Source organism: Orbicella faveolata, unplaced genomic scaffold (assembly GCF_042242905.1).
Source record: "Orbicella faveolata isolate gen_17 unplaced genomic scaffold, um_ofav_v1 contig_12, whole genome shotgun sequence".
NCBI lineage: Eukaryota > Metazoa > Cnidaria > Anthozoa > Scleractinia > Merulinidae > Orbicella > Orbicella faveolata.
The window spans coordinates 1,081,022-1,147,073 of record NW_028301539.1 but is presented as its reverse complement, the minus strand read 5'-3'; the positions used below and the strand labels follow the sequence as shown (position 1 = coordinate 1,147,073).

The window sequence follows — 66,052 nt, the reverse complement described above, 5'->3', positions numbered from 1 at the left end:
TCATCATTATCATCATCATCATCATCATCATTAAACAATAGCCTGCGAACAGGCTCCCAGAGAAAACGGAAAATATAAATTCGGCGAGCGCGAAATCAAGAATGAGCGAAGCGATCGGGGCGGGACAGGGGAGCCTGTGGACTTTGTTTTTGATGTGCCTATCCGCCCTGGGTGATTAGCCTGTAACAAATCAGTCAATGAGGTAATTAGACCTGTCAAGAAGCTACATTTTCTGTACTTGTAAACAGTTCTAATCGACCTAATCAAACAGCCGGGCCCGGCGCCCGGCCCGCCGTCATAATATAGAGTGCAAGTAAACATGTTCACGGAATATTTCAAACTTTGCCCCTCCAGAGCTAATACTTAGATATTTTGCAATACTGAAATGAGCCTAAATAAATTATAAACACATGATAGAGGTGTCAAACTCAGGAAAGCGGCATGCAAATAACAGCGGAAGGTCCGGAAGCCATGCCTTTGACCTCTAAAACAAAATTGCTATAGCACAGCCAAACGGCTTCTACACCTGTACTTAAAATTCCTCTTCATAACAGAGCATAAACTACCCTTCAGAATCACTTGTGAAATGACGAAAGATCGAGAGACCGCAATTAAAAGAGAACGGCAATTGCACAATTGCCACGAACTGTGGGAGTCGTGTAGGCCGGGCGTGTAGGGCGGTCAACCGCATTTTACAGAGACCTGTCAAATATTCATCTCAAAGATGTCAACAATCAGCGATTTAACCAATCATATCATGATGCCAGGAACTGGTATCATAGAACGGCGGCATCAATAGAATATCTACAGGTTCCCTCGCTTCGTTCGGGCTCACCGGGGGCTATCTTTAAAACGGGGAACGGGGAATCGGAGAATCGGGGAATCGGGGAATAGGAGAATAGGAGAATAGGAGAATAGGAATGGGGAACGGGGAACGGGGAATCTTTAAAATGGGGAATCTTTAAAAGCGGGAATCTTTAAAATGGGGAATCTTTAAAAGCGGGAATCTTTAAAACGGGGAATCTTTAAAAGCGGGAATCTTTAAAACGGGGAATCTTTAAAAGCGGGAATCTTTAAAATGGGGAATCTTTAAAAACGGGAATCTTTAAAATGGGGAATCTTTATTAAAAGCGGGTGATTTCTTGTCAACCACTGTTTTGACTTTCCGTCCTTGTTCCTGGTTTTTGTGATAAAAACGGCTTCAAACGACCCTTCCCCTATCACATCTTGTTTGCCGAGATCATTCCACTTAAACTGTGGAAGACCTTCAAAGCGACCGATTCTTTCTGCTTTAAAGTGAATGCAATGGGCACTTTGAAATTGTCTTCGCATGACTGCATGGCGTAGAAAGAGGTATCATTAAGCACGCAATGACGGATTATACGCGAAATTCGCCGTCACATCGTTCGGGCATCGAGCATCGAATTGCTTTATTGCCGGTTTTCAGTGTCATGCCATTCAAAATAAACAAAATCAAAATCAAAACAGTTCAAACGATAAAGTCCAGAATTTTGAAGAGAAAGAAGGTAAATATGCAATGACTTTCGCTAAGATTCAGGTCACAGCAATGTTTCTTACACAAGACATGCGGAGAATTTTTTTACCCAAATTTATAGAGATTTTGATGGAGACGCCATGCTGGCGCCCATCCGGATGGCGGCCGGAAACCAACAGAAACATCTGTCAATGAGTTTTGCTACAAAAGCGTGAATTTATCTCTTCAGGAACTCAAAAACATTTTAAAAATAATACTTTTTCTAATACATGAACTGTTCAGATGGCCGAATTCCCCGAAATAAGTCACTCTTTTAACCAAAATGACAGCTTTCTTGCCCGTCATGTAAATGCCGCGTCACGCAAAAGATTAGAAATTCAAGCGCAGTCTATTACAAAACCAAGAACCCACTTGGAGCAAAAATTTGTATGACTATTAGTTTTCAGCTCCTCTTACACATCATGAAAGTAAAATCTCAGGATGATTAATAGTTTTGTAGTTTGAATTTTAGCGACGTCATCTGAGGGGACTGTTGATTTATCGATTAAACAATCAAAAACGTGTTTTCCCTGCCATATATTTGTCGTTAAGTCGTAAGTCCTTCCATTAGCACACCATAAGGCTACGACAAATATCCATCGCTGCGAAACTAAACGTCACAGTCCGGAGTTAAGATAAATCCAGGCGGTTAGATTCTTTGGTCGGTCTAGCGGATCTCAGAGTGAGAATCGAGATTTGAACCGTTCCACTATCCCGCGAAATCGATGTGCTTTAATAGCGTGCAATAAAATTACAATGAATAAATTCCTCAACTGTCTCTGTACCTGTTGAGTTGATACATGTGAGAGAATAAATAGCTTCCGGTGGGAAACTGAGAGATTCTCGTTCACTTTTCAGTAAAGATTAATGCTATTTAATATTCCCCACTTTAAAGATTCCCCACTTTAAAGATTCCCCACTTTAAAGATTCCCCACTTTAAAGATTCCCCATTTTAAAGATTCCCGCTTTTAAAGATTCCCCGTTTTAAAGATTCCCGCTTTTAAAGATTCCCCGTTTTAAAGATTCCCGCTTTTAAAGATTCCCCGTTTTAAAGATTCCCGCTTTTAAAGATTCCCCATTTTAAAGATTCCCGCTTTTAAAGATTCCCCATTTTAAAGATTCCCGCTTCTAAAGATTCCCCATTTTAAAGATTCCCCCTTTTAAAGATTCCCCATTTTAAAGATTCCCACTTTTAAAGATTCCCCGTTTTAAAGATTCACGCTTTTAAAGATTCCCCGTTTTAAAGATTCCCGCTTTTAAAGATTCCCCATTTTAAAGATTCCCCGTTCCCCGTTCCCCATTCCCATTCTCCGATTTCCCGATTCCCCGATTCCCCGATTCCCCGATTCCCCGATTCTCCGATTCTCCGATTCTCCGATTCTCCGATTCCCCGATTCTCCGATTCCCCGATTCCCCGATTCCCCGATTCCCCGATTCCCCCATTCCCCGATTCCCCGGTTCCCCGATTCCCCGTTCCCCGCTCCCCGTTCCCCGTTCCCCGCTCCCCGTTCCCCGCTCCCCGTTCCCCGTTCTCCGTTCCCCGTTCCCCGTTCCCCGTTCCCCGTTCCCCGTTCCCCGTTCCCCGTTCCCCGTTCCCCGTTCCTCGTTTTAAAGATAGCCGCTCACCGGGAGCCTGTTCGCAGGCGATAAACAATGAAGTGACATTTTTCCCAGAAAACAGGAAAAACCCAAGTCAAGATAAATGACCACTCCTCGGTTTTCCGTTAAATTTTTTTTTGCAGTAAACAAGAAAACCTAGTTCGCAATGAGAGCAATCTACTGCGTTATAATTATTTTGTCAGTCGCTGGGAAAAGTTGTTACAATAATGCCTCGTTATCTTCCCTTTTATTTCAGCGATGTTTTGATCTTTTTTTTTTTTCTACACATCCCTGGTTTTCGGCCATGGGAGATCCGGCAGGAAATACAAAACAACTAAAACTCCAAGGAAACCTTCAAGTTGTGGTAATCACAAACCGGCCTGCCACTAGTATAATGACCTATAATCGCATGCCTCGGATGACCTTTAAATTTATTTTCGAATTAACTTTTTAAAGTAAAATGCCTTGCTTATATGAAAGCATGAACATTATAAACATTATCTGTTTCATTTCTTTTATTTCCTACGGAATCCTTTTATTTACCTATTTCGTAAATTAATCAGTTTTGCGAAAATCACAAATTCAATTAAACTTTTACAAAATACTCAATTTCCTCGATATAAAGCACACCTCTCCAACAAGCGTCTCCTAAAATAACGAAATGAGAGAAGAAAACCTCCTCTTCCTGCTTAGAAAAGATTGATGAAGTTAGAAAAGGCGACTTTGCAGTTTTATGCCATGAGAAGATCGGTCTCAATAAACAAACAAACTTGGCTAAAGACTGCTATGTTGGTGGTGATGGTGATTGCTTCTTTAAAGCAGTTTCACATCAGTTATTTGGAACTCCAGATTGTCATGTAATTCCCCTGAACAGTTTATTGAGGGCAATGTTGCGAACTCGTGGTTCGAGTATTTGAACGCAATGTGTAGACAGGGAGCATGGTGTGATGGTATAACAGTGCAAGCTGTTGCAAACTCACTCAATATAAGGATAAACATCACGAGGACAATTATCGAACCTGCAGTGAGCATACAAGAAAAGGCAAGCACAATGTACTTAGGACATATAAATGAAATTCACTATGTCTCTACAGTTCCAGATGTTTCAGTAATATTTAGTATTTAGAACAACAATAGCAATTAGTACTAGGTCACATATGGTTAACAATAACATAGCCGGGTAAGAGCACTTCTACCAGTGACAACACAAACTCTTACCGTGCGAACATATGTGGCAAATAGGAGTTGTAAGTGCAGACAAGAAAGGCTAACCAAACAACGTAAATATGCACAACAAGAGCGAGCTGCACAGAAAAAATGTAGAGAGGAACAACTTACACAATCTAAAAATGCAACACACCAGAAAGTTCCTGGCAACAACCACAGAGAAGAAAGACTTCTTGAGAATGAGCATTATCAAGACTATAGAGAATTTAATTTCCAAGGTCCACTCTATTGCCTCAAGTGTGTATTTATATATTTGTAGCTGCTGTGATCAATTATGGTACAAACACAGTGTTACTCTTGCCGACAATTTGAGATTATCTAATACAACTGTAACAAAATACCTCTTGAATAAATGAAGTGTAGGGAACAAAGAATGGTTGTGCAACACATGCATGAAGTATGAAGACATGACTGATCATCGCAGTTGCACACACAACTTAAGCAGTTGTGAAATTAAAGCCTGAAAAGAATTCAGGCCGAACGGGATACGAACCCATGACCTCTACGACATCGGTGCAGTGCTCTACCAACTGGGCTATCAAGCAAACTGGGAGCTGGGCGTACCCGTAGATGGTGAAGAACACAAGTGAGTGTATGAAATATCATATATTTGAACTGTGGAGAAAGAGATCCCGTTCAGGCCCGAATTTTTTTCAACGTTAAATTTCACAACTGCTTAAGTTGTGTATATAACTGCGATGATCAATGATGTCTCAGGATATCTTTCTCCCCAGTTCAAATACGATATTTCATATATTCACCTGTACATGCATGAAGTATTTAAAAAAGAATAAGGTTCCACCGTTCGCTGCTGTTAATGGAATGCAGTTTTCAATAAAACCAGAATGTTTTGAATTAAACGAGTTAGAATAGAGATTACTTGCTCCAAGGTTAGCATTTCAAAAACTAATGCAGGCTCCAAGAGGAAAGCAATTGAAAATAACAGGCTATGTTGTAAATGTACCAGCAGATGTCAGTAGCATTGTGAATTTGTTACCTAGGTTAGAGAATGCAACTGGGACAATTAAAGTGAAGCTGAACAGAAGATTACAGTACAAAAGTTCTGCATTGTCTTTAAATGTAAGGCCACATAAAGTAATTCAGACTGCCTTCTGGCTTATGGAAAACAGTGATCTTTATAAAGAACAAATTAAGTAAGATGTTAAATTTCTGGTGTTACTGTAAATCAAATGACATTCTTTACTTCAAATAGAAATGTTACGTGTTAATAGTTCAAAATAACTTTTACAAATAAGAAACATCAAGAACATTTGTTGATGTTAATGTACCACTTAAGTAAGTTAGACTAACTGTTACGAATAAGAAACATTTTCAAAACCTTTCTAATTGTTCATGTTGATAATATACCACATAAGTAAGATGTTAACTTTCTTTTGTTATTGTAAATTAAATGATATTTTTTACTTCCAATAAAAATGTTATGTTTAGTTCAGTTCCATAATCTTTTAATGTTTCATTATGTGAGAAGTATGTATCCTCCCTTGCAGGAAACATCAATACCACAGTAACCTGCTTTGTTCTTAAATGACATGAGTAATTTGTGTTGCGGAATTTTTGTTCCACCCGCTGGCTCAATTGAACACTGTATCCATCACACTCAAAAACGGTCTAGATCAACAATCACGAGTTTATTCGTCTAACCTTACACTCTCAAGGGTTCTCCTATCTCAATACAATGTAAGTGACCTTACAGTTTTCACTGCTATCTTGTACAATACAGTACCTTTACCTATCACATGTACAGCTTACAGTAATATAACTATCGTACGAAGTACCTAGAGTTAAGTTACAATTTAAGACGTTCACATGATCTCCTTCCTTATTTGGTTCAATTAACGCGTGCAAAGTACACCAACTGATAAACTACGGACTAAGTTCAATTTACTGTGAAATGTTGTACTCTATCACGAAATCATTTAACTAATTCCTTGTACATTTAATATTCGACTTATTATTAATAGACAACTAACATATTTTCCCCGACAATTTGTAACAAAGTGTCTTTTCAACTCGCTATTCTTGCTACTAGGCAAATCATTAACCCGACAAACTCTTCCCTAATTCTTCATTTTCCCGATGCACTCTTTTTATCTCTTCCCTTACATACAGTGAAAAACAGGCCGCAAAAAAGCCACTAAGTAAGGACTTCTATGCCTTCGAAAAGATAACGCATTCTAAGATGCAATAAAAGAACGGGAAAAGGGTTTCTTGACGCAGTTCTGTAGCTGTTTTGCCCAACATAAAAAAAACATTCACCAACAAAAGGCAGTAGACACATGTACGCATTGCGTACCTATTTTTTCTGTCCAGATTTTTATCACGTTGATTTTAGTCGCCGGGCTGGCGACATCTGTTTTAAGTTAGTCGCCAGATCCAAAATTCTAGTCGCCATGGCAACTAAAATGGTCGAAACTTGGAGGGTTGTTTATAGTCCTTAATTATTTGTGAAAAGTATTATATTATCACAAAGTGTTATGGAATATTAAGCACTTGATGACTGGCCCAAAGGTAAACAGTGTTCCCGAGGGGAACATTGAGGTCGAGGGGAAACAAGACTCACTGTTTCCCGCGGGACCACTCATGAAGTGTTTGTTATACCTCCCAACTCAAAAATAGAAAAAAAACTGCGAAGAAATGGTTTGCTTTATGCCGGCTGGCTCACAAATTTCCCGCGGTTTAAAGGAGCACGACCTGAACACGTGCAAGTCGAAAGTTCAAGTTGTTGTTTCCCTAGGGAGTTCGTGAGTTTTGACCCACGACACGTGACACGTTCTCCTCCAATCGGAAAACGTATTTGAGCTGGGAGGTATAACAAAATGCCTTAACTCGACCATGTAAGAATATTTATGTCACAAAAATATTTCCCCTTAGATGAATACTCTGAGTATCACTTGGTATCTTAGCCCCTCCAAAGGAAAGCACGACCACAAATCGGGCAGTTCAATCTGAAAGAAACAGAACAAAAAGAAAATGTCAAAAGCGAAAAAAACATACTCTTAGTAGTAACCATAAGAAACTACCTATTTTACCAACTGACATACTTGAAAATAAAAAGTTCCCAAATCTGTGACCCTCTGCACAAAGCACGGAGACACTACAACTCAGCAACAGCTAGGAAAGGCATGCAGACTTCCAGTGAAATCAAATTCCACTCAGTTTGCTCAAGACCTTTTAGTTTCCAAAAACATGCTTCTCTCATCAGAACTGAGAAGTGACAGATAGATGAAAGCCAAAAATGATACAATACGCTAGTTAGACCCTGTATTAGGCTATAAGTGAATGATGTAATCAGTGAATGGTGGTGGCCACTTAAACTACAGGTTTGACTGTAGGTACTTACTCGCCATTTTGAATCATGCCGATAAGGCACTCCCTATGAACAGGGTGTGAGCATGGCAAGATGTTGAAACCGCTGACCACAACCTAAAGGAGAGTGAAGAATGGAAAGTTCTCAGTAAAAAAAAAGATCTGTCAAAAGCAGTTTTATTTCATCCAACTACAAATTACTGAAATACACTAACAGGCATAGTGACAAATACAACTGTGGATATTTGAAACCAGCAAACATACACTCTTAACTCATACAAGGTAAAACAGGCACCACCAGGAATGGGAGTCTATCCCTCCCCCCTCCTCCATCCCCACCCCCACCCCCAACACACACATACACACTGTTTTGAACGTGACGTGGCTAGTAAGAACCTGTATTAGGCTACTAGTAAATGATGTAATCAGTAAATGGTGATATCAAATAATCACCTCCAAGCATTTACAACACATGTTGTGAGCTGAATCTGGTCGGCATCTCTCAGGCATAATGGTACTATCAACACTGCCAGTCTGGCTTCCATCGTTCTGAAATATTAAAGAAAAGCACACACTAGATGGCCACACAGGAGGCTGTTAAACTTACTCCTTCATGGACAGCAACTCAGTTGAATCTCCGCTGAAAATGAACCGCAGCAAACTGAGATGTAAGTGTCGACAAATTTTCAAGGCCCAGACACGATACGCACAATGTTTGAATTGCCTGTTTAAAAATTAAATCCACGAATACTGCGCAAATTTTTGCTCCAGAATTGCCCACTATTCCTGCATCGTTGCTTGCAACAATTCCAACATGTGTAAAAGTATTAGTAATTTTAATACTTTAAAATATTCAGTTTCACTTTCCCACAGCAATATACATGTAAGACAAACCAAGAGTCACTTTTTCACTGAGGTGAAATAAGCACTCACTAGCAGACCATACGTTCCTTCCCTTGTTATAACAATAGAAACGATATTACGGACTACATTAAAAAGTTAAAATATTGTTAGAAGCTCAAGTTTTCTATAGGCGAGTAGTTAAGGTGAGTTCGCTTTTGCTCAAAGAAAACTGGGTCCAGTTGCTTTAATACACACTCTAAAGGACCGAGTCCAAAGCCTTCACTTATGTATTTTTAACCCAATAGTCAAGAAAATAATCAATTAATTACAATATTGATCGAATTGGTACTTGGAGAGGGAAGAAAACCGGAGTACCCAGAGAAAAACCAACGGAGCAAGGTAAGAACCAACAACAAACTCAACCCACATATGGCACAGGGCCAGAATTGAACCTACGCCACAAATAATTAAACCCTTTGCATAAATGGTGCCTAAATTTGAATAATAATACTTGGCACGTCCTTAGCTGCGTACTTATGTTTCCAAACAAATGATTTTTACATGAATGTGAGCGCTCTCACCACTGCGCCAACCCTGCTCCCCTGCAAGTGCAATTGTGTTTCGTCATCAGACAAACAAAATGAGAGAATCAATCAGATTTGTGAATTTCCAACTACAGAAACATCAAGATGATTGTTAGAAATTATAATATAAAGCTACATGCAATCTGAATATTACCTCGCAGCAGACACAGTCGTTCTGAGACGGTATCCTGTGTAAAACACAAATAAAAAAGGTACGCTACCTTAGTTACTTATTCTTTATTTTGTCTGAACAGATCGACTTCCAGTTAACAATTAACTACATGACTTTTACTTAGCTTTAGAACAGAATCAACTTTAGTGGCAGATACAGATATTTTTCACAGGTTGCCAACACTTACAAGCATGGGTTTCTAATGCACCGTCGGGAGACTGGGTCTTCCGAAGATGAAACCTGTGCAAAAAGACCAAACATACAATAGTTTAGCTTTTCAAATCCATACAAGCAGTCAGTCTTTCCCTGTCTCGAAAAATCAATATTGTTGACAGTCGAACGCATACAACGTAGCCCTGCTAGGTCGAACAAAGATTATGATACGTGCCATATAAGGTCCGGCTTCTGGTAATAAACTGTTATGAGACTCCACATTGGCTTGAGGAATTTCACAAAGGTCCCGGTCTTGAGAGTGCCTTGTTAAGAATCCGGGATGAATTCCCTGTACCATGTCAACCAGTGAGGGCTCCGGTGGGACATTTGCCGGCACTCCGGCATTGAAGTGTCTGATTGCAGGCACAGACAGGCGAGTGGATGAATCATCACAAACAGCATCTACACCGGGCAAGTTAGCCCTGTCACCTCTGTTGTTTGCTGAGATTCCACAGGACAGAGAAAGAAAAAAAAAATTAAAAGTAAGAGTCTTGTCTTTTTGCAACATGGTAATGTCCAGAATATGCAAAAATCATAAAGAGTCGCTAAAACGGTTACTTTTTTCTAACAAATCCTGGAGAGTCTGATTCTCTTTTTTAAGTTCCCGTAAAGCGTTCTCCAAACGATCTATCTGCTTCTGGGATTCTGGAGCAGCTGTGGTTATTAACCTCAGCACAACATTGTCACTATTTGCAGACAAGGGGTCTACGTTACACTCTGATTCAGACTCGGGGTTGCTTTCGTTATCACTCTCCACCCCATGGCCATCTCCAGGCACTGCGTCTTCAATCCTGTTAAATTGAAGTCCACGTTGATCTTCTAACGCATCCCCTTCGTGCCCTTGGTTCTCCTGTAACTTCAAATTAGCAGACATGAATTAGTCAGCTCGAGATTTCTATCGCGTGATAGTTGACAAGGGCGCAGCCCGAGTCAGCTATCACGCATAGAAATCGAAATTGTCTTAGTATAAATCTACCAGTCGTGCAAAACTTTATCTAAATCCTCTTTACCGACACTTCGTAAACGGCCGTCATTTTGTTCATAACCTGGGCACAACGCTACGCTACTCACTATCTATCACAGTTTATAGTTCACCACCAAATTTTCTCCGATTCTTATTGGTTTAAACTGATCACGTGACGCGATAGTGTTCATCCGCGGAGAGGCACTATCAGCCCATAATGCCCGTCCGAAGAAAATACCCGGATGGATAGCACTCGTCCGTGAAAATATTTCTGTCAACAAGCGGGCTTATACAAAATACACAATTGAATTTATAATAAGAGGGTTTTTGTTTGTTTTCTTTTTCCAATTTTACGCATATTTGCCCGAGAAGCGAAATATTTGTTTTAAGAACATCAAATTTCCAAAGGGCAACTATCAGCCGATAGTTCCTCGACAGAAACAATCTGTTGTTCAAATAGATAGTGAGTAGCGTAGCCAATCAGAGAACGGCATTCTTGATAGAGCGCTAGTAGATTTATACTAAAACCCAAGAGAAACACGGAACATGTTTTCTATTTCTGAAAAAAAATATTAATAATGGGGCCAGGTACTCATTACAAAGTACTAACAGATTTTAGTATATAAAGAAAACAAGCTGCAATAGACATGCACACCAGCTATATGTACCTACTGATTAAGATAAATAACTTGTCACAAATAATTGCCATCACTTTAGTGTGACCAAGAGGTTCACATATTCACAAATAATTATTACTAATATTGTTCAGTAACAGTCAATTTCATTGTTTCTTGAGTTCAGAAACAAAAGCTTAATGATATCAGTACTAATAGCACAAAATGGACATCTTATATTGAAGATACTATATATAACATTCTAGTGTTTTTTAGAAGAAAATAAGGTATTATACAGGAAAGCCTTATGTTACAATTATAATAATACATGTAAGTCACTTTGAAAAGAGGTGACAAAATCCATCAAAAATTGAAAAAGGAATTTAGTTTAGAACAGCAATATGGAACAGTCAAATAGGTGGGTTACACAACATTCATTTCATGGATGACATAATTATATATTGTAAAAAATGTACCACTCTTAAAAGAAAATAGATTTTAATCATACAACCAGGGTTGCTTAAGCTTTTTTAAAACAAGGCAACAGAGAAATTGCAATTATAAGACCAAGGCAACAGAATTCTGAAAGCTAGTAATTGAATAGCTATAAACATTTCTGAAAGCAACTGTCCTACCCTAGTCATACAAGAATGATTGCATATATGACAATAACAACAAAAATGCCATGCCGGTGAAATGTAACCACTACCCAAGGACTTTGTTTTACTGTTTTAAACTTAGCTACCCATAGAGAATTCCATATCACAGAGGCCACATCAGAGCTGGAAATAACAGTCGGTCATCGGACATTGTCCGACCAAATTTTGAATATGTCCGGCCAATTTCACATTATGATCGGACATGATGTCCGAACATTTCACTAACACCAAGTTATTGTCCACCCATAAAATTTGTTCAGATACATTGTTAAAGGGCTCGAAATTGCCACCGGTACGGTCGCCAATGCGGCTAAACTGTCATCTTTGGCGGCCAAAAATTCTGGTTTAGTCGATAGCCGAAAGTATGTCTGCATTCACAGGCTACCATAATGGCGACTATGTTTCTCTGTGTTGACGATCAATAAGGGTTATTTTCTCAGACAATATGTCCTTCCAGAACTACTTAATGAAAGATCTTTACTTCTATAACATTCAACATAAGAAAAGAAAACAATCTATCCTTTTGTTTTACTGTGAATGATTCCCTCACATCGGAAACCTTGCAAACGGCTGATGTGTTTGAAATCGCCCTATAATGCATTGCAAACCCTTGAGCATTGAGTACGTCATGTACGACCACCGATTGTGTCTCTTGAAATGCATGAATCCTTCATAGACATCACATTAGCTACGTACACAAAATTAACGGCCAAAAAAGTCTTGGGAACTTTTTCTTTACAGATTTTATGCATTAAGTTCTTTTCTGAGTAAAATTCCTACTTGATTTTTATCATTTCGTCGCCAAATGGCAACTCAAGATTTTTTTTAATTTTGGGCCCTTGACTCTGACAGTTTGAGCCATATTCAGGAACCCCTAATGGGCTTCTGCCATATCATAAAGCAGAAGTGTTCATCGTTCCTGTACTTGCCAAATAAAATACTCTTCAGAAATCGCCCTATTATGTATTACGTGCATTGCGATATGCTGTTAGCACTTCATGTATGTACCCTAGAGTCAACTTTGGTCAGGCGCCCATCACAAGGAGCCTGCAACTCCCATACTAGGCCCATGTCACAGTATTTTTACAGACCGGTCTATTTTTAGGTTTCTTTTTCCACGAAAAAGGTCAGTTCTGGTCTATACGAGCGTGAATCAATAAGGAGAAAAATGGCGGCCTCAGGTGGACATGTTGACCTAATCTTGCAGTGAAATTATAAAGTCCGTGCTTGTGACTGGTCACTGAGGTTCCTGGGGGAGTCGGGATTCGCGGTAAATTCAAACTAAAAATAGATCGGTCTGTGAAAACGTTGGGGCAGGAATAAAAGGGGTAGTTGCACGCTCCTAGTGATGGGCTCCTTCAATAGAAAACTAGGTTTGCTTGAACAACATATAACCAGGAGATAACCAGGAGAGATCGGTGCAGTCATCTACTAGATAAATTCATCTAGTTAATCATAAATGATAAATAAATCAAATTTAAATGCAGTTTTGAACGATTTGTATTGAAAATCTTTACAGTATGCTAATAAATTTTATTATGCTAATTAATTATGCAAATAAATTATGCAAATTAATGTCCGGTCAAATTGATAAGATGTCCGACCAAAATGAAGATTTGAAAGGACACATGTCCTGTTAAAGAAGAAAAATTATTTCCAGCACTGCACATAATTTTAATTTAATGATTACACTCTAGCTATTAATTGTATTTAGTCTATTTACTGAGTAACTTAGTAACTTAAGCATATTAACTGTCAAAGACTGCCACACTGTACAGTAGCATACTGGGAGCTTTGGGACGATCAGCCCAGGCTCGAATATTTTCAGAAATATTCAGTATAATCACATCTTAACTGATGGTTTCGTAAATCCTTCTATAGGTAGTTGCATAACAATCTTATTTATGTATTAATGGTCTAATATAAATATAGATGTGGCCCACCTAGATTAGCCCAGGCTACCTGCGGGTTCGCACTGTTGCTATTGTCAAGCTTTTTTAACTTAATGTGTATATATTTCTGTAAAATTGTAAAAAAAAAATGGGACCACAGAAGACGATGGGCCGTAAACACATGCAAATTATTGACTTTTTAACGCAGTCTGACCTCACGCAAATAAGTTTAGTTTTGAGAAATCTTCTCTCTCTCAGACATATGAAATACATGTACATGTGACATATTATGGTTGACCATAAAAATATCTACAGTCTGCATTCTTTTAGGCTGCAAATGTCATACATCAACATTAAAATCGTTGGAGGACCATTCCGATGCTGTTAGTTTTCATTTCTGACTGGGTTTCTTTGCTGAACAGTCTTAACTACTGCTCAGGAAAGTACATAAAAGAAAAAAAACAGGAAAGAAAGACAAACATACAAAGATTGTGGCTGAATTTGTTTGGCTTGGTGATAAACTATAAAAAACCTTGTTAATGGGAAATTAGCCTTAACTGCTATTGTAATGCACTAGTTGCATGTTCTTTTCACTCGCCATAGCGACCATAGTGGTTGCAGCTTGGAGCACCCACTTACTGTGCTGCAGAAGACCAGTATAATAGCCTTGCACAAGTGACATAATTTACACCAACATGATCTGACATTACCTGCAAACAAATCTGGCGCTTGTCCTGTTGTGAAACTGGTCGGCATTTGTGTTTTCCTTCCAGTCTTTTGTCCAGGCAGACATTGCAAACATCACAGTGAAATGATCTGTCTCTGTCGATTCTGCCGATTGGAAAAGAACAAAAAGATAGCGAAGTTCCACCCCTATCTTGTCCTCACTGACTTTGTTTCCTTGATGTTTTGTGACCAACTGCTGAAGTTATATAGACTCTCAGAGCTTATAATAATAAATTATTATATATAGTCAATGGTCTGAAGTAAGGCAGGAAACTCCACCCCTCCCATCAAGTTTCAATATTTTTGATCCACCTTTTGTTTCAAATGCTGTTTCTTTTAGCAAAGCTGTCAGGTAGCTAATTTAATGTACAATGTTAACAGTGTCGATCAAGCAAGTACAATAAATCTTTTTCACTACATGGGGGACACTAGTAGGGGCAGGTGCAAGAGTGATTGTTAGTGTTTTTAATTCAATGAGCAAAACTTTAATCACTGATTTGCTAACCCAAGGGCTGGGCCATCACACATCAAGGTACATGTATTTCATCAGGCATGGAATAAAAAACAGTTGTTTTTAATTTAGTTGTCTCTAATACATATATAGACCCTTTTCATAAATGGCTGGCAATTATAAATTCTTTTGTAAGTATTAAAATCAGCCTGACTAACCTCGTTTCTGAGTTGATAATTCAAAAGAATTTTTACTCCCAAACGAGTTTAGTGAGGCTAATTTAAATGCAAACAAACAAATTTTAAATTGGCGGCCATTTATGAAAAGGGTCTATAGTGGTGACTTGTGGAAGTTTGCATGATCTCCATTTCCCATTTAACAGTTTGGTTTTTCATTGCAGGTTTATTTTGTCCATTTGTCACTATCTGTTAGCTGGCCTCTTTGTACATAATCCTCAATGAAACAAACAAACAAACAAACAGGTAAAAAAGGTAAAACATTAAACTGAATTCTAAACCTCATACCGGCATATTCCACACTTGTCGCAGTGAAACGGGTTTTTGTCTACCCCTGTAAAATGTTTGCATTTAAAACAGAAGTACTCGGACATTCTGGTACCACAGCTGCTACAGATCTGACTTCCTTGATTTATCTGAAATATCAAAACAAGAAAAACATTCACAAGATGAAGGACCCTTTCACAGATGTGTGCTTTGAGGGCAGTGTCAACAAGTCACACTGAAATAATTGCACATGATGATGAATGCAATATTTGGCCTGAATTTACTGTGCCAGTTTGCATGAAATGGTGGAGAAGAAGAATCTCCCTTCTAGCTTGGTAACAGTGCACACAACAGCTGCATGTCTGTCCAATATTTAATTTCTAACATCGGATGCAACGAAGAGGTAGAATGGACTTTTTCAAGGATATGGCCATTTTTGAGTTCTATCGTTTCAAATAGCTATTATGGGAAGATTAGGGGGCACATACATACTAATCTTCCTTCTGAGCATCCCATAATAGCTATTTGAAACAACAGAATTCAAAATGGCCATCGTATCACCAAAAAGGTCCATTGTCAGTGTGACCCACTTTCTGCCTCTTGAAGGGCAACTGACTGTTTATTAAAACTGTTTGAAGTCTTATGTAAATACTGAACAGTAAGAATTAAAAGCTCACACTTTGCATATAGAGGTTGCTTGGATTCTAGAGTAAAACAGCTAAGACTCCAAGATGTCACTTTGTAGAAATAAATATTTTTAAGTGCTAAACATTTTCCTTCAGCTGCCACATCAGTCATCTTTGTATAACCATTGGTTAACTTCAATTAATCATGTCTTTGTTCCTTCCTATTTTCATGGGACTTGATAAGAGATTCTCAGTGACAACAAAGCACTAATTTAAAAAAATCTACTGACCTCTTCCCTGTGTCCACAGTTAGTGCACTTAATATGCGTTGCTTGGTTTGCCTTCTTATCCCTGGCGTCACACACCCCTGACCCATTGTGACAGCGGTGGCACGGGTAAAACACTCTACAACATGGAAACCTCACACTACAACGCCGCTGAAAATGCTCACATTGCCATAGTGGGCTTTCTTGAAATGGTGCCAATTCTGCCTTGGCTATATCTTCTCTTTCTCTTGCTTCCCTGTCTACTCTTTCCCTCATTTCCCTTTGTCTCTGTTCTCTTCTCTCTCTGTGTCTTTGCACCTCTTCCCTTTGCCTTTTAGTTCATTCCTCTCTCTCTTTAAGAACTCTCTCCACTATGGCGCATGCCTCAATCACCTCTCGCTCCAGTTCATCCAGCGAAAATTTCATATCTTCAGGGGAGGCTGAAGTTTGCAAGCCTTCCTGTGACAAATAATATTAAGCAATTAATGTTTCTGGTAATAAAAAAAACCTCTCAATGGTGGGACATAAATAAATTAATTTCCAGCAATCATATATTGTTAAATGGGGAAAATGGTACATATGGTTTTTCATTACTCAGGACAAATTGATGTGCACTAAATTTTCCTGATTGAATGAAGATGACAAAACAATTCCAGCTAAGGCTTGTACTGATAGTTGTTGGAGGTGAAATTGCTACACCACTGTTTGCACTGCATGTCTTGTCCAATATTTAATTTGGGATATGGCCATTTTGAATTCCGTTATTTCAAATAGATAATATGGATGCTTAGGGGACAACACAACCTAATTTGCCAACTGAGCATCCCATAATAGCTATTTGAAACAGTAGAATTCAAAATGGCCACCGTACTTTATGCCTCAATACGGGGCAAATGACTGATTATTAAAACTGTTGGAAGTCTTAAGCTCACAGTTTGCAAATAGAGGTTGCTTCCATTCCAGAGCAAAAGAGCTGAGACTCAAAGATGCCACTTCTTAGAAATAAATAAAAGTGCTCCACATTTTACTTCAGCTGCAACCAAAAGTTAACTTCAGATTAACCATGTCTTTGTTCCTTCCTGTTTTAATGGGACTTGATAAGAGATTCTCAATAATGACAAAGCTCTCCTCTGATTAAATGAAGATGACAAAACAATTCCATAAACGCCCAAATAATAGTTGGTGGAGATGATCCCTGGATTGACTTAACCAACTAATGGCCTGTAGCAATTTCATATTACCTCCTTAACCTCCTGGAGCTTTTTGTCAAAAACGCATTTCTTTGGACATTTTGGAGATTTTCAGCCTGGATCTGGGCCAAATTAGCTCCAATCTACTCAAAAATGCATTTGCAACATGACAGCATGCCTTTCTTTCCACTAGCATCGCATTTTACCACATTTTTGCTCTGGCATGTGCAGAAATAAAAATTTGGACTTTTTAGTCTTTAGGTCTTTAGACTTTTCCATTTTTTTAATTGTTTTGGACTTTGGTTTTTCTCCTTTTCTTATCCCTTTGCTGCAGTGATTGACCTTCTACTGAAATTGCTATCAGTTCAAAAATGTCTGAGAAAGCATCATTGTGACACAATTTTCACCAAGTAGAAGCTAACTGTAGTTGCAAGAAATTTTGCCGAGTTTTTCACTCAAATCTCTTAGCATTTTTGTTCATATTTCAGGCTCCATTGAGCCAATCACTCTGATCTCAGTATCATTTGAGGGATCTTTCCCTCCTGTAGAACGCGAGTATAATCTTCAAGTTTATCAGCTCCTTTGTTGAGACAGAGCCTTCAGCATAGCTGCACCATCGAGAGCTGTGGAATACTCTTCCAAAAACATTACTATAGCTATTGTAAACCCATTTGCCAATTTTTAGATAAGTATTTAGTATTTAGTAATAACCATTTAGTGTAGGTGAATTGACTTCAACGTAGGCAAATCGACAAGGATTGTGAGGGCGAATAGACTTTGGTCTTGTAGGCGAAAAACAACTGCGATGTCCTAGGCGAATCGCCTTGTAGACAAATTGACTTGCAGGCGAAACGTAACATCAAAAACACCAGCGAAAACATTAAGGTGGCCAAACACAGTTTTCATGCGTGCTTTTGTTGATGTAATTCAGTGCACGCACAAGGATTGCAAAAAAACAAACATGCTGTCAATAGAGCGATCATTTTATTGAGTTATTTTTTTGTAAAAAAAATACCTCTTAGTCGGCGCGTCGGGTCTGTTATGGACGGATCAATGGGTGAGTGAGTGAGTGAGTGAGTGAGTGAGAGATGTATGTATGTCACACCAATCAGATTGGATCTACTATAAACAGCCAATCAAATTTCTTGTTGTAAAGGTAAATGGTATGTAAGAAGATTTGATCCCGATAGAGTTCAGAACGGCCATATTTATTCTTCTATAAAAGAGGAGAAAGTATTCATATATTGGGTTTACTTCGACATTTTCTGTGGGTTAGGCTGAGGATTTTAGTTAAATGAACGAGATGAGCCTTGAGGTTTGAAACAGTTCGTGAGTTAGTAGTATGCAAATGCAACGAGATATTTTTATTTTTAGTAACAAAGGTAACTTGATACTTTTGTTTTTTACAAGGAGTAAATTCAATTAGAGGTCACGAATCGTCACGTCTAGTTCTTAGGACATGTTTTAGAAGGGACGAGACTTAAGATTTGAAACAGTTCTAACGTTTACAACAGTAATTGCGGGTAACGATTGTTTTGTTCTTGTTGCATGCAAATATAACGAGATATTTTTGTTTTTTAGTTACAAAGTGTGATGTGACACTCTTGTTTTTCACAAGGGAGTAAATTCAATTAGAGCGGACGAATCGTCATCACTCTTTCCCACGAGATGTTTGCAATCTTTAGTAACAAATGGTAACTTAACGCTTTTGTTTTTTATATGGATTAAATTCAATTAGAGCTGATAAGTTATCGGCTATTGTTTGCAGGATATTAAACAATAAAGAAGCTTTCATTTCTGGGCGGTTTTTACGTCTCTGCAGTAGCAGTTTAAGGTGGTATGGTACCCTAAAATATGGCGATGTTCGTGAAAAATTCAATTTCTTGGAAATACAAGACTTAAGACCCTTGAGGAATTGTCAAAAACATTTTGAAACGATCTTGCCGAATTTCCTTCCAGATGAGTGTGAAATTTAAGGAAAGTACACAGTGGTATAAGTTTTTTCACGTGGCAATGGCCATAGCAACAACTGTTTACTATAAGAACGTGACCAAAAATATAGATTATTTTTAACTTATATGAACGAAACTATTTAGAAAAAACTTTTAAGACATGCACAACTCGATTGGTATAATTATTTGTGAAAAGCTTTGCCTCAAATTGCCATCACAGGCTCATTCATTTCCCATGCACCCCCCCCCCCTCCCCACTATTTGTGGCTCGTTAAATGCTTAATACTTCGTGTAAGAAACTTAAAGTGCATTTTTCTCAAAAGTTTACTTTTGTACCGACTGACTTCGCGCCAACATTTCTACTTTGCAAGGTTTTTAAGTAGAATTTCTGAAACTTGGGCTCATCAAAGACCAATAGTGTCGTGATGATATAAACCAAAACAATCGTAACATTTTAAGGTCTGTCACGTGACATGAGATGATTTGTCCACTGGGTGTAGTAAAAAATAAGGTTATTTCCAAATAAAGCTGTAAAAAGCACTGAAAATAAGAGTTAACTGTCAAAACTTAGGTTCACATCACAGAACAAAACAGAAACTTACATAACATGCTTATTTGACAGTCAATTCTTGTTTTGTAAAAGAGGAGGAAGTGTTGGCGTCAATACTATAAAACACTACTTCAAATGGCTGTGGCTGGTTTCCATAACAACCATTTTGAGTAAAACTCTAGAAATTTAATTTCTCTTCTTGAGTGCAATAGCACACAATTGATCTTTCTTTACCATATTTAAACAAACTTTTTGGTCCATATTGAGGGTACCATACCACCTTAATAGTTTTATTTCATGATATTCATTTCAGTCCGATACTTTTAAAGGTAAAAGTATGAAAACTGTTCAAATGTTCTTTGAAGACTGCGTGGCACCAAGTTAAAGTGCAATTTAATTAAATCAGACTTTCAACGTGTCAGAGGTTTTTTTCTCTTTCTTTCTATTTTGGGTGAAGTTGTGTTGTGTTGTGTTGTGTAAAAAGGTAAACTTACGACTCGTATAAAATGCGAAAAAGTCTCTAAATTAACTTGAGTATTTTTGAGCAAAAATTCCTCTTGGGGGTTGGAAGGGTTATGTGATCGGTGAGTGAGGGAGTTGTGCATGTGCGCGGTCACACCAATCACAGTGCGGGTTGTATCAAAGAACGAATCAAATTGCCTGTTAGAAAATAAGATGGTATCTACATTAATCTGGAGACGTGTCAGATTACTGTAGTTTGTTCAGTCAAACATTTTATGGCTTACTATTCAGCTATCTTGCCATGACCGATGTAACATCGCAACCGAAAAAAACTTGCCTAATTAACCAAATCATTACTGTACCATGAATGCTTCTATCTCCAACAATTCGCACAAAAAAATAACTCGTGCACGCCTTACGTGCCTATGTTTTACTCAACACTCACACTATCTGTACTATTTTCTCTATAATTGAACATGGTGTATTGGTGGCTTACAAAGATATGTTAGAAAAGGTAATAATGCAAATAAATTAAAATTAAAGAACCCAGCAATAATATTCTCAGCTTTTCCTTTGTTACCCAAAGAACCCAGTCAAATGCAGTGCATGTATAGTAAGTCAAAAAATTGAGATTGAATGAAAAATTGCACTCTTGGAAATACGCCTATTTCTCGAGAACCACTTATTAGAATTTCACGAAATTTGGCACAAAAATACTTTAGGAAATAAGTAACTGGAGTATTGAAAAAAACTGAACTTTAACAAAGGAAATTCTAGATATTCCAGTGAACCTTCAACAAAGGATAATTAAAGATCTCTCTGTTAATTTATTAGTAAAATGGTGTTTATTGTGAGAATCGTTACAAGCTTGTTGCATGCAAATTATAAAATCTAACAACTAGATTTTCTACAAATAAACAAAACTGATTTGAAAGGCCTGTTTATATTTATTCATGTTGCCATGGTAATGACACATATTTCAGCTTAACCATCAAAACACCAAAGTTTGCGTTGTTAACTTGCTTGCTGCCATTTTTGGCGACCAAGGGATCAAGGGTTTCAGTGAAAAAGGTGAATGAAACACAGGTGTCTAAAACTGTGTTCAGCCACCTTAAACACTGCATATATGGAAGAGCACTGCATATATGGAAGAGTAAATATAGTCAAAATGTTGGCAATATCCAAACTAACTTTTATCTGCAGCGTGTTAGACACTCCAAAAGGGTTTACCGATAAAGTAAATAACATAATATTCGATTACATATATGGAAGTACAAGAATCCAAAACTAAAAACAAACGACTATAATCAAAAACAAGAAGGAGGGAGGACTTAATATGTTAGATTTTACGTTATTTGATAAAGCATTAAAGATAGTCTGCATAAAGCGCTATGTGCTAACGATAAAAGACCATGGAAATTTATCCCACTATCGTTACTTTCCAATGTAGGCGGCAACCTTCTTTTCCAGTGCAACTATAACATTCAATATTTACCCCTGAATGAAAACTTACCAAAATTTTATCGAGATATGATTTCCCACTGGCAGAAAATTAATAGCACTAACCCGAGAACAAAAGGAGACGTGTTAAATCAAATAATATGGAACAATCAGTTTATTCAAGTAAACAAGTCATCTGTTTTTTTCCCTGGTTGGAAAAAAGTCGGCATTGAAAATCTCTTGTACCTTTTCGACAAACAAAAGCAACACCTTGATGACTTTAACAACCTTCATGCAGAAATACAACTTCAAGAGTAATTTTCTACAGTATAACAGTCTTCTATCTGCAATACCACAGGAATGGAAAACTATGCTAAAGCAAGAATGTCTTCTACCGTCAACTGAATGCGTACCACTTGTAATCAAATAGCTCACATGCAAAACAATTTACAATTTTTTACTCAATCACCAGCACTTCCCTCCTCCAAATGCAGAGGGGCTCATTGAATGTGGCTTTATCTTTCAAGAAAGACAAAAATTCTACTCACTTCCTTTTCATGTCACAAGTGAGGTAAAATTATCCGTGTTTCAATATAAAATAGTTCATAATATTCTGTATACAAATAAAATTCTGTACAAGATGAAAAAGAAACAGCAACCAGATTGTCCTTATTACCACGACATTGATTTAACACCACTCCATTTATTTGTGGAATGTCCTAGTGCTAAATCCTTTTGGAATAAATTTACAGAATGGTACAACACTACACGTGGAGGAAACATTGCTTTGGAGCAAAACAAAATTACATATGGTGTTTTAAGATACACACTGTCCAGTTTAACCCTAAATCACTTGATTATAATTGGAAACTATTTTCTTTACATTAGCACAGTACATGATGAAAAAAGACCCCAGTTCACAGATTTTGTAACCCTTGTTAATGAAAAAATTGAATTAGAAAAATACATTGCAATTACGACAAATAAACTATTTTCTTTTAACAAAAACTGGTCCAACTTTTTAACCAATTAATTATTGGAGGCCAGCTGTGCAAATGCAAATACTGTTACCATCCATTTGTAAAGGCTGGTTTCCATATGATCGCAGACGATCGCAGACGATCGCAGATCGCAAATTGCAGATCGCAGACGATCGCAAAGAGAGTTGTTTCCATATGATCGCAGACGATCGCAAGCGATCTCAGAGCCGACTGTTGCATACATTTCGGACAGCGGAACTGTCAAAATTACACGCGCGTTGTGCTGGCGGGAAAATCGCAGCAAACAATATGGTGGACGTCGAGGAGGAAATTTTGCTGCAAGCAAATTTATTTCTTCTTTTAGTCAACCTATTTTGAAATTCCCTTGGCACTGCATCTCGCCCCGATACAGAAGGTAGTGTTTTCAATCGCTTCAGATAACGACCATACGCAGTTCTTAGGCGGCGGAATTTGACATCAGCCTCAGCCGCCGATAAATTAAGTTTCCCGATTTTTTCCCAGTAGTTAGCCTTTTTGTTTTTGTCTTTGATATCTTTACTGTTACGGTGGTAAACGCACTGATATCACGCAACGTCCTCCATAAATTTCTCGCTACTAAAGTTACCTTGTTCACCGTCAGCCATGTTTACAACAAATAAGCGGTTGCTTGGTTACAAAGAAGCGTTGAATCATGGGTCGGAATTAAAAATATTATGGGATACGTTTCGATCTCAGATCGCAGAACTTTGGTTTCCATATGATCGCACGATCGCAATTGATCGCAGACGATCGCAGACGATCGCAGACGATCGCAGACGATCGCAGAACTTTTTGCGATCTGCGATCCACGATCGTCTGCGATCATATGGAAACCAGCCTTAAGTAACTTAATTAAATTTATCAGTTTGTAAGTAATTGTATTGTATCGTAGTATTAGTATTGTTCTTAGTAGCATAAGTATCGTTTTGTTAGTGCTATCGTATTCTAAGTGGCTTTTTTTCTTTGACTCGTTTTTAGTACCTTATGGTAAAGTAATTTGTTGTGCATGAAATAAATTTATTTTAAAAAAAACAACAAGATATGTTGACAAGGCCAGCCTCACTGTGATGTCTACGCGGTTACTATTCCAACAATGCCCACACATGGGTATGCACTTTATGTAAGACTACGTATAGTGTCCCAAGAATATGCCATTCTATACCCCTGTAAACCCTTGTATATGACTGTATACCCCTGTACACTCCTATATACCCTTGTACACCCTTGTATAACCCTGTGTACCCTTGTATACCCCTGTAAACCATTGTTTATGACTGTATACCCCTGTAAACCCTTGTATACCCCTGTTAAGGTAAAATCTTTTAGGAGACACAGTATTTCCTTCAGGACTTAACAATATTGAATTAAATTAGTCTAACTACCTAACTAATAAATCACTAGTAACTGCTACTAACAATGAAATAAATGATAAAAACCTGCTTTACAAGGAAGCTGTGTATAAAAGCAAAATAAAACTTACATAAGACTACTATCAAAATCATAATTCTTCAACTTAGATTTAACTCATCAAGAGAGGGCGACTGACGAATATCCAAGGGTAGACTATTCCACAGTTCAGCTCCACTGTAGGACAGACTTCTTTTACAATAATTAGTGCGGGGCTGTGGAATGGCAAGCAAACATTCACTATCTCTTAACTTATAGGTTAAAGTATTGGAACGGTGTCAAAGTGTGAACCAAGATAGTTCGGAACCGTATTATTTACAATCTTATACATCATTGATTTATCAACAAGGCGTTGTCAGTCCAGTTTCATCAGTACTATGATTGTAATTTGAAAAAGTTACGACACGTGCAGCATGATTTTGCACCCTTTTATACCCCTGTATACCCTTGTATACCCCTGTAAACCCTTGTATATGACTGTATACCCCCTGTATACCCTTGAATACCCTTGTATATCCCTGTATACCCCTGTATACCCTTGTAAACTCTTGCATACCCTTGTATACTCCTGTACACCCCTAAATACCCTTGTAAACCTGTGTAAACCCTTGTATACCCCTGTATACCCTTGTATACCCTTGTATACCCCTGTATACCCCTGTATAACCTTGTTTACCCTTGTATACTCCTGTATACCCCTGTATACCCTTGTATACCCCTGTATACCACTCGATACCCCTGTATACCCTTGTATTCCCCTGTATACCCCTGTATAACCTTGCATACCCTTGTATACTCCTGTATACCACTCTATACCCCTGTATACCCTTGTATACCCCTGTATACCCCTGTATAACCTTGTATACCCCTGTATACTCCTGTATACCCCTGTATACTCCTGTATACCCCTCCATACCACTCTATACCCCTGTATACCCTTGTATTCCCCTGTATACAAGGGTAAACAGTTTTGTTTTGTTTTTTTCTTTCTTCATGGTAGTCGCAAATTGTAACACAAGTTGTTATAAGCTACAGGTATTTACATTGTAGCCAATGGTAACTCCTGTTGTTTTTTATCCAGATTCAAGGTTGATTTTGTCGCAACATGGAATGCTTCATGTGGTAAGCTCTGAGACGGCTTCATGAGATACACAGCCCTCAACTGTCACGATATGTGAGCAAATTTTATGCGTGACAAGTTGTGAGTTTGGTGAATGAGCAGCAAAGCCACAATTTGATGCTCAAAGTAGACCCACTCTCTACTATTCGCAACAAGTTGATCAAGCAAAGTGAAAAACTCAAAACATCAGTGAGGTTGAGAGTTTTTGTATCGAACATATCATCGCTGCTTTTAAAGCTGCGATATATACGAGATATGGGTTTTTGTTTCTCATATTTCGCCTTTAGAACAGAGCGCAACATATTCATTTTTTTTGTAGTGCATGTTAGGTGAACTGCATGTGTTCAAAGAAAATTTGAAGCTGTACATTTAATAAAGAAGCATCAAAATATAACCTCGTTTAGTTATTATAAACTTAGATTTCTTTGCTTTGAGCTTAATGTATTTTCGCATTGCTTCGATTTGAAAGATTCAAACCTGAACAAGCATTTTGAATGCTTGAGGAAGGACTTGTTTACCCTGCAACTTACTTGATCTGACGAAATGTCTCAAATGTATGTTGTTTACACTTCCAGATCAGACAGCAGAGTCTTAAGAAACTAGCATTCATTTCTAAGAACGAGCAAAGCCATACATTGCAAGCCAAATGAGAACTCTACAGCTCGTAGAAAACACAGAGTAACATTGGCAATAAACTGTTCAAAATAATAGAAAACAATGCATTGACTAGAGAACATCCATGTGTTCTAATTCAGTTCAGGCGACACGTGTGCAAATAGCATTCAGAAAATTACTAGCATTTTGATTTCTTTTCTCACATAGAAAGAGCGTTTGTTTGCTCAAGGATCTTTTATCTATTTCTGAACAAAAAGGTGTTTCTTTTCCTGTATAAGTGCTGCATTAAAACGAGGTTTTCAAGATGCTCATCCCAAGAATTTGCTGGCTTTGCGGTAATTGTTTGGTTACAACTCTCTGAATATGTTTTCATTACTTATTAACGCATAAAGGGAAATCTCTGAATTTTTCTCATTATGCGACTCCTATCAAGCCAAGATCACACAGGTTTTTATATGTGAGAAATTCCCTTCACTCTTGTATTTACTTGTCTTTTTCCCGATATTTTAAGATTGTGTGACCGCAAGGTTGTTTTCCCTTCTGAGCATGTGCAAGGTGTCCCAGAAGAATCGTCATAAATGCCGTCGTAGCATAAAGGAAAAGGGAACTGTCGCAAAAGCCAAATCATTGTGAACTTGTGGGTCTCTGCACAGAAAAATTGCCCAGACTTTTGCCACAAAAATTCAATGGCCCGAGGCTCTGCAGATAGTCCATGATTGACAAGCCCACCTTCTTAGAGGGGTATACAGGGGTATACAAGGGTAAACTAGGGTGTGCAAGGGTATACAGGGATATACAAGGGTATACAAGGGTATACAGGGGTATACAGGGGTAAGCTAGGGTATGCAAGGGTATACAGGGGTAAACTAGGGTATGCAAGGGTATAGAAGGGTATAGAAGGGTATAGAAAGGTATACAGAGATGTACAAGGATATACAAATGTATATAGGGATATGCAAGGGTATACAGTGGTATACAAGGGTAAACAAGGGTATGTGTGAGTATACAGGGGTGTACAAGGGTATACACAAGGGTATACAGGAGTATACAAGGGTATAGAGGGGTATACAAGGGTAAACAGCAGTATACAAGGGTATGCAAGGGTATGCAAGGGTATGCAAGGGTATACAGGGATATACAAAGGTATACAGGGGTATACAAGAGTATACAAGGGTGTAGAAGGGTATACTAAGGCTACAGCTATATTCTCGGGACATAATTCGTAGTCTTACATAAAGTAGTAACTCACATGTGTGAACAAATGTCCCCAAGCGTAATATAGCCGCTTCAAAACAAATTCCAACACTTGTTTTATACTGGCTTGACACATAAACTTACCTGTATATCCGATGTTCCTATTCGACTTCGACGCGAATCTGCAAAGAAATTACCTAAAACAAGCTGTAATTGAAATGCCATCGTTCACCTAAAAACAGAAATAAGGTTCGTCATTAAATACCTGCTTCGTTGTCTTCTCGTGAAGCCGAAGAAGTGGGGGAGACATCGTCAACGTTTTTATCCATAGCAATTCGAGCCCTATTCTCTAGATTCGATTCTCGTTGTTCAAAGGTGACGCATTCGTCGACTAGAACTCGTCTTCGAAATTGTCGCCACAAAAAGTTCACACTCGCTCACACATCGATACCAGGCTCCCTCTCCTTATCGAGAGAGAGAGAGAGAGCCTGGCGGCGGGAGAAACGCGGGCCAGCTAAAAGGGGAGACAGGAAATTTCCCTTGGCTCAATAATATAAAATATGACAACAAACTACTGAATTTTCCTTTCTCATATCGGCTTTCGTCAATTTATAGGAAGATACAGTGATATCGGGTTGCTCCAAACACAGGCCAGGCGTACAAAGCAAGAAAAGACAGAAAAGAAGGGAGAGTGAAGATAATAAGGAACTCACAAAAGTTGTTTGAAGATCATAAACCAAACAAAAGACCATATAGGAAGCTTTCAATGAGCTTCCTTTTGATACGCTTCGGAGGTATTATCAGGCGAGTTTGGTCGAGCCATGGCGAAACACGGTCGATCCAAAATACCCACTACGAGACCAAATGAGTCTGATATCTGTGATATGCCCCCGAATCGTACCAAAAACGGTACAATAAAGAATTTCGGCCCAGTTGACCATGATATCGCGAGATACCAGGGCAGTAGAAACGGCTTCTGATTGGCTTATTCCAAATTTGGGTACGGTAATTAATCAAACGAACAAGCCGTCAAGAAAAACTGAAACACAGTTGATGAAACATGAAACAGTATCTATAATTCCAAAAGATCTACCGCAAAAAATATATTAGTATCTCACTTACATACATACATACAAACACAGCCAGACCACTCTATATGCTCGTGGTTAATAATTGTTTATATGAAATGAACAGAATCTATGAGGGTAATGGATAAAGCTCTGAAGATTGCATATCTAAATTACATCTCGGTCTCAATATCCCAACAAAGTTAAATGAAACGTTAATCGACTCGTGTGGTGTGTTTTCGCCTTCCTCGGCCATCTGAGGCATCTTTTCACGAAATTACTTTTGGCGGCGGGTTTCCGGCCAAAACTAATTTCGTAACAAGACACTTCAGATGGCCCAGGAAGGCGAAAAAACGTCACACACGAGTTGATTAACGTTTCATTTAACTTTAGTGGGATATTCAGACCGAGATGTAATTTAGATATATGAAATTTTCAGAGCTTTATTCATAACCCTCATAGATTCTGCTCGTTTCATATAAATAATTATTAACCACAACACAGAGTGGTCTGCCTGTGATACAAACTTTATTGAAGCTCCCTAAGTGGATTTTTCAGCTACAATATAAACGAAAAATACATTTGGAAAACTATCAAAATACAAATTGAAATACTACAATAGTAATAAATACATTGAGAAATGCTAAACATACAAAAATACAATAAATAATAATAAACTTCAAGAGGAAACGGGGAGATTTCAAAATCAGTAACTCGACTGAATTGTTCAAATTTTCAAATTATGCTACACTATGTAATTTTCTTGTAATAACATAATATCAACAACATTTCAATTAATATTAAAACATGAAATAGATCATATTTTCAGCTTTTTTAACTGAAAAATGTTCTCCCCGCACAACTCTTAACGTAGGAATAAAGGGAGCTCATTGCCAACAAGATTATTTGTTTTGAAAGACTTCTGGCTTATTGGGTAAGCGAGCAAGATCACACTTACCGTCTAAACATTAACAACTATGTTACCCTTGTCATTCTTTTGCTAAGGAATTGAAAAATCTAGTCTCTTATCGATACGGTATGGACTCAACCCGGCTCACGCCTAGCCTGCTAAATATATAACTAAATTAAATAAAATTAAATTTTGTGAGCTCAAGACAATGTGATCATTCAAAATATTTTGCCTCAACTAGAAACAAGAATTTGGCTTCGTCTCGAATAGTGACAATTAGCTCTTGAAAATAGAACCGTTTTCAATACAAAGCCTAACTTACATTCGGGAGGCACATACAATACAACAACAACGCACTTATTTAAGAGGTTACAGTATTACAAGACACACCTTCAACGGGTGTTTCTCTGACGCGGGCGCTCGTTGAAAAAGTGCGCTGACATCCCCATAATTTCGTCCTTATGAGAAGACTACGTACATATGCTTTACCATTCAAGTGCTATGCTTCAATTTGTCCATATGAAGAAATCTACTGTGCAGACTTCATTTGCACCATAATAACATTCTCTTTGGTTAATAACTGCGAAGTCAAATAGTCTGACAACAAGAAGTAGCTGTGTTTGGAGACCAAGAAGGTACATGTACGACTGGTAATGGCATTTCTCAACCAAACATCGACGAAATGATCACTCTGAGGCTTGGCTGTATAGCGGGTGTCGACATACTGGGCAAGTGCGACTAGAACCACAAAAAAAAAAACAGTTAATCAATCCTGTTTGCTCTAATTTATTCTTATTGCCATTTTCGGTATGTCTATATAATTACTAAAGGGAGGCGCGATGGACTTGGGATCGAGTGGTCTGGGTTTCAACTACGATTGAGTTTTATATATTGAGTTCTTGGACAAGACACTTGTCTTTCACAATGCCTTTCTCCTACAGTATATCTGGGTATTGGCGAACCCCTCGGACAACCTGCCACGGCCTAGCAATGCAGAGTAACCTGCCCTGAATGGGATAGAGTGCTCACGCTAAAGAAATCTCAAGAAGTTTCTCTCTGCAACACGTTTTTGCCAAAGAGTAGTTCAGCTTTAATAGTAGCAACCTTTCATAGGCACACTTTCCGATGAAATGAAAATTACGGCTTCCAAAATTAACGTCATTTGACCGTTTGCAAGTCTGTTCCAGGTTTTAGTTTAAAATCTATCTTTTACGCCGGATTTGCAGTCACTTCCCAGGGCCTAATAGCCGGGAAACCAGTTACTGGTTTGCCTTTTCACAAAAATAGAGGGCAAGTTATGCAAAATAGAAGGCTGGAGGGACCATCTCATAAAGTCAGTCAAATATTGTATAACAAAGGTTAAACAATATTTTTACGAGTTGCGTTGCGAAGTTCAGTATATTTTAACAAGAAGGGAGGAGAAAGTTTCATCTGCTAATCAAGTCCCGTGAATCCTGTAAAAAGCTGTAGATCTGGGCGATGCGCACAAAATAACATTTCATGCAAAAGAAACTAAGTTACACAATATTATATATGTACATATAGCTGTACTCACATTCCGTTCTGTATCATAGCGATGGCGCATTCCCGATGTACTTTATGCGAACACGGTAAGATCTGGCAACCACTGAATGTATCCTACACAAAACAACAATGATAAGACTATTAATACACGATGGCTTTCACCTAAATACTGTAATGGTGTGTTAAGTGAGAAGCGCTGGTTACAGTTTCGGATTTTATCATGGGAGAGCGTGAGACACGGCGGCGAGAAAGCCTGCACTTCATGTGGCGGAAAAGTGTGAGGTTCACGAGGCGGGAGAGTGCGAGGTTCATGTAGCGAGGAAGCTCGAGGTTCACGTGGCGGGAAAGTGCGAGGTCTGTATGGCGAGATAGCGCGAGGTTCTTATGGCGGGAAAGTACGAGGTTCATGTGCGGGAAAGCGCGTAGTTCATGTGCCGGGAAAGTGCGATGTTTGTATGGCGGGAAAGTGCGAGGATCCTGTCGCGGGAAAGGCCCACAAAGACAATAGAAAGGTGCGAGTATCTTTATATTGGTTTACGAACGCACCTCCAAGCAGATACAGCATTCATCGTGCCCAGAATTCTCTCTGCACTTATGTTTTCCTTCAAGACGTTTGTCCAGGCAGACATTACACACCTCACAGTGGAATGATTTATCCTTGTGGATTCTTGGAGAGAAGAAAATAATCAATACCGTGAAATTCCATGTTAAGGCCCCCCGGTTATAGCCCCCCCCCCCTCCCGGGTATATAAGCTCTTGCGCTCCTTTTGCGTTTCTTTGCAAAGATCAAAATTTTTAATCAAAAGTTACAGGCTAATAGGGTAATAGGGGAATATGGTAATAGGGTAATAAGGGATTTTACGGTATTTCACATCATTTTGACCTCAAATGATAGAGGAAATGATAGGACTAGAATCACTGACGATATAAACTGACATTTAAAGGAGCAACGCTTTGGCGGTTCCCTTAAAAAATTAAATTGGCACCTAAAACTGAAAGTTAATTTAATTTAATGGAGTAACGCTTTGACAGTTCCCTTAAAAATTGGTACCTTAAGCTGAAAGTTGATGAAATTGATCTCCTTAATTACCACAGGCACACTCGATACACAAAACCGTAAATTTACACATTATGGTATATCGAGAAATATACGTAATTTTGGCGCATAACCATTAAGAATAAGGACACGAATAGCAATGGGAATTGCCTTCACATGCAATCATACATGTGAAAGCAGCTGCAGTCGATTTCCTTGTGAGTAAGCCACGTACAGCAAACACCGAGAAATTAAAATTTGCTAAAAAGAAAAATGTCATTTTGTGTGCGAGAGGAAAATATAAGGTTTATCTGATGACTACACTGACAGGAAAGATAATTTAAAAATAACATTTGATCATGTTCCTTACCGACATATTCCGCATTTTTTACAGTGGTAAGGATTCTTATCCACACTTGTGAAATGTTTACAGATTGAGCAGAAATACGCAGACATCTGAGCTCCACAGCTGCGGCATTTTCCACTGTCTTCCCCAATCTGCAAAGATGATAAGGTAGGCATTATTCACCATTGAGGAACAAACCACACGCCTTTTCATTCATTATTATGACAGAAGAATACAAGATTTGCGCGCACGTACGCGAAGTACAGTTGTCATCGTTTAAAGCATTAACACTGTGTCTATAAAGAACATTTCATGCATCTTTTTGGCTTTGAAGCCCTTGCAGCATTTTAAATTATTACCACAGCAGTTTTCTATTGTTATCTTTGAATAAAATTCGTGAAACTGTCCTCATAACAATTCAATGTATTCCATTTTAGAGAGTCAAACCACATCAAAACAGAGGAAAACCTTGGAACTAATCTTTGTGTCACTTGATGCACGCCCCCGTTCCCGTTTCGCCAGTCATTGTAGAATTAAACAATAATAATAAAAAACACACTTACCTCCTGTTCGTGTTGACATAATGAGCACTTGAGGTGAGTCGCATGGGCGGCCTTAGCCTCTTCATTGTCGCATGCTTTAGAGTTATTATGGCAGCGATGACATGGATAGAAGTGGGTGCAACAAGGGAATCGCACTCTACAGTGCCTCTGGTAATGTTCACACAACCACTGTGAGCGGCCAGTGATGGCCTCCTGTTGTTGTGGCCACCTGTTAGCTTCCTCCTGCTCTCTTGCTTCTCTCTCTCTTTTCTTTCGTGCTCTCTGTTCTCTTATTTCTCGTTCTTTCCTTTCTATTTCCCTTCCAAACTGTTCCCGTTCCTCTCTTTCTCTAAGAACTCTTTCGACCAAAGCACAAGCCTCTTCGACACGTTGCTCCAAGGCAAGCAGCGAGTTGTCCGTGGACTCAACTGAGTCAGTACCAAAATCTCTGTTTAACATAGAACCTCCAGTATTGGCAGAAAGTAATGACGCCTCAGCACCACATGGTTCAAGACTTGAGTGTCCATTAGCACTAGCTACCAACCGTGAACCTCTAGACTCATCGGAAAGTAACGAAGCCTCAGTATGTGTATCATCAATATCTCCGTTAGCACCAGCAACTACCCAATCACCAGAAGTGTTTGATAAGTTACTCCCTCCAATGCCCTGCGCATACTGTCTTGTTCTACTAGATTCTGCCTCTGATACATGCCTGTTATCAGCTTCATTAGAACTAGTAGCTATTGAAGGAGCTGGCAAACCAGAGTTTCCTTCATCAACACGCCCCACTTTACCTACTGAAGTTAGTCTTGAATTTGCTTTCCAAACTGATTGTGTTTTTTCTCGTTCTGATGCCATTGTTGAAGCATTATCGCTGGGACCACTATATCTTTGTAATCCATATACAGGCGGTGTTAACTGAGGTCCTGCAGCTCCTGTTAATGAACCATTTGCTAAATGTGAACCAGTCATTCCTGAATACAAACGTTGATTCCCGGGCACTGATGTTTTCAATCTAGAATCAAGTTGCCCATATAACGGTAAATGAGGTTCTCTAGTACCAAGTGCAAAGTCACTTCTAAATAAATTGTAATTTGATGAATTGAAAGCATTACTTGATGGAAAGTTACTAATACCACCAGTCAAATGGCTGGACAAAGGTCCAACATGACCATTGAGCTGTGCATTGAGCTGTGTATTATAAGAGTAGCCACCCACTGCATTATGAGTGTTATACTCCCCTCCAGGTACAGGAGGGGGAAACATCCATCTGCTATTTACATCAGGCCTTGAAACAACTTGACAATCACCCAAGTATGGCTTAGCTTTGTTAGGTTCACTTGAGTGTTTCATGCCATCCACGTAGGAAGCTCCCTGTGATGAAGTCTCCTCAGACAACAATTTTACTGCACTGCCTTGGCGGAGACTTTCATGAAGGCTTTGATCTTGAAAGTGCCTCGCTAAGAATACATTAGCCAATCCACTGGCCTCTGTGACCTCTTGTGCCGCTAAGCCAATCAGTGAGGACTCTGGTGGCAGCGTCATTTTCACAGGAGGCCTGTCTCTTGGTCTGGCACCGAAACGTGCCCATTGCTTTGACTGTGTACTCACATCAGAGACCAACTGATCCACTGTGGTGTCTTTTCCAGCACCACTGAATGCACCCGGCACATTTTGCTCCACAGAAATGTCTCCATCTGGAAGGACGTCTTGCATCAAGCCAGGCACATGTTGTGACCTTGCTCTAACTTGAGCCCTGTCAGGACTACGAACAGGACCACAGTCTACAACATCTTTTACTACACCAGCCGCATTTTTCATATTCAAATGGTGAGGTTTCATTGGGCCATCACTAATGTCACCAGAAAACTCCGAAACTTCACCAATTTCTTCATTTTTGGCAGCATAATCTTCTCTCCTTTCCATGTCTCCACTTTCACACTCATTTGAGAGTGTACTTTCCAATATCTCTTCTTCACCCCTGGTTGGGCTAATTGGACAAGTATCACTAAAACGTTCGTGATTTTTAACAGCAGATAGATGACCTAATGCGAGTTTTGGTGTACCATCACACACACTGTGTGCCGTGCATGACGAGGACGTTGACTCAACTCTCAATGGCGCTGCCACAGAAGACACTGATGACTCTGATGAACTGACTGTTGTTCTAGAACTCTCCCGTGAAAAGGAAACACCATAAGATGAGTCAGGGAAGCCCGGATACGCAGATGAATCTTGACTATCAGAATTCATAGGCAAGACAACCATGTCACTTCCACTGCTAACAGAATTCCTAAACGACATAGACAGTTGATCCAATTTGTGGTCTCTTGGAGGAATTACTGACGATTCTGTAATTCTGTCCAACATCGTTTGGCCAGTGGGAGGATGTGATCCTTGAATCATCAAAAGGAAACGAAACATTTTTACCTTTAGTAATGTTTTTAACATTCTTTTAACGTGTACAGTTGTATTTTTTAATTTCTAGCTTATGTGCATTATTCTTTGTAATTAAATTATAAGCTGTTCCCATTTTCACCCACTGAAGATAACAACAAAACTGCAGTGTTTCTACGTGGTTGGGACCATGAAAAAGTGTCTGCTAACAATAGGTGCCTGGTCACAAGAGGTGTCCTCTGGCAGAGGTTCAACTGAACAATGAAATCTGTTTGTAACAGCAAAACCAATAAAAATAACTGAAGCCTTATTTATCTTTGTGCAACATTGTAACGTAAATTATAAAGTGAGTCGAATTAAAGAGAACTTACTTGCTCCTTGCAGAAAGCCTGCCCCATCAGGCAAGTCCTTCTCCACACGAGATGCAGCATCTGCTGCACGTTCCCTGGATAACTGGAAAATGTTTTCACCACGCATCTGTTTATCTTCAAGGAGAGATGTTCTTTTCAACTCTGCTTGGAGAATCTGATTCTCTGCTTCATATTCCTGCAACTCCCTCTGTAACCTTTCGATCTGTTCCTGGGAGTCACGCTCAGCAGCTGTGGTTATTAACCTCACCACATCGTCGTCATTTTTTGCAGACAAGAACTTTCTTTTACGCTTTGAATCTGACTTAGGGCTGTTATTTTGATGGAGACTATCCACACCATCTCTAAACTCTCCGTCTGTTGGATGACATAATTGTGGCATATGCTGACCTTCTAATATATACGTTTCTCTTGTTTCCCCAACAGGATCTCTTTCCGCAGTTGTTAAACCTTCTTCATAGCTGGACTGCAGTTGCAGCAAATTGTTTCCACTGGAATTTTCTGCGGGCTTCTCCTGTATGGGCAAATGTTAGATGATTAGAGAGACAATTTTTTCTCCTTCTTTACTTCACCATATATATATTATTAACACCGTATTATATATCTTATCATTATCATCAATCTAAACACAGATGTCTCCATCTCTATTCTGTGAGCTGCAGATACAGTTTGTGCGTGGAACTCTGGATATTGTCATGTGTTGCGCCTAGTCGCGTAGCTATAAAGGTTATTTTATCAACTATAGATTGAGGGTTCATGGCTACAATTATTTCAGTCACATTTCTAGTCACAAAATGCAGGAAACATGGATACTAGGATTATCAGTTAAATAAGGCGCGACGGAGCATTAGTGACAGAGTTTTGGACTTAAAATTACGGTGTTGCCACGGGCAATTTTCCTCATTTCCCGCGGTAACAATATCGCCTTAAAAGAAAAATAAACCCTATAACATGACGTTTCAGCGTCATCTTGTCGCCATTATCAAATGCAGATTAAAAGAGGTTCAGTTCAGATATAAACTAGCTTAGGTGTTAATTAAGGAGTCAAGAAAAATGTGAACAATGTCAGCTAATTAAACACTTTGCTGTCAATGAAATCAAAGGCCAACAAGTTGCCACTGGAAATGGAGCCAGTTGTCCGTGACAACAACACAGGTTGAACGTTAAAACCTGGGCCGGGTTGTTCGAAAACCGGTTAACGCTAACCCAGGATTAAAAGTTAACCGAGGTAATAATTTTTCTTCTATAGAAATGTTTTTCACTGCTTAGGTTTGTGTAGTTTGAAATCACTCGAGCTCAAAACTGAAGGACAAACTATACAAAAAGAAAACCTCATCGAAAATGTACAAAAATTAATCAAAATTATCGCTAATCCTGAGTTAACTTAATCGGGCTTTGAACAACCCGGCCCAGGTCACCAAACTTTCGTTGCACCTTACTAACTGATAATCATAGTAATCTGGATCGGAAAATATACTCAAATTCAAAGAAGTAACCAAGGAAGTAGCAAATGAATATCTGAAGGCGGATAAGATTAAAGCACTGATTTTACTAGCAACCAAAGTTAAGTTATGTTCATAACAACCATAATGTCTTACAGGCAGTAGATCCAGACTGTTTTCTCTGTCCGACATTGTTTGACCAGTGGGATGATGTGATCCTAAAAATTTATACATCACTATAAGCATTCTTTTCAACCTTCTTTTAAAATGTATTTCAATACTTTTTTAATTTACGTGTACCATTCCTCACAGTCTCATTTGTCTTTTTGCAATATTTTCATACTTCTACCGATACAAGTATATATGTTAATTATGACAAGTATATAATAAGGTTACTTACTTGGCTCTTGTACAGGGTCTCCTTCCATGCAGAATGCACCATCTTCTGTAAGATGAAAATCATATTAACAGTGAGAAAAAAAAATCAAAAGTCCCATTTTTGTATCACTGCAATATCCTTGCAGATGTGTTAATTATAAAATGTCCATTATAAGACTACTTACTTGGTTCATGTTCAGGGGCTTCTTCCATGCAGAATGCACCATCTTCTGCAAGATGAAAATCATATTAACAGTGAGAAAAAAAAAATCAAAAGTCCCATTTTTGTATCACTGCAATATCCTTGCAGATGTGTTAATTATAAAATGTCCATTATAAGACTACTTACTTGGTTCATGTTCAGGGGCTTCTTCCATGCAGAATGCACCATCTTCTGCAAGATGAAAATCATATTAACAGTGAGAAAAAAAAAATCAAAAGTCCCATTTTTGTATCACTGCAATATCCTTGCAGATGTGTTAATTATAAAATGTCCATTATAAGGCTACTTACTTGGTTCATGTTCAGGGGCTTCTTCCATGCAGAATGCACCATCTTCTGCAAGATGAAAATCATATTAACAGTGAGAAAAAAAAATCAAAAGTCCCATTTTTGTATCACTGCAATATCCTTGCAGATGTGTTAATTATAAAATGTCAATTATAAGATTACTTACTTGGTTCATGTTCAGGGTCTTCTTCCATGTGGAATGCATCATCTTCTGTAAGATGAAAATCATATTAACATTGAGAAAAAAACCAAAAGTCCCATTCTTGTATCATTGCAATATCCTTGCAGATGTGTTAATTATAAAATGTCCATTATCAGGCTACTTACTTGGTTCATGTTCAGGGGCTTCTTCCATGTGGAATGCATCATCTTCTGTAAGATGAAAATCATATTGACAGTGAGACAAACAACAATACAAGTAAAGTCCCATTTCAAAAATAGTACAAGTTCCATTTTTGTAACATTGTAATATTTTTGCAGATATATAAATTATAACATGTCTATAATACAGCTACTACTTACTGGGCTCTTGTACAGGGCCTTCTTCCATCAAGAATGAACCATCTGCTGTTAGATGAAAATTATATCAATAGTGAGAGAAAAAAACAAACCAAAATAATACAAGTCCCATTTTTGTAATATTGTAAATTATAAAATGTCTATAATAACAATTCTTAATTGGCTCATACACAGGGCCATATTCCACACAGAATGAAGCATCTGCTGTAAGATGAAAATCATACAAGTATCAACAGTAAGACGAGTCAAAAATAACAGCAAGGTCATAAAGGTGGCTATCTTACCACTAACATCAATGTAAATGTATAAGGTGGTCTACAGAGAGAAGGGGCAATATGCCCAAACAAAACAGTCTATTTAATGAGTACTACATATGACAACATCAACCCATGAATCTATTTTCAGCCTGATGGCACAATATTAAATCTCGTCCTGTTGCTGGTACAGTGTTTCAAGTCACTTCGTCATCTCTTCTCATCAGTAGGCCCATAAGGGCTGCTATTAGTGCTCTCAATCAAAAACTGTCCATTTTGCACCACCGCCTTGGCTGCAATCCAGCTCTTCCACCCAGCCCTGTTTCTTTCTTTCTTCACAGTCTCTCTCCAAGTGGTATTTCAAGCCCTTGTCACGATTAACTTTCCTCACATGCATCACTGACCATAATCATGATCCAACATGTTACAACACCATTTCGGATAACTCTGTTTTTCTGTCCGAAAATGACTCACGTCCATACTGGATTACATTGTCATGCAAAATTGATAAGGAAAGTTAATTTTGGAAAGGGCTACTGAACACAATCTGAAAAGAGCAGATGTACACTTCACAGCCAATGCAGATCCTCTTACCTCTTTCTGCATTGCCAAGTAAAGGGATATCAAGTTTCTCCAGAAGATCAAAACGTTGAATTCCTCTGAGTAGGTCTCTTACATAGGTACAAGACAATACTCCACTGGCATCCAGTTCTTCAAAAAGCTCAAAACCTTCTCTGATTTTGGCAAGTCGAAAACCATTCACTCTGGGTTTGGCCAAGAACTTCATCTGCCTCAGCTCAACATCTGACAAGGAGTTTGAGATTTCCAATAGTCTTTGTTGTAGTGAAAAACCTGATCAAGAGAAGTAAGCATAAATTACCACACACACATGCACATGAACATGTAAGGAACTAAACCTTATGAAAAATCTATCAGTATGTTGCAAAGTAAAAATCAATGTATGTTGAAAAAAGTGAATTGTAGGGTACTTCAATTGGTAATCTCACTATGGAAAACGAAGGGCCAATCTACATGTAGGATAATGCATGATTTTGCTTCAAAATATTTATTTATGCTAACAACATGACTCAGATCCCGTTAACACCTATCCCAGGAATCATATTTACTTAAATAAACAAGATGTAGACTTGGTTTAAATGAAACAATATTTGTTCTGCAAGCATGTTCCATGAGAAAAAGGAAGCAAAAATCATAGGATCAAAATCGGCCTTAATGTTGATTTAGCTTACATGACTCTTGTAGAGGTCCTGCCCCACCAAGCAGTTTTCCTTCCATATCAGTAAAATCATACGATGCACTACTGGCTGAACAAGACTTGCTCTGCTCATTGGCATGGGCCCTGGATGACCCAAAAGCTTTCTCATTGCGCTTCTGTTTATCCTCGAGGAATGATCTTCTTCCCAACTCTAATTCAAGCTGTTGTTTCTCTTCTTCACATTGTTGGAACTGCTCCTTCAGCTGACTCAATTGTTGCCTAAGCTCATGACACTGATTCTGACAAAATTCAACCTCACTCTTAAGAATTAAAATTTCCTCTTTACTTAATTGAGTACCGTCTTCTAACTGCACAGTCTCTCTTGTTCCTGTATCCAGATTGTTTTCTCCTGAAGATACACCTTCATGACTTGATCTTATTGCAGAGGATTCCCCGACTGAGTTCTCTCCAGCAGATTGGTTTGATAGCTTCTCTTGCAATTTCAAAGGTAATTCATTGCAAACCGCACAAGCAGCCGATGTACTCCCCATCATATCATCATTCTTGGAAGCCTTTTTGTCATCACATGGTTCTGCTGCTGCTTTGTTCAAAGATGGCAACATGTTCGGTAAAAACACAGGCATCTCACACACTTTATCAGATGGGCTGGTAGGAAATGAGTTCAGTGATGACATCGAGCCAGGTGATAGCATACAACTGTTAAGCTGCTTCTCATCATCCAAATACATAAATTTGTGAGTTGAAGAAGACAGTTCACCAGTACCTGATGGCCATACCTCTGATGATACATGTCTGCTAGTAAGGAGGCATGCCAGAAGGTCTAAACAAACCTCAGTGCTAATCTTGTCACCAGGTTGGCCAGTGAATAGGATGTCTTCTTCCACCTGTTAAAACAAAGCACTGCTTTAATGAATAAAATACATTTACAATATACACTGCAGTAACTTTCTGATGCCTTTCATTAGTGCAACATACATAAATACAACACCTCAGATTTTATGACACACCCTGTAACATGCCCACCTTCTGTAAGGTTGCACCTCTACAAGGTAACACCATGTTGAACACGTTGAGTGCTACCTTGCATAAGCCTCTTCATAACTACAAGTAAGCAGATAGAGAGCCTGCCCAGTGTTCGCTAGGTGTTGTGTTAAAATCCTGTCAATGACTCAGATTTTTTTTACATATCCCACGCTTGTGAAATATCAAACATTCCTTTTTTATTTCAATACTCAAGTTAACATCTGAACATCAACTCAACATTGCTGATCCTCGAACAGTGCATGACACATGTTAATGAGAACCTGGTACAGCTGTATATAATCTTGAACACTAGAGCCTAACCATGGTTACTGAGTGAAAGGTTACCTCATTCTGTGGCAAGTCTGCAGGTGGTGTTCCCTCCAGATGATCGCATTCAGGTGCTTGGCTACTTACATCTTCATGTACTTCCAAAGTTTCCGCTGATTGGCCAGAGCTAGAGGGCTTCTTTGCCGACTCTTTTATGTAGTTACAGTCAACCTCACGATCATCACAAAACAACTGCAAAGATTGCTCAAAGGTAACCATCACAACAGAACACAACGAGTCCATTGTACTCTGTAAAGTGTTCTTCACTGATGAACAGATGCAATTCAACTCATACTCTTTGACACTCCAGCATTTCACTAGGACAGATTCTTCTTCCACAACAAGAGATAAAGAGAAATTGCTAGGCTCCAGAATAAAGAAAAATTCTCCACTCTCCACAGCAGAAGCACTAGAAATTTCAACACCTTCCACCTTGGTTAGTGCCAATGACTGACCTAAGCTGCAAATCAAATTATCAAAAACAAACTCAGCCTGGCGCTGACTTGAAAATCTATACAAAAAGTAGGAGACATGGGTTGAAGGCTTAACAGCAGAGGTCAAAGATGAATGGAGAGCAGTATCTATGTTGCCATCTTCATGTGGGACTGATAGCTCCTGCTCCACCAGAAGAGGAAGGTAGTCAATCTGAGCATACAGTGAAGTCATAGCACAGGGTTCTGTTGGCAACGTCAGTTCCATATAGAAATCCTGCCCATCTATGTAACCTTTTCTAAACTTTGGTTGCAAAAATAGCACATTTACACTCTCACGAAAGGCAGAGCAAACACGACTTAGTTCTCCCATTTCCAGCACTTTAGGAGTCTTCCAAAATAGGAGATAACATGGCTTCTTTCCATGGCTAGTTGGTGATGATAACAAGAACACATTAGGATCTTTGAGAGTGTCTGATTTCAAAGAAGTAAAATCAGAGTTCACATCTTGATCAGTGAAAACACAGTACACATATCTGTCAGACAACCACACTTTATGAAATATGTAATTTTGACCAGCAAAAACTACAAAGAAGGGCATCTCTATTTCATGACTTTGCAAAAAACTAAGGAGTGTATTCAGATGGGCCCTCCTCTCCTTGCCTACTTTCATGTGAACCAGATTGACAAGAGAAACTAATGCAGCACCAAAGCAGGAATATCTTTCTGCACCACCACTGGTCTTGACTTGTAAGAACATGTTGGTACTTTCAGGGGAAATGATTTTCAATGCCATACAAGATTCCTCTTGGAAGGAAACTTGCTGCTGCACTTCAGTAAATAGCTCCTCTGCTTCATCACTTCCCATGTTGAGCTGCAAGACACCAAGTAAACTATGGCAAATCTTGACATCTGGATAGTCACGTCGCAGCCCAAGCTTCAGAAAGATGTCAATGGCTCTCTTCACTTTGTCTCCAGCTGAAGCTCTGGATTCTCTTACCTTTAGCGAGAAGGCTGCTGCTTCAATGTATGCACTTGCTGTCTTTGGAGAGTCTTCACCACAAACTGAAATGAAAATATCCAATGCTTCCTGCATGGTCATTTCAGCATTCTGGAAATTTCCTTCTTCACTGTGGAGGCGAGCAAACTTTAAAAGAATCTCTGCCACATCTGGATGATGAGGGTTAATTTTCTTGAATATAGTCAGAGCTTCCGTGAGCAAAATGGAGGCATCTCTGGAGTGGCCTTTTAGAAGTGCACATGTACCCAGTAGACTCTTGCATGATGCAACCATATGGTGACCTTTGCCAAAGTAATAGACAAATATTTCTTGTGCTTGTCTCAGCATTGTCTCAGCTTCACCGGCCTTTCCAGCAGCAAGTTTAAACCTACCAACTTGATACAGCAATGAGGCATAGAGATAATGGGTTCTGCCATGCGCCATCAAGTATTTGGCTTCCAACTTCTCTAGCAACACACAAGCTTCTTCAAGGTGATTGGTATCACAGTACATCTTTGCCAAGATTATTGCTGTTGTAATAAGGTCAGCATTTAGCAACTCTTGTTTGACTCCTTTATCTGTGCACAATTGATCCAAAAACTCAAGCAACTTGGAGGCAACATCTTCAAGTTCTTCACCTTGTATTTTCTCACCACTCTGTTCTTTCAGCTGCAAAGCCATCAACCTCTTCATCAAGGTTATTGTGGAGGCTTCATCAGCACCACTGATGTCGTACAACACACCAATACGCAGAATATCTTGACATCTCTTGTAGTTTCCAAATTCTTGAAACAAATCAGCAACTCTTCTTAAGACCTTCCACGGCAGATGAACATCCCTTGTCATTCTCATGGAGATATCATGGCACAAGGAGGCTGCAGAGTCACAGCAAGACCAGGCATTTTCATCATTTCCAAGGAGCTTGTGGAGAACTGCCAAGTTCAAACAGGCAACAGCATTTCCCAGATGATCATGTTCACGTTCAAAGCAATTCTTGGCTCTAGCAAAGCAAGTCTCACTTTTCTTGTACTCCATCTTCTCACTCAACATCACTCCAAGGTTACTCATCAGATAACCAACACCAGCATGGTCTTGATATTGGTCTGCTATTTCTTCTAAACACACCATGTCACCTGTTTCATAAGCAAGTGCACTTAGAGCATAGAGGATGTCCAGCCCATTGACAGTATCACTTTCAGAAGTACGAATACAGGTAATGAACATGTCTTGGCGATCATTCCAGGGTTTCAGAATACAATGGTCAACATAGCTCTGTATGGATTTTAAGTACTCTTGACACATGTCTAGGCCATCAGTTACAAGAAGTATGTTAGCTGGCTTTAGAGTATTATGAGCTCCTTCCAAAACCTCCTTACGGGGTAATAAAGTTTTGAACTTCTCAAGATGGTCCAGGCAAGTACTTCCTCTGATGTTTTTCTTCATCATGATGATCAGACTTTCTAACGTCTTTAGATGATTTTTTTTTTACCTGCAAAAAAAAAAAATGAAAAAAAATGCTCTTACTACAGCTGTACATGTACATGTACATGTAGGCAAGAAAAAAGTTGTAATAAGGAAATGTCTTCCCTACAAACTCTTTTCATAGGTCCTATGTAATACAGCCTGTATAATATATACCTTGACAGCATAAAGAAGCTGCAATTTTCATTCATGTAGGTTAATGAAACAGTGTAAATACAAAAGCTTGTGTACATGAACTGTTTTACACTTACCATCAAATCAGGGAATGTGATGTAAAAGTTACAATTTTAGAAAGGGTTGATGAACATGATTATTCTAGAGGACAAGGGTCTACATTATTTCTGTGACTAACATTACAAAATTCTCTGATAAATAATGTTTGTTTACTCATAAAATACATGTAGTTCACTCTTCTGTGGTGACTCAAAATCACTTTGCTTTATACAACGTATATTTATATTATACATGCAGGAAAAGGAATGTACATCCACAACCTTAAAACATAGGCACACAAGGCATGCAAGAGTTATTTTTTTGTGAATTAATCTCTTGGAGATAGCAGTGAGCAGATGCTTGACAGTTACGATAAGGTTGATCCAACAAGTTTGTTTAGTTACGATGTACAGTGAAAAAAAAAAAGAATTTGCTTCACCCTAGGGACTGTGATATCAAGCTTAAATTACATTTACAGTATCAAGGTATGGTTTTAACAGTCAATCAGTGGCTATGTTTATTAGAACTATTCCCAGCCAGACAGCTAAACATCATGGAGTCTGTTAATAGTACTGTAGCTAATGATAAACAGCTGATTGATGTTGACTCTGGATCACGTTTCTGGCTCATTTTACAACCTTTAAAGAATTGCCACTAATGCAAAATATTAAAATGCCGCTGAATACACTAACAAAAAGAGGCGTCCAAACATTTATAGAAGGTTAAAGTTTCTGGACATGCCACTAAATTAGCTGGTTTGTTTATTCTGACCATGTGGACAAGAGTCACTGATTCGTCACTTTTAATTGAAACTACTCATGTGTGAAAAACAACAATGTCAAGTTAGCATTTGACGCTAACAAATAATAATATCTTGTTACATTTACCTGCAACCAAAAACAAATTTCAAAACTCAGTAGTGTTCTCATTCCTGACTAGTGATCCCTAATTTCTTTGGTTTTGACGGAGAAAACCACTTCAAATGAGTATCTCAGTATCGAGTCCAAGAAAAGTTTCAACAAGAAGATCTTTTAGATCTTATAACTGCGCTTTTCAAATTTAACTGTTTTCTTAGTACTACAGTCGCATTGCAGCGCACATTCCAAAGCGGTCCTTGATGATTCATTGATTACTGTAGACACCATATTACTTGATCAACACAAACTGTATTATTGCACCATCAGTCGTAGTCGTAGCCATTGTGAAAGCTCTGATGACGTAATGTTCTAAATTAATCTGGAACTTTCTTTGGGATATGTATATGGGCATGAACGATACGAACGCTACAATAATAACACTTAAAAGTCATGATTAAATTTAATTGGTTTTTCAATGAGTAAAGGGCTAGCAAAGTAGTCATACGAGTCACATACATGTAATTCTAGAATTACATTATTCACGGCTATTTTTAGTACGGTGGTTATTTCCCTACCAATGAAGTAGTCCTTGCACGTTCTGACACGTTCTTTGCTTGGCTTGCAAATATTTAATTTTCCTTCGCTGCGATGAAACAGCCAAAGAATTTACTTCATTTGCCTAAAACCACAAAAATACTTGCAAAATTGCAAATAAATTATTAATGAACGTCCCTTCCGGCGAAATAAACTTGCAAAGTAAACACGATCTTATTTGTCACGTAGCGAAAGTGAAAGCTACAACAGCAGCACATCCCATGGCTGACGAAATACCTTTTTTAGCGTATTTATTATTCCCTTTGAATCCAATGCTTCAAAAAAACCAAAAGAAAATATATTTTACCCAGAAAAAAGAAATCAATATCCATAAAATTGTCCATGTATTAATGTTTCAACAGCTTTTGGCAAATAAACATCACACGATGCGTGACTCAAAATTTGGCCGAGAGGTAGTTTGGCTCAGGTCACTGACAAAACAAAAACAAACAAGAAGATCTGTTAGATCTTATAACCACACTTCTAAAATTTAACTGTTTTGTTAATACTACAGTCACAATGCAGAGCACATTCCAAAGCAGTCCTTGATGAGTCACTGATTACTGTAAACACATCACTTGATCAACACAAACTGTGTTATAACTTATTGCACCATCACTCTTAGCCTTTGTGAAATCTATGAAGACGTAATGGTCTTAATCTGGAAGTTCGCTCGGGATATGCCCATGAATGCTACAAAAGGAAACGAGTGTCTTGCTATTAATAACACTTTTAATAAACAGCTCTTTTCCTGAAAAGTCAAAATTTAATTTGTTTGTACTTTGAAGTAGTCATGCAAGTCACACAATCAGAGGGTTTACACTATCCACAGCTAATTTTAGAACGGTTGTGTTTTTTCCCCTAGCACTGACTTAAACATTGCAAGTTCTGGCAAGCTCTTGTTTACCTCGGCAATTATTTAATTTTTCTCCAAATCTCTTAGCTCGCTGCGATGAAACAGCCAAAGAATTTGCTTCATTTGCTGAAACCCACAAGAAATACTCACAAAATTGCAAATAAATTAATGACCGTTGCTTCTGGCGAAATAAACTTGCAAAAAAAAACACAGGTGGAACATGAACTGCACTCGGTCCATGGCTGGACAGTTGAAAAAAAAAAAAAAAAAACCAGGTATACATGTGTACTAATAACTTTCACTGCAAAGTTTTGCAAAGCCAAGTAAAATTTCACATTAGGAAACAAAGGCCTTCAAAATTACATTCAGAACCAAGATTTGCTCATCTGCATCAAAGCTCAAAATCTGTGCATTTTGTGTGTATTTTTTTTACACAGTGCTGCATTTCTCTATTTCTACATGGAATAAAGTTAAATGTCTGATGAAAAAAGAGAAGAGGAACAATTTTTTGTGTTATTCAAAACGCACATTTTTATTCCATCAATAAACAAGAACTACTGCAATTTAATTATCAAATAGTCACATGGAGTCACGGAAGAGCACATTCTTATTCTGTGGCCAACTTTGGTGATAACAAAAAATTAAACCATTTCAAATTTATTTACATGCAATGAAACCCATTAATTAATACAGCTGTTCAAAAAGCATTTCAGCTAGAAGTAATGAAGGTAAAGAGTGTTACTTGACCAAGATTCTATCCTACATTGATCAGCGAACGAGTCACCTCAAAGACTGATTAAATTAAACTGGGGTTTCAGTAGGTGTCATGGAGTCAGCAGCAATGATTGAAAAGTTTCTTTTGTCACAAAATTACTGGTTTGAATGCCACTAATGAGGGAAAGTTTTGGCTAAATATGATATTTTTGGTCTCTTTCATATTGCAGGGAAAAAAAAAAAAAAGCAAACTGCTAAGGAAAAGCAGTGCATGTACATTTCCATTCTTTATTTGAACCTTGGAAGACACACAATAGTTTGGAAAACACACAGTACTTTGAAAGTTTACAACAGACAGTATTTCATGAACTCAGCTAGGGGTAATTCCAAAAGATACATGTATGCAGTCATAGCAGTGCTCTTTGCACTAACCCTTACCCAGGCAGTGCATTCTACACAAGAAACTAGGATTTTGTTAATGTGACAGCACAGGTTCTATGCCTCAATTCCTTGACAACATGTATGAACAAAAAGTATACTTGCTTACCAGTAGCTTTGGTAACACAAGACTGAAAAAAATTGGTCACCCTAAAATCAACAGGCCCTCAGCTGTCAGGTCTTCTCTGATTTATGGCACTTTTAGTTTCACTTCTTGAATCAATACAAATTGCAATCAGTTGGCCGTTTTCAATTCACACATGTAAAGTGCAACAACATATTATCCAAGACAAAATGGTCTTTCAAGGACCACATAAAAATACATGTTAGATAGAAATTTAAAGCAGAAAGAAAATAACTGCTTGAAAAAATTTTGCTTGTGGCTTTTTAAACTTGTTTTGCCAGCAAAACATACCCTACAAATGTTGCTGCTGGAATAAAAAGCTTTAAGTTCAAGCCCTACTACTTAAATACGATACTTTGTATTACTTACACTGTACACGAGGGTCAAATTCCAGTGCGATTAAAAAACATATTTTGACTGGGGCGACAATAAAACCACCACAAAAATGCATTTATAGCTGTGGCTTTGAAATCAACCGAACAAAAGACGAAATTTAAGCCAACATTGTTCTACTGCTGGCTAGGAGGTGTGTTCATTCCCAAATAAAAGAGGATATCTTTGATCTGCTTTGAAAGTATCTATTGTTTTCTTGGATGATTTTGTTTTTGAATCCTGCCCTGCAAAACACAGAGAATGCCAAAGTACACAGGAAAAATAACACCTAGAAATAAAAAAGACACAACCACTCAAGAATATACAGTGTACTGGTAAAATAAAATAGAAAGGTCAGATAGTTGACTGCTGAAAATCATTTTGCTCACAAGTTTAATAGAGGCCCTGTATTAGATTTATATAACACACTAAAATTTCCATGCTTTGTTCGGTAACTGATATAACATGTATTCCTCTTGATAAGAAGTTAGGATCACCTACCTCCTTAAATAAAAACACTATTTTAAGTTGAGACAATAAATCTACTGTTTGTTTTACTCATGCTGCTTAATTTTTAATACCCATGCATACAAGTAAATCAAAACAAATTTTCAAGCACATGAAAATTCTTGTTGTCTGCTCAATATTTGTTGAATAATTATTTCATTTCAGACTACTTACAGTATACATTTGGTCTCCAAAATTTTTCAGGTTTACTTTGAAAATTGTTTTTATCCAACTTGTGACTCATCTAAACACTTCTGTACTAAATGACAAAAAATAAAGTGATGACATGGATGCATTCATTTTATGGTGTCGTCTTTACTCGAAAGTTCAGCATGCAATTATTTTATGCAGATTCATGTATCCTAATAATGATAACAACTATAAAGTACATGTAACCTGCTTTACAAGAAACATGTACCTACTCAAAAGTATATATTAATAAGTTTTTCACACTAATTTGTGTTTAAAGAATGAACAAGGAGAAAAATTTCCCATACAAACTACATGGGTTTTAGAGATTGAAGTGCTGCCTTCTTCCAAAACTTTATTACAGATCACTTGCAGACCTTACAAAAGGTATTTAACATTGAAGTGGATTGGTATTCTCTGAAATGCACAAAATAAATGGAGTGAGACCAGGCTTGTTGGGTTAAAAGATACACATCTGCAAACCCTTGAAATAGCCTTTATGTCAGTATATACATGTACAACTGTACAATGTATATGAATATACAGATTACATCAATTGCATACTTGTAATTTATTGCTGTGTAACTCCAAAGCTCCCAAACCAGCCGTTAAAATTTTACTTTGAACATTTTATGTGGCCAGCTAGAATCTTGATTTGACTAAGTTTGGTTTGGAACCACAATTCGCCTTGCATTCAATTTTCTTGTTTACCACAATACAGGTACAATACACTACTCCCATTAAAAAACGTTGAGTTTCAGTCAACATACTAATGTATGGTTCACTTTCAAGACATTTACTCTTTATCTTTGCACAGACAAAACACCACCATTGGAGATGAAATTGACTGGGTACAATGTCACAACATGGAGCATCAATTGTCTTAAGAGTTAACATTGCTTCTAGAGAAACAATCTTTGCAGACTTGAAAGGGTCTTGCTGAGATATTTGAGAGAAAAATGGGAATTTCGTGTATTTCAATCCTTAGAATATCAATGGACTTCTGAGCAGTTATTTCTATCATAAAACTGAGATCCTTTGTGAACTAAATGTAACATCTCTCACTCACTCAATCCTCTTTGTGCCTTTGGGCACACAAGGCCATAAATTGTGAAACATAAACATGGAAAATTAACTCTTAATTAATTTCCACCTCAATGTTTTGCCTTCATTCATTTGCAGGAACTGAATAATTTTTAACCTACTATAAACTCAGATTTAATGGAAATGACAGGAAAATTGAGTACAACAAAAGCTGAATTTAGTACTTAAGAAAAGTTGGATCAGCGAACATGGAGATACATGTATATCCATACATTTGGAATTCCATGTCACAGTCAAGTACACTTTTGAATCCAAAATGTTATGCCCAATCACAAAAAAAATACTTCTTGTCATACATGGATGCTAAAACACTGGACAATATACAACTTCATGCTATTTACTTTGAGTCATTGCTCATATTTACTTAAAAAGCCAGTCTAGCATTACAATTATTGTTAACAGGCAGTGATAAAAATCTTGATGTTGTCATTACTAAATTTGGTTTGCGTCAATGAACCCTTCTAGTCATAAATTCATGCTGTCCACAGGTCTACACCATGCTATATGTACTTTAAGTGACTTTTTGATGCATTTTCATTAAAAATACTCAAATTTCCCTAAATTTCTGAGTTTTAAAAATAACATTGCTCCTAGTTTTTTGCCCATTGTTTTGCACTTTGTTTCTGAGAAAAAGGGGCAGAAAATTGAGTTGGCACCGTCTGATAAACAGCCGATACAAAAGAAATTCAAATTACTTTGTACTCATAAATTGTGAAAGTAGGCAGGCACTTGTCACTTTGGAGTGAATCATTGCCCTCTGCGTAAAATTTTAACTGTGATGGTTATGATCAAACTTAATCTGTCATTGCTTCTGCGTCCACTGAAATGACAGTTCAATTTAGTCCCATTGTAGGCACCAGAACTTGTGAGATTTGTTCGTGCTTTTAGCTTCGCGTTTGGTGTTAAGTTTCGCGTAATTAGTTTCCTTTGTTTTGTGGCCTTTTGTATATGTTATGCTCATTTGCATACTCCATAAGTTCGGTTCGCGTGTAATTTCTTTTAGTTAGTAGCGTCTTTGGGTTCTGTTTACTCTTAGAAGTTAGTGATTGAACTCTCGACTGGCTTTCATGGCCCAGTTGTCATAAGATAACAAAGCAAACTCCAAAATAGCTCATTTCCTTGGCGCCAGACAATTTTAATGACACTGTTGACAGCAGGATGCAGATTGACCTTGAAAACCTAGGAGACACTCTCGTGATCTAGTACTTGTTATAAATAAGTTATTTTTTCTGCTTACACTGCAGTTTCACAGCCAAATGTAACTATTAAGGCAATCAAAAACAAACACATGGTAAAACTGATGTTTCAGTGTCACAACGACACTATTACCAAGGTGAAGAATGTTCTTGTCTGGTGGTTTCATGCCATATGCAAGAAAAGAGATGGACCATACTAAAATGGTAACTGATAAACTAAACAATTCATACATGCCCAGCATACACACAACAAGGCAGAAGCAAATCGCACCTGCATCTACAAGTATACACATAGAGAAATTTCACACGGCAAAGATCTGGAAATGTACCCACATTTAAATCTTGATTTACATTTCATGCTACCACTGTACGTAACATGAAGGCTGACATGCTGATGTGTTTGGAACAATGTCAACCCAACTTTACACCAACTTAATCATAATTCTGTGTTTCAATCCTTGAGTGCGTGATTAACCTTTATGATCTAGTACTTTGCATTGTCTGAAGTTGAAAAGAAACGTCTTGACACATAGATTCTGTGTACAGCATAAAATCAACTAAAGTCAACTGATTTGATTTGGGATGTTTCAATGTTGGTTATTTCATTAATTTGTTGCCGATACTCTTTTTGTTAAAACTGGTAGTCTTTGTTACCAATACAGTATGTGATGTATTATTTTGCAAACTATCTAGTCACAATTTTGAACCTTGATCCTCTATGCATGATAATGATGTCAGTCAGTCCTTGCGCAAAATCAAAACAAAGTTTTACTTCATTGCAATTGGCTTCTGCAATTCTCATGTGATGCCAAGTGTACCAATCACATACACATGGGATAAAACATATCTTTTTCTCCACGGGACTGTGACGAAGTTCAAAAACTTCTACATAACGGAAGGTCTCTGGCTCACTAACTTATGGCCAAGTTAGTGAGTTGACGAACAGGGAAAGGCTCTATCATCTTGGTAGACATGCCCTCACTGGTCAAATTAGCTAACAGGATAAACTGGAGTAACATTTTATTCACAATACAGGATCCTTAACTGAAAATGCAATGCAACTCATTGAACAATCGCCAAAGTAGACAGAAAAGGGGACTTGTTCGCTATCCATACTAAAGGATTACTGTATTTACGGAATTTTAGCTAATCCATGAGGCAACCTACCACCTCCTAGAAACATTTGATGTCGAAAATCATCGACGAAAATGGAAATAAAACTGACCGTACAAGATGATGACGACGTCAACAAATTCTGAGACAACATTCCATGTACATGTAAGTAATTGATATAATTTTCAACACTAAACTATGCATGTAACTGCTTTTCTATTCAGTACTAAGCCACAGAATATGAATGCTTGCACGTACTTTCTTTTAACTTAATGCACGTAGGCGTAGAAATTACAGCGAGTAAAGTAAGAAGACTGAATTCAAATCGACTGTGTAGAGAAGGTATCCGGTCACATCGCTCCATGATTAGATCGCTCCATGATTAGATCGTTCCAAGTCAGTTCGCTCCAACGCACGTGGATATTGTTCCTCGTTCTTTCATCCAATGCCGAGCCAAACTCGGTAAGACGAGGTAGCGAACTCGGCCTGTGGATCTTTGGTTGGAGTGAACTGACTTGAAGTGAGCGTAGTATAGGAAAAATGACAGATATGGCAAAAACCCAATAGCTAACAGTGGCTCTGATCTCCACGAACAATATAAGACTTAAACATAAACTACGAGAAGAAATTCTGATAGTCAGTTGAACTGTTTTGTTTTGTTTCTTTTTTTCCTTCTATTTTTCACTACTTGCATGTGGCGACTCGGTTAACGACAGCGAGCAGCAGCATGGTATTGACCACTTCTGAGTTTGCTAAACGAACGTAAACAGCGTGGAGCCTTGCAAACATAAGAACCCACCAAAACATATTCGAAATGTTGGAGGAATTTCTTAAACATTAACACTAAACTTAACCATATAACTAAAACAGTGACTTGTCTTTTGACAATTTTCACAGTGATCTTGCTAAACGAATGTAAACAGCGTGGAGACATGCAAACAATAAGAACTTACCAGAACATGTTCAAAATGTTGGTGGAATTTCTTTAACATTAACACTATAAAACTTAACCATATGACTAAAACAGTGACTTGTCTTTTGGCAATTTTAACAGTGATCCGTTGTGCAGTATAGTTCGTTTTGCTCTAACAATTTTAAGGTATTTAAGCTTAAGCTTACGCTTTTTTAAACTTACATGTACAGCTTACAACTTATTTTAGTCCAGCTAACGAAAAATCAAACTTGAGCTTAATGTCTTACGATATTTCATCGCTGCACAGCAAAGCAGGCGTAGTTCATAGTAATGAAGATAAGCTTACTTGTTTGACTCATTTGATTTGATCTTTTTGTCATTTTCAGTCCTGGTCGAGAAACACGTCGACGCTAGTCTTATACTACCTAAACTGTAGTAAGTGCTGAGGTAAGCATGCAGACTCTTTGTAGTTTCCTGTACGCTTATACTGAGAAAAAAAAAGCTTTATAAGAGAATTAAAAATTACCTGGTAAATGTGCATGCTTAAGTTTCTGATTCTTCCAGTATCCGAAACACTCTCTCGCCAGATGGCATGGGCTTTGTCCCTTGCGAGTACAGAGTAAGCGTCTTGGAAAAAGCAGATGTAGGCCCCACGGCTCAAAGCCCACGCTCAACGCCTGCACAATGATATCCTCACATTTGCATCGCGAATCGTTACTGCGTATAATTTATGGCCTCATTAGCGCGCGCTCGTGCACGCCCATATTGAAAACATGACGGGTTTGCCTTGATATTGAGCTCTGTCAGTTGAAAAATGGCTCTAGCTCACCAACGAGCACGGGCACCCCAGTTTTTTTCCAGTCATTGTAATCAACTAATCATAAGCTTTACGTGAGAAAAGACTGATCTAATTTCTATTTCTGAAAATTGAATAAATAAGAAAAATAGCAGATACACTGTGGTCTTTTCTATTTTGTAGTCGGTAACCACGTCAGGAAAATTGGTTCAAATTTTTAATCAAGGATTTAGCTTTCTGTCTGAATCAAACTTAAAATGTTTATTTGTGTCCGACACAATGTATTGACGGTAGTTTAATGCGTGTTCTTATGAGTCCGGACTTACAAACATTTTACAGTTACTGGGAATGCGTCCTTATAATAAGCATTAAATAATGCCAAAATGAGGGATTTTTAATGCCTCACTGCTCCTTAATGAGCATGGGCACCCCCCTTTTTTATTTCGAAATTAAAGTTATCATATGACAAATATTCAGTGGACAAAGTTTGAACAAAAATCTGTTGTCACTTTTATTCCAGAGGAATTACCTTAAGGGCCCATTAACCGATTTATGCGCGCGCTCGCGTGGGTTGCTAAGGAGGTGAAATTTCACTTCCGGTTACTTACGTCAGCTTGAGCGCAGAAAATAAAAATAACTCAACAACTTTCAAATTCGCTTACATTTTAGATGTTTTTCTCTATGTTTCACAAAACGCAAAGTAAAAAAAAGAACAAGCAAAGACAAAATAAGAGAAAGACAGAAAAAAAAGAGCAATAGAAAGAGAAAAACCAACTCCGTGTGGCTTTGTTTGATCTTACCGAAGTGTGCTGGTAGTGCAAATTGCGCACGCGCTGATAGGGTAACTTCCAATATATATCGGGCGCACTTCCGGTTTCTTTAAATGTTAAAGGAAACGCGGTTTTTCCTTAAATCCAGTCTTTTTTGACGGATTTCGATTAAAGCCAACGTTGGAAACATAGCTATGCATCCCTTTTTCAAAATCATGCTTTTTTCAGAAAATTACGAACTTTTTAATATTTTGAAATTCTCTCAAAATCTGACCTTTTAGAAATGAAGTAAAATCTATGCATAGCGTAATGAGGATTTAAATTAAAATATTAAATCAATGGAAAAAAATCCCGTTAAAGTAACTTGCCTGGGAACCTTTGCATTTTTTTCTGTATTAGTCACATGACCATGGGCGTGGCCTGATGACGTCATCACTAGTGTAACTGATCATGAAAAAGTTAAAACACATGAAATAACTCTGAAGTAACTAAAAATGACGAGGTTATATGAGAAAAAATTTTCCCTAGCAACGGCTCGAAAAGATCGGTTAATGGGCCCTTAAACTCCCTAATAAATCGCTCGCTGCGTACTTTCGATTACCGTCGGGGAAGGGGGAGGGGGCGGCCAAAATTTCCGGAAATTTCGGTCTAAAACTGAATGGATCGGTTCGGTCCAGCCGGAAAAGTTTCGAAAAAGTCGGCACACCTTTCGAGGTGGACCACTTTTCTCGGTTGGACCGGTCCGATCGAAATGGACCGTTCCATTTGACCATTCCGGCCCATTCTCAATCCAAGTACCTCGTTCGGTATTTTCCATGTACAACATGGAGGGAAACAGTTATCATTGCAACTTTTATGGATTGTTAACAGCGGATCTGTCGGTGTTAATCGTACATCCATGCGCAGTCACAACAGATTTGTAGCTGCTTCGCAAGGCAAGTGTATGTTTGGCTTTTAACGGCTCTTAAGTTATACAGGTTAAATTAATACGCATGAAACATCTTACACAATATCATTGATATCACTGTCGAAATCTCCATCTGGCTCTGATACTAGCAGCTGTGATCCAACACCTCCATTTTAATTGAGCGCGAAACTCGTTTTGCGAATGGAATGGAACGAGACCGTTGGGACCCGATTCATTCGACACCATGAAATTTCGCAACCTCAGCCCGGAAATTTCGGTTAAATGGATCGCGCCCTTAAATTTTTGCGGGTTCTAATACTTGCGATTTTTGCGGTTTTTTCAACGATACGCGAAAAAAAGTTCCCGCAAAAATTTCCTCCGCAAAAATTTACGGCGAAATGCGAAACAAAACGGTCAGAAATTAGCATCTTCCAGGCGTTCAGTGAACGCTGGAAGATGCTATTCAGGAATAAGAAAAGTTTACAGGAAAGGATCATTAGTTACTCCATTGAGAAGAGCATTCTACAATTGAATTACTGTGTTTTAAATCTCTGCGTGTTATTTCACTAGTCACGTGCATGCAGTTTCATTAATAATGCGAAAATGTTGTAATTTCAATTAAAAGAGACTTTCCAAAAATCGCAAAAATTAGTATCCAGTCTTTTATTTTACCATATGGTTACTATCAACTAGCTTAACGTATTTCCGGTATTACGCAAATACTACCCGCACACCCTCCCCATTCTCACTGTACCTGATTGAAGAAGGCTTAATATAATAGCAGTCGAAATATATATAGTACACCTTAAAAAAAGAAAACATTCTACGTTGTATCGGTTCCTGCTTTTATATTCTTCTTTCACAATCGCAAAAATAAACTCCTGCAAAAATTCAGTGCCACACGGTAGCCTGCGTTAAAAGGAGGAGGGGGAGGCTTAGCGCGCATCCCGTCCTCGCGATTTTTACCTCCCTTCCCCTTCCCCTTCCCCTTCCCCGTTTACGTCTGCAACGCAGGCTAGCAATGACGGGTCCGGGGTCGGCCGAGACGCTTTGCACATCACGAAATGCCGATTTAATTTCGGGAAATCAGGATATTTATAGTGCAAGTCAAAAGAAATCTGGCGGCTCGCCAATTTTGTTTCTGCGGGCGAGAAACCCTTTCAGGAACATTCTAACAGCGAAGAACAAAACTCGCCAGGAAATCTTTGCACATTGAGCTACTTGTTCCCGGAGCCAACATTCCACACCAAGGAGCTAACCCAGGGGGTACTCCCTTATGTGGGCTATATAGGTATGTGCGGCCCCAAAGGGTAAGGTTTTCAGCCGTTTTGGTCATAAATACAGTATCGATTTTGGCCATTTTGGTCATAAATAGGATATGGTTTTTGCATTCTAGTCTTGAATTGGGTATGTTTTTTAGAAGAAGATACAGGTACTTTTTCATCATTATCGATAATTAAGACCCTTCATAAATTATGCTCAGGGAAACTGTGCCAGCCGCAACGGTCATAGATAAGGTATCGAATTTTTGGTCAGGTCATAAATAGGGTAGGGAAAATCCCAGATTTTAATCATAAATGAGGTAAGGGTTTTGGGAAGCGGGCCACACACCCCTACCCAGTTTTTCTGGGAGCTAGAGCTGTACGTTCCTTGTGCCCGTGCAGTGTCAAAAGCCTTTTGTATCAGCGTGTTTTAAAGTCAAATATTTTGTTGCTTTACGGTTAACATAATTTTAACTTTAGTTAAGATCTATTTTTATTGTCTAAATAGTGTCCCCAATTAGTTTTTTTTTTAAGCTAAATACTGTTGACACTTTAATAAAGTCATTCATTCATTCATTCATTCAACAAAAATATTCGTACACTTGGTGGAAAATTAAAATATCCCGGTAGAATTTCAAGAGTCATAGTCTATAAGATTTAAACTTTGGCCGGCCACCTTACCTCACCGATTTTGCTGAAATTTGGCATGCAATCTTGTTTTAGAGTCCTAACTACGAAATGGATGTTAAAAAGTTCCAATTCTTTTTACTTTGGAAAATATCGAGAAAGCCGATTTCGAGTGACCTTGGCGGCCCGCCAATATGGCGGATCGAAGGAGTTCTTGTTACTTCAATCCTGATCCTGCCATCGTAAGTTCTCGACAATTCTTGTAACAGACATAAAAAACTATCCTTCTTTGGTTTATTTATTAAAATAAATCCGGTAAATGATAAGTTTGAACGACCAACGGCCAAGAAGCACGAAGGTATATTTTCTTAGCTTTGAAAAGTCGTAAATTTACTTCAAATTGGAAGGGCCATATCTCCGGTGTTATCTCGATTGAGAAGTAGCCAGTTACCCAGAGTGTAGCTTAGTTATGGCTAATTTGATTCCATTAATAAATATTCGGGGGAGTTGTAACAGCGTAGACTGAAAAATTATATCAGTTATCAGTAGTAATTTGGCCTTTTCTGCGGAACAGCTTGTTAAGCCAATATTAGTCGAGGAAGATAGAAAACGATTCCTGTCGCTTACATATTGCAATTTCCATGTTTTCTTACTTATGTGATTCAAAGAGCTGTGTTTGAAAACAGGATTCAAGATTGCGATTTTCAGGGAAAATTTTACACCGTTCACTTTGTTGTTGCACTGTAAACAGTCTACACTGACATTCCAAATCACAGATTTGAAATCACCCAAATGCGTGAACATGTACCGTTCAAGTGCTTATTCAATTAATTATCTTTTTTAAAATTCCTCTTACGTCATTGGGATATTGAAATCACCTATCTTCTGGCATGAAAAATATGTTTGTTTCTACGCAGAACAATGAATGTCGATGAAATACGGCGAATGAATTTGTGACAAGCTCCTGTGAAATGAACATCGTGAGGCGCGCCATATCACTAATTAAATTTATTCATTTAGTCATCTGAAGTGTGCAAATGCTATATCTAAGTCAATGAAACCGATTTTTAGGTTTAACAGTTACAGTAGTATCGAGTAGCACGTTTTACAAGTATTTGTTGGTGGAACTGCAAGTTTATTTATAATATTAGTAACGATAATATGATACCGTAAAGTTGGTATGGAGATACGGTCAGTGTAAAATATCGGCTGCCGACTGTGGACTGCGGACTACGGACTGGGTGTAAAACACGCACTGTCAATTTCAAGGTGTAACTAGCACGGCGTTATCGTTTAGAAGGATCTAAAAGTTGTTCAAACGTGATGGTTTATTGATGACCGAAGAAACGGTAAGATGATACTTTCCGTCTAGCTGTAAATCTACATTTTTTGATGGCTCGGAGCCTTAGCAAAAATCCAACATTTTTGAGTTATTTTTTTGTAAAAAAATACCTCTTAGTCGGCGCGTCGGGTATGTTATGGACGGGTCAATGGGTGAGTGAGTGAGTGAGTGAGTGAGTGAGAGATGTATGTATGTCACACCAATCAGATTGGATCTACTATGAACAGCCAATCAAATTCCTTGTTGTAAAGGTAAATGGTGCGTGAGAAACACAAGGTATGTATAAACACAAGGACTTTGGTAATTGAAAAATAAAGAGAGACGTGTATGTTGCCGTTTCTTGATTTTTAGTCCGGTTTGGAGGGGAGTGTGACAGTTACATAGGTACATTGGGTTGTTTTAGAGTGCATAATTTTCAGTGTAATGGTGGCTAGTTATGAACGAGATGAGTCTTGAGTTTTGAAGCAGTTCATGAGTAGTAGGCAAATGGCACGAGATATTTTTATTTTTAATTACAAAGGGTAACTCGATACTTTTGTTTTTCACAAGGAGTTAATTCAATTAGAGGTCACGAATCGTCGGTTCTAGTTCTTAGGACATGTTTTAGAGGAGACGAGACTATTTAGATTTGAAGCAGTTCTAACGTTTACAATAGTAAGTGCAGGTAACGATTGTTTTGCTCTTATTGCATGCAAATATAACGAGATATTTTTATTTTTTAGTTACAATGGGTAATTTGACACTCTTGTTTTTCACAAGGTAGTAAATTCAATTAGAGCTGACGAATCGTCGCCACTTGTTCCTACGAGATGTTTGCTATTTTTAGTTTCAAATGGTAACTCGACACTTTTGTTTTTCATATGGGAGTAAATTCAATTAGAGCTGACAAACAAAAAAGAAGCTTTCATTTCTAGAGTACGTCTCTGCAGTAGCAGTTTAATATTTTTATTTGATGGGCATTTTATGACATTCTTTTCAGTCCGATATTTTTAAAGGTAAAAAGTATGAAAACTGTTCAAATGTTCTTTGAAGACTGTGTGGCACCAAGTTAAAGTGCAATTGAATGAAATCAGACTTTCAACGTGTCAGAGAGGTTTTTTCTCTTTCTTTAAATTTTCGGTGAAGTAGTGTTGTTGCGTTGTGTTGTGTAAAAAGGGTAAACTTACTACTCGTATAAAATGCGAAAAGTTCTCTTAACTTGAGTATTTTTGAGCAAAAATTCCTCATGGGGGCTGGAAGGGCTCCCGAGGGGGTACTCCCAGAAAAATTGGTTGGGGGTGTGCGGCCCGCTTCCCAAAACCCTTACCGTATTTATGACCAAAATCTGCGATATTCCTTACCCTATTTATGACCTGACCAAAAATTCGAAACCCCATTTACGACCTGACCCTCAAATCAAAACCCTGTTTCAGACCTGCGTTACAATTAGCTCCCTAGTTCAAACCAATGTTAAATTACCGTAAACATATAAATTTGTGAAGGGCTTTTGTTGATTTTCTTTTCGATAATGATGAAAAAGTGGCTTCTTCTTAAAACATACCCATATCAAGGCTAAAGGGCAGAAACCGTACCCTATTTATGACCAAAATGGGCAAAATCAGCTAAAATCGATACCCTATTTATGACCAAAACGGCTGAAAAACCATACCCTTCGGGTCCGCACAGACCTATATAGCCCATATAAGGGAGTCCCCCCCCCCCGAGGGAAGGGCTACGTGATCGGTGAGTGAGGGAGTTATGCATGTGCGCGAGTCAGACCAATCACAGTGTGGGTTGTATCAAAGAACGAATAAAATTGCCTGTTAGAAAATAAGATGGTATCTACATTAATGTGGAGACGTGTCAGATTACTGTAGTTCGTTCAGTCAAACATTTTATGGCTTACTATTTAGTTATCTTACCATTACCGATGTAACATCGTATGTAGATCATAAACTCCCAGTTTCTTTCTTGCTGTACATCGCAACCAAAAAAAATTGTCAAATCAACCAAATCATTACTGTAAACAGTTCCATTAATGCTCCTATCTCCGAGACTTATAGTTCACAAAAAAATAACTCTTGCACGCCTTGCGTGCCTATGTTTGTAGTGTGCATGCATGCATTCACTTCCGTTTTATGTGCTATGTTCGCGTTGTTGTTATTGTAATCTGTAAGCAAAACGAACAAAACTTTTGCGATTTTGCTGAAAGTAACGCTGCTAGCGTAATCAAGAACATTAGTCAACTTTAATTGCTTGTTTAGGAGGAAAACGGATGGGCTAAATAGTGTAGTTTTAAATCATGCCGTGTGTGCAACTTCAGATTTCCATCACTTCGTCTGTATTCCTAAATGTTAACTCGTTGATCTGGGAATTTCATAGTAGAGCTCGGATTGTAACCAGATACACACCCTTCGTCGCCCGATCTGAATTCGAAGCAAGACGACCTCAAGCGTAAAGTTTGTGGTGCCGACATAACGCTTTTTTGTCAATTATTGCACTTGAGAATTTTCATTTTTGTTTCATACCATCATCGTCATTCTATGAGGGGGGTTAATAAGTTTTCGGATCGACAGATTTGGCCTTAAAAAGCGCACGGATTGTGGATTTTTGCGGTAAATTGAGCGGATTCGCGGATTTTGAAAACGCAGTGGATCGTGGATCAGCTGTGAATTTTGGCGCGGATTCCGGATTGTGCGCGCCTGTCTTGATGTTCGGATCTTGGCCGGTCCTAAACCAAATTTGGATCATAGATCTTTCTTCAGCCTTAGTCGGTATGTTAATGTTAATGTTATCTTTTTTCGAACGAAGCTCATTTAAATACAGGTGTGAGACTGTTATTGGAATTGTACTGTGTTATAGTCATCAAAAAGGTTGCCTTCTTTACTATTTGTGCGAATTAACAATGGCATTCACATTTACCAGTTTACCTTTGAACTTTCAGTTACACTTCTGTTTCCGGATGTGGTCGTGGTTGCGGATTTGAACAAAAATATTGGCGGATCAACGGATTTAGTGAAAAATAGGCACGGATCGGCGGATTTCCATACCCCTATTCACCCCTCTCTTATATACTAGCTTATTTTTTGTGTTTGAGCATAATTTCAAAAAATTGATCATTTTAGCCGCCACCTATTAGAAGTCCTCGTCTGACCGTAGAGGTATATAATTTACAGTAAATAAGGCAAATAAATTTCGGCTACTGACCGCTTAACAAAGGTTGTACGCTTAATACAGGTCTGGCTGTATAGTTAGCTTCCTAAAATCTTCACACGAGTTGTCCGTTGCTAGTCTGAAGTAGCTAAAGTAGCTCGATCGAAACTCGAGGTTTCAACAAGGACAAAAAGCAGTTCCGAATTTTAAGAGTCACTGACTGGAAATATCGAGAATGGCTGGCCAGGTTAGAGAAATCAAAAATCCTGAAACTTTGCCGAAAGAACGCTTTTAGGGTACTACTTTCGAAAATATTATTCCGATTTTCTTAGAATTTACAGTCTTCGAGAAATTGGCAAAAAACGGAAATATAGCTTTTTGCCTCATTAAATATGCAAAAAATATCCGGAAAATTAACAAAGTTCTCGGTATTCGCGTTGAAACAATTTACAAAACTAGAACACGGCGTAAACTTAGTATAAGAGCTTTACTTTTCTTCTATCTAACAATAGGAAGTTTTAAATTTTTCAAGCATTTTGAAGGATTCCGTCGACCGTTGAAGAATTGCCTTTTCACGCCCCTATGAAAACGACAAAAATTGCGTACTTGCATCGTGGTATGTCCGATATGGAACTAAAACAAGTACTGTGCAAAAGAGTGTCGTTTCTACTATAATCATATGGAAAAAAATTTCTGGGCAGTCGAGGTTCACACAGGTAAAATGCAAAAGTTCGCGACAGTCTCTTCTCAAATTTGCATAATGCGGTATGTTCAAAGACCTCTATTGTTGAGCACTCTAGTCTGTTCTTGTTCCATTTGTGGGCCATGCTTTGTGGGAAATATACAAAAAGAGAGTTGAGCTATGTCGTTACTACAACATTTTTTCATTATTTCACGCAAGATACAAAAAAAACTATAGAGAAAGCCCAAAATATAAGTTCAAAGTTATATAGATTAAACACGCTACATGTATTACGTGACTGGCGTCACGTAATATATATTTTCAGTTAGCTCCAATTGTCAATTTTCCAGATATTTTTGCATATTTAATGAGGCAAAAAGCTATATTTTCGTTTTTTGCCAATTTCTCGAAGGCTCTAAATTCTAAGAAAATCGGAATAATATTTTCGAAAGTAGCTCCCTAAAAGCGTTCTTTGGGGAAAATTTCAGGATTTTCGATTTCTCTAACCTGGCCAGCCATTCTCGATATTTTCAGTCAGTGACTCTTAAAGACATGATGCGGTTCAGTTTGCATGCTAGACCATCTTCTGCAAAGATACAAAAATGACTGGTCTTAAACTTATTTAAATCCTTTTATCAAGAAAGACTGCTATGCAAGTCTAGCCGGAGACCCTTCCCTTACGAGGAAACCAATAACATTATCTGTCGACTTTGCAAATGCAATACTTACCTCTTTTTAACATTTATCAGTTTAAACGATGCCTCTGGATCGAACAAATATCACTTTGAAATTCTGGCAATATTTGTCGGACAACAATGCACGTGTGTCATGTTTGATTACAAATATCAAAATGCGATCTTTCAAGACAAATTAGTTATTGAAAGTGAGTTGAATTGATACCGGGAATCGCCGAATGTTTCAGTTGACATCACGTCATGCCCAGCAGTGTTCATGATATCTATATATATAGACTGTGTACTTGTCAGGAAATACAAAGAGATCAACTTCTGACATGTACCACTGGTTTAATTGGCGTTTCGGCCTTCGGCCTTTCTCAGGCCTATTTACAGTATAAAAATTATAAACTAAAAACAATCCTAACTAAAGGAAGCTGCTTATATACAGAGGGTGGATAAATTAACAAAGCTACACAAAAAACCTTGAAAGTGATTACGTGATACAATAATGAAGTAACACGAACTGTGATAATAATAGCTAGCTATTGGAACAGGAAACAAATAAATAGTGAAACGAGATTAATATTATGTAATACTGCACAGAAATCTAGGCCACCGAAGTGAAACTACACATTTCCTCCTTTGATTTATTCAGCAGAAAGCAGCGTTGGTTTTGGTCGAAGAGAAGAGAGTACACGACACGCGGCCAAACTACAGCTCTCTGTTCGTATGAAGTCGTACACATTTCTTGAAGACATGTCTGCAAGGATTTTAAATGCCATTAACACTGACTTCGAACTTTAAATGAACAACGTATCTGCTACAGTCCACGATAAGCTTAAGCTGCCTCGACACTCGAAAGTCCGCGATATTGCACACCACTCGAAAGAAAGCACATGGACGAACATGGGAGATGACGTCATTCACCCCTGAAGATTTTTTTTATGGGGGGGGGGACCAAATTGGTGTCCACAGAAAGATACATGGATACACAAAAACTAGAATTTTACCGCATTACCCGATTAGAACTGCGTTCTCTCGAACGCAACAACGAAAGACAAAAACTTGAAAGATGTTTGCTTCTTGAAATCAATCAAATTGGCGCAAAAAGGTTCAAAACGTTCTTGATGGTAGAGCATGGTGAAATTACTCAAATTCCGAAGAACAACTTAAGCGGTCCTGTACATGCTGTGTCACTTCGCGACACTTGTAGATTTCGACTGCTTTATTGAAACTGGTTTATCGCTAACAAATCTTATAAGCCAAGAAACAATTCACAGACACACCGTGCATTTAATTTATTTCAATTGAACGGTTAAAACATTAATACCAAAGTAAACTGATCCGCTGGGAGCATTTCTTAAACTCCTTAAATAACAAAATAATAGGTGACAACAGAAGACATTAACTTTACTTTCAAACAGACCTTTTTCGACTAGGCGGTTTTTTGCCCCATTTCAGACCATGTGATGATACTCTAGAGAATTCTTCCTTTCAAATTTTCAAATAGTCGTGTGCATATGAATAAATAATTTGTAGATGGATAAAAGAACAATTCTCCAGAGAATATCACGTGGTCTGTAATGGGGAAGCAAACCGCCCAAGCGAAAAAGGTCTATTAGTTCGACGACGTGAAAAGAACAAGATGTAGACATAAACCATTTTACCAAAGCCTCCACGACTCACTCGTGGTTCAAGGCAAAATTAAAGTCCTTAGAATATCACGGCAGGAAAACAAAATAAAATCGGCTCCGGATGACCCGGTCAAGTTATCATTCCCGTCTCTAGCTCCACATACAATTTGTTCCTTCGATTTTGATTAACTCAGTTATATCACGAATCTAGGCTTGAGCTCAATAAGTATCGAGCGTAATCGTTTCCTTATCGACTTAAAGTTAGCAAAGAGAAGGAAACTGTATCAAAGGAATTTACACTAACTGTTATGATTTTGCTTACTAACCGCATGAATGTTGATGTTTATGATTTCTTGCCAACGATCTCATCTGTCCTTACTGACTGCCATTGAGTAAAACGATTTCCAAACAACCTTTTTTTACTTAAAAACGTAAATAACCTTATTGAAACGAAAAGTTCCAGCGCACGAAACCGAGAACGCCGAGCTAAGGAAGATCCTTCAAATTGAGCGATTTTTTCACCAATTAGCTATCGGATGCGGAAGTTTAGAGTTCCTTTTTGTGGTATATTTTCTTTGGTAAAAAAATTCTCTTAGTCAACGGGTCTGGGCTATGTTTTCCAGGTATTTTCCAGCGGGGCGAACCAAAACAGCGTTAACAATTTTCCTGCGAACCAAAAAGTTTCGGGATTTTTGTGTAAAATGAAGACTACTCGGGCGATTTTGGACCAGATTCCCGTTAAATAAACCATTTTACCAAAGCCTCCACGATTCACTCGTGGTTCAAAAATTAAGGTCCTTAGAATATCTCGCCAGATTCCCGTCTTTGAGTTCTTTGGTTACTATTGCCTGCGAGACCTTCCTTGAAGCAACGGTGCATGTGTGAAACGTGTCGCTAGAATTTTAACCCTCGAATAAGATGGTCCGGACAAACATTTATTCTAGAGCAACGTTCAAATTCTCAGCCATAGCTGGACTTAATGTTATGTACAAGTTGTCGTGGAGGTTTAAGAAAGCACGACACTAGGGTCATCAGTATCGCAACCAGAATACTTTCGAGCACGAGCCCAACATTGGTCGAACAGATTATA

General features: G+C 38.2%; 2 protein-coding genes across 20 annotated transcripts; both read right to left on the bottom strand.

Annotated features, from left to right (window-relative positions):
* Positions 1-5,989: 5,989 nt before the first annotated feature.
* LOC110062415 (uncharacterized) lies at positions 5,990-28,082 on the bottom strand. Of its 3 annotated transcripts, none has more exons than XM_020769306.2 (12): positions 27,416-28,082; positions 27,295-27,347; positions 16,226-16,660; positions 15,331-15,458; positions 14,340-14,460; positions 10,059-10,356; positions 9,676-9,941; positions 9,475-9,527; positions 9,270-9,303; positions 8,142-8,237; positions 7,723-7,805; positions 5,990-7,327 (listed from the first exon to the last, which is right to left on the bottom strand). In XM_020769306.2, the coding sequence occupies exons 3-12, from the start codon at positions 16,475-16,477 to the stop codon at positions 7,282-7,284; spliced, it is 1,377 nt and encodes a 458-aa protein (XP_020624965.2). In that variant the 5' UTR covers positions 16,478-16,660; positions 27,295-27,347; positions 27,416-28,082; the 3' UTR covers positions 5,990-7,281. The 3 variants fall into 3 exon arrangements, with proteins under 3 accessions (XP_020624965.2, XP_020624966.2, XP_089139666.1); XM_020769307.2 differs by having other exon boundaries at positions 10,059-10,350; XM_089283540.1 differs by lacking the exons at positions 27,295-27,347; positions 27,416-28,082 and adding an exon at positions 24,295-24,490.
* Positions 28,083-28,200: 118 nt separating this feature from the next.
* On the bottom strand, positions 28,201-43,970 carry LOC110062417 (uncharacterized). 17 transcript variants are annotated; one of them, XM_089283490.1, is made up of 17 exons: positions 41,049-43,970; positions 39,694-40,564; positions 39,038-39,295; positions 38,193-38,237; positions 37,998-38,042; positions 37,837-37,881; positions 37,674-37,718; positions 37,510-37,554; positions 37,346-37,390; positions 37,183-37,227; positions 36,939-37,000; positions 35,344-35,854; positions 32,597-34,971; positions 32,058-32,185; positions 31,198-31,318; positions 30,683-30,765; positions 28,201-29,865 (listed from the first exon to the last, which is right to left on the bottom strand). In XM_089283490.1, the coding sequence occupies exons 1-17, from the start codon at positions 43,905-43,907 to the stop codon at positions 29,814-29,816; spliced, it is 7,635 nt and encodes a 2,544-aa protein (XP_089139616.1). In that variant the 5' UTR covers positions 43,908-43,970; the 3' UTR covers positions 28,201-29,813. The 17 variants fall into 17 exon arrangements, with proteins under 17 accessions (XP_089139616.1, XP_089139617.1, XP_089139618.1 ...); XM_089283491.1 differs by having other exon boundaries at positions 38,193-38,234; XM_089283492.1 differs by lacking the exon at positions 37,837-37,881.
* Positions 43,971-66,052: the final 22,082 nt, after the last annotated feature.

Coding starts and splice junctions, on each gene's coding strand:
- LOC110062415 (XM_020769306.2), bottom strand. CDS start 16,477: ATGAGGGAAAGAGTAGACAGGGAAGCAAGAGAAAGAGAAGATATAGCC. Junction 15,459..16,225: donor ACTGTGGACACAGGGAAGAG/GTCAGTAGATTT, acceptor TTGATATTTCAG/ATAAATCAAGGAAGTCAGAT. Junction 10,357..14,339: donor AGCGCCAGATTTGTTTGCAG/GTAATGTCAGAT, acceptor GCTAATTTGAAG/TTACAGGAGAACCAAGGGCA.
- LOC110062417 (XM_089283490.1), bottom strand. CDS start 43,907: ATGATGAAGAAAAACATCAGAGGAAGTACTTGCCTGGACCATCTTGAG. Junction 40,565..41,048: donor CAGACTTGCCACAGAATGAG/GTAACCTTTCAC, acceptor TTGTTTTAACAG/GTGGAAGAAGACATCCTATT. Junction 39,296..39,693: donor AGGACCTCTACAAGAGTCAT/GTAAGCTAAATC, acceptor TCTCTTGATCAG/GTTTTTCACTACAACAAAGA.